Source organism: Lepisma saccharinum, unplaced genomic scaffold (assembly GCF_977018435.1).
Source record: "Lepisma saccharinum unplaced genomic scaffold, izLepSacc3.1 HAP1_SCAFFOLD_464, whole genome shotgun sequence".
In the NCBI taxonomy this organism is placed as follows: Eukaryota; Metazoa; Arthropoda; class Insecta; order Zygentoma; family Lepismatidae; genus Lepisma; species Lepisma saccharinum.
The window spans coordinates 85,693-157,781 of NW_028143158.1; positions in this window are offsets into that span (position 1 = coordinate 85,693).

Sequence of the window (72,089 nt, forward strand, 5' to 3'; positions counted from 1 at the left end):
GGGTCTATCTTATCATCAATTGCACTGTTTTGTAGAAATTAAATAATTTTATTATTAATCTACATTTAATTGGAATTAAATCCAAAGTTTATCGTCTCCACGAAACTTAGCATACACCCTCTGAAAATGTTGGGAATACAGCAATGGTCGTATTGAAAAACAAAGATAAAAAAATACGTAACAGGATGCTATAGCAACATGGGGAACTTTTTTATAACCATGCTATTCAGTATAACACTACATTAATGCGACATGAAAATTTAACAAAAAAAACTTACCTTATTTTTTCTCAAATTCATTCTGGAGAAAAATAATACTGTTTCTCAAAGAGTGTAACATTTTTTTTTTGGTACAAGAGATTCAAGCGTTGATGTCTATTACCATCCTAGTGTTACCTGGGATTCTCTGTCTTTCCCGTTAATTGTTGTGCCAAGATAAAGCAATTGTAAGAAGGCATGTTATTGTTGACTGCTGTTAAAAATTTGTATTACAGGGGTGAGTCATAAGTCTTGCAATATTTTCACAATGAGCGACTGTAAGGACAAGGGCAAACTGGCCCAAGAGGTAGTGTGGCACGCGGACTACGTTACAGGGAGGGCGCCACTCCTTCAGTCAGTTGTGAGTGGCAGTGACGATGAGTGCTCAACAACGTCTGATCCGTGACCTCTTACTGTACGAGTTCGAACTCGGGCATAACGCTGCGACAGCAACCCGCAACATTTGTCATTCAACAGGGGAAGGTGCAGTGAACCACAACACACCAACACGTTGGTTCCAGAAATTTGCACAAATGTCGAAGATCGGCCACAGTCCGGCCGCCCCAAAGTAACAGATACGGAGGCCATATGACACGTGTGAGGAAAATCCATCCACCAGCACACGACGATTGTCAAATCAACTCGGCATGTGCAGTGCACAAAATATATACTTCTTTGGTGAACCGAAAGCCCGCCCTGCTGCAACAGGATAACGGAACTTGATGGAATCGAACTGATGCCACACCCGGCTTATAGTCCTGACGTTGCCCCTTCGGATTAGTATCTGTTTGGTCCATGGTGCACTTCCTGAAATCACGAAGCTTCACCAACCAGCACGAGGTGGAAACGGCAGTGACTGACTTCTTTGCCTCTAAGGACAAGACGTTGTATCGACGTGGAATCGACGAACTGGCATGTTGTGTAAAAGAATATTGCAAGACTTATGACTCACCCTTGTATTTAGCCTTTCTAAAATCTATTCACATGAAATTCAACCTAACAAAACACAACCAATATGTGTGGTCAATGGCATGGTTCAACACATGCAAATGATACGTAATTGTCACTTTCATATGCCCATAACTTCCTTATCATTAACGTTTTCATAAATCTGACTTCACCACTGAATTCGTGGTAAAATTCTAGCCCAAAATCATACCACCTTCCCATTTAAAGAATTGAAGTTGGATCCAATATGGCGGACGTTGTCATGAAATGCACCAAAAAGTTTCCCCCTAGGCCTAACAAATTACTACCGTGACCAATTGCTGCAATCTACACTCCCTTTCATTTTATAAGGGGTGGTCAGGGACTTTTGCCTCACCCTGTATTCATATATGTCAGTAATTAAAACTATATTTTATTTACTATTGAACTCAACAGGTTTACACCAATTTACATAGTTCATTAATAATAGCACAATTTCTTGCATAACAAATAGAAAAACAATAGGCTACTGCACAATCTCGTAACATATCGTTTCTTTTGACAATGTATTCATAACTGTTTTCTTGAGTTGTGAATATGCCGTAATCTATGCTTTTATTCTCGTTTTCTAGGCACACATAGCACTTATTTTAATGTTCGGAATTCACATTGTGAATTATGAAAGCTACAGGGGAGATTGGAGTTTGCCATTAAAACAAATGCAAAGTAGCATAAGGTCTCTGGCCGTCCTTCTGTGCTCAAGTTTGTTCATATGAGTTGGTGTTTGTAAGTCCACTTTATGCACAGTAAGACTAATCTGGACTGGATTTAAGTGGGGTTCGAAATACTATGTGCCTTGACCGGGTATCGAACCCCGGGACCCCTTGATTACAGGAAGGTTCATATGGAATTGCTCTATTAGGTTAGTATATTATTCGAACCTAGGGTATTCGCTTTCCAGTTTCTATTTCATGTACCGCAATAATTTTCACTGCACTCGCTTCTAAGTTTGTGGTGTTGAAATTACCAGGTTGTAATGTAAGGTTCTTTCTATGGCACCAATCATACTGCGCTTCTCGCCCCTTTAAAACAAACTGCCTAAACTACGGTAGTACATTCTTAAGCAAGTAACTACAACTAGTTACCTTTTAACAAAGTAACTTTCCGAACACTGATATACCCTACAATTAAGACGTATTTTAATAATAATACTTTTGTCTGTTTAGAAATACATTATTCGAAAAGCGCATCGTTTAGTTCTTACGCTTTTTTTTATGTTTTTTTTACTTGTCTGTCATAGCTGCAAAGAATTACTGGTTACTTAATTTTCTAAATAAATTGTTGCTGAAATTTTGTAAAGGACGGTGCTTAAGATGTTGCTCAAATTTAAAGAAGTTAAAATGTTTGTTCTTCCCTTAGCTTTCGTTAACAAACAGATCTCTATGAAGCGGTGCAGAAAATGAAAGTATTTTATCTATTAATTTCGATGATATTTTTTTTAGGGTACGCGAAGGCTCATCACGGCTTAGTTTGTACGTAATAAGAAAAGGAATTGTTCATTGGAATTTTAAAGAACGTTGAATAATAGTTATATGCCACTTATTTGACCAGTTGCGTACTCTTACTTATGGGGTTTAACTTTGAGTCCACTATATGCACAGATAGGCTAATAGGGACAGAGCCTACAGTTTTAAAGTGGGATCCGAACCATGTGCTCCAACAGGGTATCCAACCGGGGCCTCCGAGGTGCGTATACTTCGTGTATACTCCGTATACGGGCCGCAACCTGTGAAGCTAAAAGGACTGATGACGTCAAGGGATTAGTCGTGCGTTTTGAGGAAATGCATGTATTTGAATGAACGATTTGTACGATAAAGAGTTCCTGTAAATCTATTAATTTCAGAAAATAATTGTTATCGCAAATTAAACATAGTTGTATCCTGATCAGTTAAAAGTAAAATTATGCGTTTGTATGTAGTACAACATTTAATTATATATTAGTAAAAAAAAAAAGTTTGTGTTCAACCAGTGTGAAGTATACGACATTTAAGAATTTATGAACTTAGCTGAAAGATAATATTAATTGCATGGTTGCCGACCTTGTAACTATTATATTCCTTTATTTAACACGAAAAAATGTTCATTGTTATTTATACGTCCATGTTATTGGTCATACGTTGTCTGAAATTGTGCAGTTCAAATTGCACATTTACTTCCTAGTCACAGTAGTGGGTAGTCGCGTACTTCTTCATGCTGTGTTCCAGTTTACAAGAGTTATGTGCTTGATTATATACATGACGCGAAAGATATATAATGTGCATCGATAGAATTTTATTAGCCTATTTCACAAATACATTGTGGATAATTTTGTACCTTTGTACTCAGTAATGGATGTTATATTTTCCATTTGTCGATTATTTCTGTCAAAAACAGGAAGATCTTTTTTTTATTATTGCGATGTAGTTAGCCAACTATATAAAAACGTGTACTTGTGTTACCAACATTTAATGTATTTGGAAATGTAGACAAGTTGCTAAAGTTAAAATTTACTATGCATACGATTAGTACATGTGCATAGTCAGTATGTAAGCATGTTCATTGGCTTTCTTTGTTATCGAATTAGGACAACGGAAGTATGAACTTAATAAAAATCCTTTCTCTGTACATCATATTTTTACACCCTTCTTCGTATTCTTAATTTACGTTGCTTTTCCGACACTTTTAGCTAATCACGACGATGAAGATTGAATGATGATTGGATGAGATTCCTGTATTGCTTCTTAATGGTCTAGTTATCAAGAAAACGTGAGAAAGTAACATACGTGTTTTAAAGTCTTCAAATTTGATAAAAATATTGGCCAGTCTTACGTTCCGTTATTTTAGGAATGATTCATTTAGAAAGTTAAATAGGCAGTACTACGTTACTGGCACAAGATACAACAAAATACAAATAATAATAATAATAATAATAGTAATAATATGGGTATGGACGAAACTTCTGAAAGGTTTTGGTATTGATAGGCTATCATCACTGAACATGTTCAGCAGCTACCGAGGTGGCTCGTAGTACTTCATGTTTGAAGAATTGTAACAACAAGATAAAGTTCTCCCTTGTGTGCTGCACTGTGCCTTCAAGACACACAGGGGATGTGGTGATAGAAACGCCACACAAACTTGTTCTGGTTCATTCTGCAGGTGAATCGGGACTGGAACTACAGTTTTAAAGTGAGATCCGAACCACTGTACAATCACAAGGCGACAGTGTTGCCACTTGCCATCGGGAAATCCCTTTATTCTTAACTATCCATAGCTATCGATTTCCCTGTTTTGTAGAAAGTAAAGTACAATAATTCAGCAACAGTGATACATTTTACGAAGTTGATGTTTTGTCTTAGCTTATCATTACTATGCACATTCAGTGAAAATAAAAAGGAAAGAATATAATTGGGATGAGAATTAAAATCCAGAAGTATCCAATTATCAAGTATACCGGAAGTTCTTAGGTCTAGCTACTCTGACGTTTCTCGCTTAAAGCAGCATAAAAGTATGTGAAAGAGCAGAACAGAAAAATATAAAGCGAGTGAAAGGAGAACAGAAACTAAAGATACAGGGAACGACAGAGGGAGAATTTAATAATGAGAGGAATACAAAAATCTTCGTGAAACCGTAACAGAAGCTTCGTGGATCGGTACAAGTTCCCAACATGTGTTTGTTTTTCCTTCATGCACATGCTGGCGCTGATAGCGCTCCTGGCGGCATGACCGAGAATCTGAAGGAGACGACATTTGGGCGCTCTAGCTTATAATTTTGCTACATAATAAAAAACTTGCAAATAAATATTAATCTATTTTGTCTTTGGTATAATATATCCAGAAGTGCTGGATACCATTTTCTTCAGGTACTAAAATTGATTAGCCTACTATTCTCCTGTCAGCAAATTACATTTTTGCTTTTGCATACTTCTTGGTGGAACATCACGCTTCTCACTTTTATCTTAGCTTTATGTGTGTGTGATGGTGTGTGTGTGTGTTTGTGTGGGTGCTTTTGCAGATGCTACCTTATGGGGACACTCGTCAGTTGTGAATCCACCTTATGGGGACCACACCGACTTGTGGGGACCACACCGACTTGTGGGGACCAAAATCCGGTCCCCACAAGGAAATCGTTATGAAAATACATTTAGAAGCCTCGGATCACTGCCCTTGAATTTTTGAGGAATGATAACGGAATTACCTAATAGGAAGTACATGGAAGAACCTGATGGATAGCATCCATACTTGGGAAAATTTGTTTTTCACGTGTCCCCATAGGGTGGCAAATTTCAATGCAACGTGTGGGATGAGCTTACTATTTTCCACACCAGGTGGCAGAAAAATCGCGTCCGCGTTACACACCCACACGCTCTGGTTTTATCGCCCTTGTCGGTACCCGGGGGAAAGTGGAGTAAGGGGGGAGGTTTCGGGTGGTGGTGCGGTGAGAGGGGGAGCGCATACACACGATTTCTTTCCGAGTAGACCTTGTGGGTACCGGAGAATCACCTCCCGGTCAAAGGCCAAGATATTCAAGGTGTATGAGCGCTCGTCAGGAGAGGTTGAGACAGTGTCTGGCTGAAGGTCACTTTTTACCCCACAGCTTTCTGGAATTCGATTTCTGAAATACTTTTAATTCTTATTGTTTGGCGCCATTGCCCTCTATCTAAATCTATGTTTCGCAACCGGTGTTCCTCCACAAGGCCACGGGTGTGCTGCGAACTTTTCTTGTAGTAACAAATTGAATGTAAATTATTTCATCTGACTACCATGCGAGAGATCCGGGTTCGATCCCCAGCGGGGAAGAACCAGTATATTTTCCACCTGTTCAAGCGCTTCTGGCGCCCACCCAGCGTCGTATAAAGTGGGTACCTGGAGAAAACTTTTGGCGAAAGAAGGTGGCCATGGACGTGGTGCTGATCACTTCACCCCCACCTTCGACCGTGATCAAGAAAGTGTAGGGTCCAAACTCCACATGCACTTTACTCCTTCATGGCATGGTGCAATGCACAGGGAAGCACTTTACTTTTTACCTTACAAATTTGTTTTCTTATGTTTCTATTTTTCGCTCTGTCATTGTCATGACTTAAATAAGACGCCCCTTGATGGCAAGGGTCAGTTTGTTATTACACACACATAATCTCTACAGGCGTTTCGGATCCATATAATCAGCTGCATGAATCGTTTCAATAATAATAATAATAATAGGAAAAGTACCTATGAGTGCAGTGAATTGTATTATTATTATTATTATTAGTAGTAGTAGTAGTAGTAGTATTTTTAACTGATTATATTGTAACTCATTCCTAAACTTTTAATTTATATCAACAGTGCCGTAATGTATTTTTTTTAGATAAATAAATTTTATGATGTGCCGTGTTCAATACTGGATAATTTATGGTATTCTGCGAGGACAAGAAGGTTGCGGAACATTGCTCAACCTTTACTTTTACAGATGACCGAGTATTTTGAGGGATTTAGAATTATCAGAAGAAAAAAGGGGGGAACACCATACTTTCTGAGGTATTTTCTTATGCCCTGGTAGGGTCCCGGGTTCGAATCCCGGTCGGGCTTGGTTGTTTGTGAATGTCCATTCATCAATTTCATCATTTCATCACTCATCCCCATCTTCGCAAATTAGCCAAGAGGCACAAAACGCGAAGTAAAATAAACTAAATCAAATCAATTATGCCCTGGTACCTTAAAATTAACTCAGGGCGTGAGTTCCGCGATTTTTCTTTTACGGATTCCCTTTTTGATTCATCCTTTATTTTCCTTATTTTTTTATTTACAGTAACTCACTGCGACATTGGCATGAAAAACCAAATTTGTTCGGTTTTCCTGAACAACTTTGGTTTTACAGCATTCTACGAGGAGATAAGTAAGATTAAAATAAACGTTAATAATAGTAGAAGGTAAATGTGTGTTAGTGTTCAACATTAATAATATTTATGAATACAGATACAAAATCACATAAGTGTGTAATTGGTTTGGAAATGTTTTGTTAGGATAGGTTATATTGTGTGTCGTGCGCATTAATGTTAGTGTTAGTGTCAGAAGGAAGTCATGAGCTAAAAAGATGTCCGTTAAAAGTGTAAAGTTAGAGAGGCCCTATCACGGGTAAATACATGTTGTTCAGTTATTTTTCCCACTTATTTCTCCTTGATTCAACCTCGATAGCGAGAAAAGATTAAGATTCAGTTGAAGCGAAGAAACTTCTTTTGGTACTTAATTACTGCGATGTGTAGGGAGTAAAACCACAGACTAAAAGACGAGGGAAGAACAACGTCAATACCTATTTTGTTCTTTGTTTCTTGTTCTCTAGGACACAGCCTATATATTATGCAAGTTCTGTCCCAAAAGTAATTAGACCAATTCTAGAAAAATCGTTTTGTTGAAGGTACTGGTGTGTTTAAGGGGCCTATCGAATTTGAACCTTCTCAGAACATTCTCTGCACATAAATACTATCAATTAAATTCAATATCAATTTTTTTGCCCGACCCTGTGGCCGAGTGGTTAGCACATCGCGCTGCGACACCAAGGGTCCCGGGTTCGAATCCCGGTCGGGCTTGGTTGTTTGTGAATGTCCATTCATCAATTTCATCATTTCATCGCTCATCCCCATCTTCGCAAATTAGCCTAGAGGCACAAAACGTGAAGTAAAATAAACTAAATCAATCAAAAAATCAATACCAATTTATGTGATGTAAAAATGTGAAGAGAATTTATATTTTTTCACATATGCCATTTTGAATGTAACAATGCTATTGTACGTTTAATATTGTTGTCAAGTTGCTCGATGACTTAGAGACAGTCAAAGACGACAGTTGCTACCACTAAGTTATCCAGATACCTGTACCCTGCACCGTCCCGTTTCAATTTATTCATCATTGTTGCGGCCTACCAGGAAGGAATCCTTGATTCTTCAAACTGTTATGGGTTTTCAGCGACGCATTTATGCGCAGCAACCATAACTAAGCAGGGGCAAAGGAGACACTTGCTCCCAATTTTTTTTTTGTTTATGGAGATTCACGAGATAATGGTACTTTTGTTAACCTCCTGAAACCCGAGGACTACAGTAATCAGTAATTTTATGATTTTGCAAATGTAACACCTATTTATCAAAATAGTCCTGGATGATATTTCTATGAGCTGCAAAAAAGAAAATATTCTGCTCAAACCCCCCCCCCCCCATGAGTTAAGCTCCAAATTTCTATACTATAATCTGAGCATACGAAACAAACATTGAATATTTCATTCTGTAAAATAACGTCAAGTTTTATGGTTGACGTAAAAGTGTGGAAGAAATCGAAGGAAAATTAAATTTAGATAAATAACATCATAAAATCGGATCGTCTTAATGTGAACGAAATTAAATAACGTCTATTTCTGCCATGAATTCAATGTCGCTTCCAGAAAATTAGTAAGAAGCCTAATGCTGCTTTTTCACTCTTGCAGATGTATTTTCCCAGTATTTCATATTATTTTTGACCGAATCGAGCGGAAGTTTACGTCCACTTTATGCCCGATCTGACCGAACTGGAGGTACAAATTCAAAGCGCGGCAAAGACAACTTGAAACGTGACCCCATAAGAAATCAAATCCTGGAACCCATATTTACAAGATCAACGTCCTATCAAGCCCCTACGTAAATTCCTCGGTGTATGTGTAAATAAAATAGAGTAAATTAGTTAGCATATATTTTTAACCGTGTTTAGATATACGTATTTATATTTGGGTGGTCACTGCTTCACATCTCACGACAGCCTAAAGAGTTCTCGTTGTCTTGTTGAGTCTAGTCAGGCGACTGCTGAGATAGTGCCGCTGACGCTTTATTCCCTGCCCTTTATTTTCGCTTTTTATACATCGTTATCCTCTCGTCGCTGTTCAGTTAATTTTGAGGCCTCCTCGATGGCGCAGTGGCAGAGTCGTCGCCTTGTCATCAAGGGGTCCCTGGCACATAGTGGTTCGGATCCCACTTTAAACTGTTGATCCAGTCCCGATTAGCGTAACTGTGCATAAAGTTGACTTAAAACACCAAATCAATCAATCAATCATTTCAGCTAATTGTGCATATAAGCAATGATGAGTAAATAAACAAGCACCCAATCACAAAAACGATCCTTCAATTTTCCGCTTCTCATTAACTTAATTCATAGTTTCCAAAAACCTTTCAGCAGACGTGAATAAAAAAACGTAGGTCGTTCCCCGTGACGTAAGCATATCAGAATCAGCTCCCTTGTGACTTGAGAAGGAAAGGAGAAACGTGACAGGTCAGAAAGTTCAGATTCGAATGCCTCGATTCGTGATACCCACGCACATGCTTGGAACCGAATGTCTTGTGTTTCGTTGTTGATAAAAACACAGCAGCCCCAGAGAACATTTGTGGAAGTTGCTCACAGCATGTCCACTGCTCCATTTCGACCTTGAGTTCCTTCGCTGGAATCACTTTGAACTGCATCGTGTGATGTAGGTATATTGGAAGTCAAACGTCCCATCTTGTGAACGTCGAAATACATACATCTTTTATTATAAAGTTGATATTACAAAATATATGCTACGAATGACGTGATAAAAAATTAATGGCAGTTATTTTCCTCAGGACGTCTAACTGCCAAGCGGGTGACCAGGGTTCGATTTCCGGGTGGGGCTTGATATACTCTCGGAATTTTTCCCGGCCTTGTCCCCGCATAAAGCGGGTCTGGGCTCACACAGTTTCAAATCTATTGCTACCTGGGGCCAACCCTGAGGGGTAAAGGCGGCGGCAGTGTGCTGCTGATCACATCACCTCCAAATGCCCGAGATCGAGTTCGAGAATATGAGGGGTCCTATACCTATGTCCCCTAAATGTGCCTTTATGGCACGGTGCTATCTGCACGGGGAACTTTACCTTTTACCTCACATTTATCACAATAAACAAGCTATGTTTAATATATATTAAAAAATATAGTTCTGACTGGGTAAAGGTTTTGTAATATCCCATTTTATTTTTCATGATTTTCTGTAACGTTAGTAAACACGATATTTATTGCCATATTATTTTTATATTATATTTTTGGATTATCTTATATTCCTTTTAGGAAACTGATTAGCGAATGTGTAAAGTGTTTCTGTCAAAGTCCATCAGCCCGTATGAACGATCAGTGTCTCAAATCTACAAATTCAAAAATCTCATAGACCTAACAGATAGTAGGTAAACACATCTCTATCGGACCGTCCATCTGTTTGGCCGTGAGGGACAAGAGTCGATGCGAGGTGAGACATCCATATCACAGAATTTGTTGACGCTACATCCGCAAAAATAAACACAATTTAACGACAAAAAAAATTCTAAACAATCCCGGTATAAATTATCTCCAATCCAATCCAAAAGTCGGAAACCACCCATATATTTTCTCCAGATATTATCTATTTATTTATTTATTTAACAAATGATGCCACAGAACATTGTTCCATTGAGACATGCGTACATTTTGTGCATTATGTATGTGCATTACATATATCTGTGCATAACATAAATTGTTTCACTAATTCCTATACAGACGAACCCCTCACCCCTTTCTCCACTGAGCCAGTAGGACTCTTTTGAATGATTGAAATGACAGACTGTTTATATCAACGCTCGGATCATTTGCTACGTCTTCATTATAAGTTTTACCCATTTTCCACATCGGAGATATATTTACATAATTTGTTCTAGATTTTGGTACATGAAACAAACCGGGTTTCGGTCTGCTTCTCATTTGAGGTACATGATATTGTAATGCAGATACTAACCCCATAGAGTCTATTTTGTTATTTGCAATTTTATATAACGTGCTCATCAAATTAAGTTTAAACTTTTCGTCAATTTTTTTAATGTTAAACTGCGATACAAGCTCAGAGTACGGATTGAATTTAGGATATACTTTGCCTTCTCTATACTTTATGAACCTCAAGGACTTGGACTGAATCATTTCTATTTCCCTCATATGTTTTTTTTTGTACAAGGGCTGCCATATTACCGATGCATATTCTACGAGTGAGCGTACTAGGGAGACATACAAAAATTATTAATATTGATGTACTTTCTAGATCTTCCCCACATATGTTTATCAATCCCAATTTCTTATATGCTTGGTTAACGATATGATGCATATGCTTGCTCTTTAAAACATAGATTTGCGTCATACGTGATACCAAGATCCGTGAATTTAGTGACCTTAGCTATTAGTTTTCCTCCCATCTGACACTGGAAGTTTCTTTTTATTTCAGCGTTCGTTATAGACATTACCTGACATGTATCAAGATTAAATGTCTATTATTTTCGCTCCATTGTAGTAATCTATTTACGTCTACCTGCAAGTCAAGGCTGTCTTCGTCAGAGCAAATTGTTCTAAATATTTTTACATCGTCAGCAAATATAAGTCAACGTGATTTCGTAATAATTTTCAGGAGGTCATTAATAAAGAGTAAGAAAATGAGTGGGCCGAAATTGAATCCCTGCGGCACCCCAGAAGGCGTAGGGTATTCCCGAGATATGTATCCTCTATAATTGACAAATTGCTTTCGGTCCATGAGGTAAGATTTTAGCAGCATAATTACGTTTTCAGAAATATATTAAAATACGATAGTTCCTGAAGTAAAATGTCATCATTTACCGAATCGACCGCCTTGGCCAGGTCAGCATAGATACCTATTTCCTTTCGTCTAATTCATAAGCTACAAAATGTGCAAATTCGGCAAGGTTTGGGATTGTCGACCTCCGCGATATAAAACCATGTTACATGGGAGATATGGCCGGTCGTACGTTGGCCATTATTCTGTCGTGCAGTATTTGTTCAAACACTTTGCAAGAAAACTGAGAGAATTTACACTGGCCTAAAGCAATCAACGTTCTTTACATTTGCCTTTTTTTGGGAAGGGATTAACTTTAGTGATTTTCCATTTTGATGGGAAGTTGTGATGTACTAAAATGTTATTGAATAGTATACTCAATGCTCTTATTAGCAGTTCAGCGCACCCCTTGACCACATAGGGAGGAATGATGTCCATCCTCACTGCTTTTTTGGCTTTCAACATTTTAATTGCTTCCTCGATATCGTTCAATTCGATATACGATATATCGAGTTGGGAAAGCACTCCGGTTTCGCACTTATCTGATTCAACTATAGAGTAGTGTAAAGAATCTTTGTACACCGATAGAAAGTAGGTAGTAAATGCATTTACAATATCGTGTCCATTGTGTAAGATTTCATTGTTGTGTTCAAAAGTATCACTACCTGAATCCCTCTTTTCATTTCTAATATAAGTCCATACATTATTTACATCTATCCCTATGTTTTCCTCCGTCTCACGGATGTACGCTTTGTACGCTGCTTTTAGCCCTTTCTTTATCTTTTTCCTAAGATTCTTGTATTTCCCTTCATGATACTCTGCGTTGCAATGACCTTTTCCCCACTTTTGTAATGATATAATTTTGACATTATTTTCCTAATAATGTCACCATTGAACCACACAGGATATTTAGGTACCTTGATGCGTTTCAGTGGTACGCAGTCATTCAAAATATTATACAAAATATCATAAAACGTATTAGTTAGTGTATTGACATCCTCAATATCGCATAGATTTACCCAGTTATAGTCTGTTAATTTTCGATGTAAAGACTGGAAGTTCGCTTTTTTGAAGTTTTATTGAAAATTTACATTTTCTGCTTGAGTTGAAACATGGACCATTAACGTAGCCATATGAGGTATTAGGAGATAAAGTGTTTCATCTCTGAGGCATGTTAGATACCCCGTACGCCATATTGGATTCGCCATATTTGATCTAACCTTTTTTCAAATGAGAATCGGGGTAAGTAACACATCAAACATCTTTGACAGTTTTCGAGTTCAGGAGAACCATGATTAAGTACGTAATTTTATATTATGCAGACACTCAAAAACGAATAAAAATCCCTTAAAAAGGATTTCAAAATGTGATATTTCAGAAATGTTCACGTTATTTCGATATGACACATGATCCCCTTTCCAATTAAAAAAAAATAAGCGGATTTGAAGTTGGAGCGGGTATTCTTGTTGCACTCTTTAGTCAAAGACATAATGGTAATGATATTATTGGTTTAACGTTATGCGTTGTCATGAAATTGGGTGGTTCCATGTTTTTGCCTGTTTATACGTCGGTACTTTTTGACACCCCGTAACTTCGAAAGTAATACAGATATCTTAAAACCGGATTTCACCATTCAATTTTTCAGAAAATTTTACATGAATTTGATATGTCATTTGCCTATTCCCATTTGAAAAAAAGAAGAAAAACTTTCTACCCACTTTCATAACTTGATTCTCATTGTGTTGCGATTTACCTAGAGGTAGAAAAATATCGTAGAATAACAAAACAGGAGAAGAAAGTAAGGTATGGACACATACACTCCTACATACTGCACGTGATTGCATTCAGGGTTTATAATATCTGTAGAAATTATATGGGTGTTGTTTCTCTTTCGACTTTCGAATCACCCTGAATTTTAAAGTGGTGACGTGACCGAAACGGTTCGAGCTATAAAGTGAAATTAAATTTGTCAAACCAACCGGACGCGTTATTAAAAATCTCCGTTGGGTCTTTCATTTAATTGTTGTAGTCATTCACGAAATAATTGGATAGATAGTCAAAAACCATAAAATAGAAGCGTAGATAGGTAGACCTATCAAATACTAGCATGGAGCGGTATAAAGTATCTGGATGTGAGTATCCGTCTGTTTATGGGAGGCAATGAATCGAAAGTCAACAATGAAAATATTCTTATACTTAAATATCTTGGACTCAATTAAAGCTACGAACGTGTAATTTGATAGATATGTTAAATAGCAACTTCCATGATCGTAACTTGGGACCTAACTTGTAGGGGGGGAGGCAGGATCGAAATTTTTTTCATCCCATAACTACTGTATTTGTAAAATTAAAAAGTTATATTAATATAAAATCAAATTTTAATTAAACTTTTAAAACCATTAATTATTTATTGGAAAATTAACAAGCCGAATAGAAATTTTAAACACACAGCAAACTTTTGTTGTTATACTTAATTTAAACTTAGGAGATAAAAGAGCATTCTTCTTTCTGGTTGCAAATATTAGTCCTTGGGGGCTTGTTTTAAGGTGGCCTTCCCCACCTGAAAATACTTGTTTCAAATGGTACATGTTAGAAATTTTAATATTGAAGGAGTTAAGGTCAAACTGTTTCAACAGTGAATAGATGATGATCATGCACATTCGCTGATGCCAGAATTATTTAATATATAGCAAACTGTTCGCATTTAAGTATTCAATTTAATATTTTTGATATTTAAAGTAACATCTGGTTATTCACGTGGGAATTTACAAATACAATTGTTGTCAATATTCTTTAAACTGTAATCAAGGGACCCAGGTTCGATACCTGGTGGAGGCCCATAGTGATTCGGATTCCACTTTAAACTGTAGGTCCAGTCCCGATTATCCTATTAGTGCATAAAGTGAGGTTAGAACAACAACTTAACAAGATAATTTATACGTCACACAGCATGCATGAAACTTTTCAGATTCGTTGACTTTCTGCTATCCACTGTGTACGTCCCAGCACTTGAGCCGTAGAGAAATATCGACTTGTATGGAAATTTTCACACGCATAAATCTTCCACGGTTTCGTGTGATTTCCGGTGGCCGTGAAGAGCAGGACTTCCTCCATGCCGTAAGGACCACACAGTATTTGCAAAGCCCTAAAAACCTGGACAATACCTACTTTATAAATTGGACATTTAACCAATGTAGTTCTCTTTCTAAATTTTGTAGTCTTTTCTGTGAGAGGGCGCGATAGTTCGCTCTTTGTATTTCTGCCATTTTTTAAAGAACAAGAATCAGAGGTCAAGCATGTATATACGATGAGTCCAAAGTGTGCCTGGAGAGGGGAAGGGGGGATTCTGAATTATTTATTATCATTTTTACCCCTGTACTGTATCCTCATTAAATAATAATATATTTCAAGAAAACTGGTCATGTGCTTTGGCTTTCAGGCCTTTGAAAACTCTGTACCATGGTGTGCAAAGTATGCAGTACGGTGTGAGGTTGTTTGCATGAATTTAGTTTCATCTAGCACAGTATAGCTAAACTATTTTTTAGCGTGTAAATTTTACAACTTGTTTGCAGCAAGTTTTGTCACTCATGTTGAGCAGTTAATACCTCTAGTGCATAATGGTTCTATTATTGCAGAAGAAAACTATAAATGAGCCAAGCAACTCATCAATTCCTCCTCTGTAAACGATATCTATTCTTCAAATACAAGTGATAGAAATGCAATAGTTTTGCGCTATCTATGTTGAAAAATGATGGTACCCAGCCACGCAAGAAATGTGGGCTTTAGAAGGGAATTCCTTCAGTATTTGGAATCATGTGAGACGTGGCATCCCCAAGCGTATCCGTGAGGTCATAAACATACTATATAGACCATAATACAATTTCGAAGGTGTTTTTATGCATAGCATATTTCGATCTTTATATAGCATATAAATCCGATCCGCCACATACCACATATAGCACACAAGTATGAGTGAAGCTTCTAGTTCTAATGAAGCTTCAGGCCTCCCCGATGGCGCAGTGGTAGCGTCGTCGCCTTGTAATCAAGGGGTCCCGGGTTCGATATCCGGTGGAGGTACAAAGTGGTTCGGATCCCACTTTAGACTCTAGGTCCAGTCCCGATTAGCCTTACTGTGCATAAAGTGGACTTAAAACACCTAATCAATCGATCAATCAATCAAAAATCTAATGAAGCTTCAGTTTCCTTTCTTGACGAGTTGCGTCCGAGTAAAATTCATTTATAATTTTGGACCTATTAATATCATTCGTTTGTTAAATATACAAAACAGCAATAAGGCTAAGTATTTAATGCCCAGTAGCTTTGAGTATACTGTGTATTGGTCCTGAACCTTCGAGGACAAGAAAGAATGCTCACAGCATCCTGAACTCACGGAGGTTGTCAATAATGTTTTGAACAGTTCATTTCAAATTTGGAAAATGTTCTCGTAAATGTTGTTCCCCCCACACAAGAAAGTTCTGGGTTGAAACTCATGATCAGTGTTCTTATATTCACACATTCCTGACAGCACATTGAGTTCTGAACTCTTTTCTGTCTCTGACATTTTATGTGTGGATTATACCTCTCTTTCACTCAACACCTGATTTTTTTGGGGAGTGGGCGGTTGCCCGCCCTTGCCTCCGCCAAGTTATGCCTATGGCAACTTCTCTCGGCAAACTGTTCTCAAATGGTTTGTCTGTTTGTAAGTGAGGGTAAACAATTTGACAACATATACCTGTCGATTGCTCAGAAATAATTGCAAATTGGATTGAAAGTAGTCTTAAGTCTAGTATTATGGAATAATTGAGATGTCGATAAAATTGTTTGTCTGTCAATGTGAGTTCAACTATGGATAGACTACTTTCTGATTAGTACACATAGCATAGAGCATTCGCAGTTACACTGTAAACACCGCTCTAACTTCCTTTTACATATCTACGACGTGACATAAGCATGAATCATGAACTCATGAAATAAGTGGAGGGATTTTCGCACATGCATGCTTTACTTAGAATTTCAACATGAGGTCCATAACACTATGCTTGATCATTTTTGCGTACACTGCTGTTATCCTCTAATCAACCAGCCCGAATAATGAAGCAAATTTGCATGTGAAAATTTAAAACTGTGGGTTAACTTTATTCATGTATTATAATTATGGACGGAAAATACATAAAATGTGATCTCCATAGTTCGCTTTTATTCATCGTACCTTCATCAACTATTTGTTTCGTTAATGGAAATGTCGAAGTTGCCAAATTCCGAACATAACTGTGGTACAACTTGCTGCACATGGAAGAAAAAAAATAATATTTAAAGTTCTATGTAAAATGAAATACACTAACCGTCGGAGTGGTCAGCGCCAGGGGCATGAGTTTTCTTTCTGAGTATCACTTAATCAATTTCGTCTAATCATCACTCATCCTCATCTTCGCGACTATCCAAAAGTGGCAGAAATGCGAAGTAAAATAAACCAAATCAATCAATCAATCAATGAAATATACTAACTTGAAGTTTACAAAATATATTTACATGTAACTCGTACATAATCAATTTACAATCCATTGATGGAAATATATTTGCTAATTTGCGGTGATTAGAAGACAGTCAAAAGTTCTACTAATTCTTGACTTTGGTCGTTGAGATGTTCTTAAAACGTGCTCATTAAAACTTTCGAAAGCAGATATTTTGATGCATTAAGGAAGATTCAGGCAAAAGAAGATTTCAGACGAATAAGTAAACAAGAAACAAGTGTCGTTTGAAACGAACATTAAGAAGCAAGTGTGACCTTCCACACCGGGGCGACGCAATAAGCAGCTCAGTTGCCTGTAGATTGGGTGACTCTCGGAAAGGTTCGTTTTTTTCTATAGTCTAGTTGCACCCTTCACGTGCAGTGAATGTTATTTTGAAGATTGCAAAGAAGATCCAGGTGTTGTATCCCTTGCGATTTGTTGCTTTGGTACGAAACCCTCTGTTGGTTCAAGCAACTTGCTTGTCTCCTGTACGTACTTGTTATTTGTATATTTTGTATGAAATCTTCGTAACATAAATGTCATAGCCAAGAAAAACCTCGGAGCACTTGTAGTGGTCGGATTGACCATTACTGGTTTTGGAAATATGTTAATTAATTGCTGGCCAGCTACAAGGTGTAGGGTAAAGTAATATGTTTTTCATGTGCGTACTTTTATGTTATTACTGGATGTAAGTGTATGTGCTCATTGGATTGTGTTTTGCTGGATATTATATTTTTTTATCACCCCAGTGGGGGAGATGTCTTTCCAAAGACCGTTACAGTGGAATTTTCTAACGCTACGTGGTCCTCGTCCACGGACGTTTACCCAGACTATAAAAAAGCCAGTTGGGCTTTTATAGAAAACAGTGTTTCCCCATCTTTCGACGACGAGGAATGTCTCCTCGAGTTTAGTCCACTTTTGGTGGCTAGACTATTATATGAATGTAGCATTTGGTGTAAGCCAGCACCTGTTTCCTGTCCCAAGTCCCCTTTTGAAAAGTTTTGAATATTTGGATATTTCCGTATTGAATAGTTGATGCCCAAAAGAAATAGTAAAGGCGTAAGGAAACGCATTTGTAATGAACGGAATATCATTTCAGCTGAGGGTAGGCCCGCAGAGAGAGTTTTGCAGAGATATATAACAACGTATAATAAACAATATAATCCTACTAGAAATGTTGTTGCTGTTGTTGTTGATTTGGTGTTTTAAGTCCACTTTATGCACAGTAAGGCTAATCGGGACTGGACCTACAGTTTAAAGTGGGATCCGAACCACTATGTACCTCCACCGGGTATCGAACCCGGGACCCCTTGATTGCAAGGCGACGACGCTACCACTGCGCCATCGAGGAGGCACTACTAGAAATGTTATGATTTGCTGAATTAACTCTAAGAACTACAGTACTGTCCATTTTAAACCCGTTGTTTATTCACTTGATGTACATGCGTAACGAACCAGGGACTAAAAATATAAATTGTTATGTGAAAACCCCCTTTCGTATTTCCGGCTCAAATATAATCTGCTCGCTTGGCACCCAGGGTGAGGTGAAAGGAGGGATTTGAAGGATCAAAGCAGGAAGTAATCCAGAGGGCCGGATAGAAACCAGGGACTGGGGGCTAACCTTTCAAAAAGGGGGGTTGCACTTTCACACACTGATCCTAGGTTCTAGGTTCGAATCTTGGGTAATCGATGTGTGTTTGTTCCGTCATCTATCTCATCAATTCATCCTTCATCCTCATCGTATTGTGATTAACCTAGAGAGGTAAAAAAAGGACGTAAAATAACAAAACAGAAGAAAGTAAGGTATGGACAACAACGTTCCTCCGAATAGAGGAAACATTTTATTTTGAAAATATCAAAGAGCTTCTGTCAGCATTACAGTGTCGCCGAGAAAGATAGAAGAAAAAGGGGGGACCGAAATATTTTTTTAGGAATAGTCAAATTTTATTCCCATTAAATATCGCATACAAAATGCATACTTGAGGTAAAAGTTGGTTAAATGACAATTTTTCTTGTAGGGACAATTTTTCTTGTAGGCTAAGGTATGTTCATGTACGCATGTGTCAAGCATATGTACGACCGTGAGGTGCCGCTCCTCCACCCTTGTATTCCTCAAATCCTCAATTGTTTGTTATCATTGTAGTGAACAAAGTTGTAAAATTGTAATCAACAGGGTCGTAACGAGTAGTTTCATTGTGAAGCAATTAATCTTCGTTTTTAAAATATGTTCTAGATTTGTGTTTGAACAAGTTGGAGCTAGGGTTGCAGCTTATCATGTTCTCCATGTGTATCGAGGCATTTAATAATGCCCTGAGTTGTCCTGAAGCACAGATTCGAACGACATTATGCGGGTGTGTCTACGAAAACCAATCCAGTCAGCAAATCGACCATCAGCTTGTAGATCCACTGTTTAAAAAGTAGCTTTGACACCACTCGCTTATAGCAAGCAACTGAATGTGTAGATATTTGTGCGACATTAAAGCAATGTTTGTACAATTCAGGATATCGCCAGAGGTTAGAGTAGTTGCGCCAGAGGTTAGAGTGAGTTTAACTTGTTGAAACAAGTTCGCCACTTCTACCCAGTAGAGGCACATAATGGTTTGGATCCAACGTTAAACTGTAGGTCCAGTCCCGATTAGCCTTAGTGGACTTAAAACACCAAATTAATCAATCAATCAAGTTCGTCACTTCGCCGAAAGAAAAACTAAACATCTCTCAACTTACAGCATTTTGTAATCGCGCAAAATAGCGAAAATCCATTTTCCTCCCGCCTTATCGAAGGCCTTGACCCAATTTTACTCAAATGAATTATCACTCTAGTTCTCAAAGGTATACAGCGACTGTAAAAAAATCTGCCTAAAAGCTCTAAATTTACAGTAATTACCATCTTAGCAGAGTTGTAAGTTTTCTATTTTGTTCCCGCTCCCCTCCCCCCCCCCCCCCACCTATGCACTCAAAAGTAAATTTCTTACTGGCGAATTGTACATCTATTGTTTGTTGAGTTTCGATGATTAAGCTCTGAATATTTAGTTTCTACAGAGAATTGCAAATGTCAAACATGGGTAAGTAGTGAATATGCATAAACACTATATTTACATACATACATACATACATACATATGTACATATAGGTAGGTATATGCATGGATGTAAGGAGGTTCAAGTGACGGTTACATCCAATGGCTGGAAGCTCTCTGTTATGCTAAATGAAATGTGGTATGTATCATCAGGAAAGCAGATCAATATTTCTGCCTAACCTCTCTTTTTGTTATTCGTGTGGTTGTTTCCTCACTATCATTTCAAGTTTATTTCTTAAAAAATAAAATAATGCGGGTTCAACCTTACTTTACCCAACTTTTCACACCACTAGGTTTCGTGCGAATTCTTCTCTTGTCTTTACAGTTACACATTATTTCACACGCATTTGTTTATGAGAGTTGTGAATTCGTGACAGGGCAGAAGTCGCTAGCAATGCTATGAAGAAAGCACAAACTCCCTTGCTCCTCCAATGTTTGTTTTGATCTGGTGGGGCCTACACAACACTAGGCCCCATCTCATAAACAAGGGTGTTCTAGGAATAACCAAAGAGACCCGGGAATTATGAAACATACATTGTCTTCCAAAATGAATGTAAAATTAAGTACATATCTGTAAGTAACTCTCAAAGTATCTTGATACAAAGTTTCGTTTATTATACAGATACAGAAGTTTATTATTATTATTGTTATTATTATTTGAGGCTCACCCTGACTCAAAAAAAAATAGTACCTTGGGGTAATCCTCGGGAGTAAGGGCGGCCGGAGTGTGGTGCTGAATACATCACCTCCAAAATGGCCGAGATCAAGAATATGTGCTCCCACGTCCCCTAAATTTGCCTCATGCACGGTGCTATATGCGCGGGAAACTTTACATTTTACCTACTTTTATTATTATTATTATTATTATTAAATATGTGAGATATCTATATGCTCTTTGTGGTATTAGTTATTTCTTCGTTATTTTACGTCGCTTTGCGTTGGTTCGATGTGGCTTACAGACTGGGTATTGTTTGTCTGTTTCAGTACGGAATAAACATAACTTGATACGGAAAGCATTGGGTCGCCCACGTCGTCTTCGTGACCGCGTACGTGACTTCATATGTTTAGAAAACAAATTCAGGTTGTTTCCACTTGACGTTGGAAGGGGCGGACTATAATTGTGTTTTGGTTCCATAAAGAATGCAGCGTGCTTTCAATAGGTCGCCGCAACACGGGATGAAAGGGAATGCTTACACAAGTAGTGTTCAGCTTCAAGGCCTGCATTTCCCTCAGTAATAAACAGATAAGGAAAGAAAAAAGGGGGAACCCCTGAATTTCGGTTCCCCCGTTTTTCTCTTCCTCCTTATGTATTGACGGTTTCAATTATATGTATGTATGAGGCACTAAAGCTAAATCTAGATAACGTTTCATGGATATAGTGGACCAAGATTGTTCCAGCGTTCTAGAAACGAACTTGGTTGTAAGATCTTACTTGCTAGTAATTGAATTAAATGAATGGCATCTGCATTGCTAGTAATGAAAACCGCTGTAGCTCAGCTAGCGTCTGACTACCATGCGAGTGACCCGGGATTTTTTCCACCTGTTCAAGCGGCTCTGGTGCCCGCCCAACGTCGTATAAAGTGGGTACGTGGAGGATACTCTGGGAGATAAAGGCGGCCCCACCTTCGGCCGTGATCAAGAAAGTGTGGGGCTCTAACTCCACACCCCGTATACGCCTTCATAGCTTGGTGCAGAGCACAGGAGAACACTTTACTTTTTATGTCAGTAATGAAACGAAGATTGGGGAGCAGGGGGAATGTGTTAAGACAGAGGGGAGAAAGAGTGGTATTTTAGGAAGGTTAATAATTAAATGAGTTAAGCAGTGTGCAAATTAAGCGAAGGGGGTGCTGGTGATTTCCCCACCACAATAAATTTTATCCCCTGCAAAAGAAAATTATTTTTATCCCTGCCAGAAGTGTTTTTATGCCTTTAAAGAAAAATGGATTTGAAAGGATATATTATTCCATGTCTTAACTATGTAACAGACACCATTGAAAAATCATTTGTTATTTATGGTTCAGTCATAAGATTTCCCTGCCCCAAAGTATGCAGCTTTGTGGATTAAGGAAGGACACCATTCCGAAACTGACAACCTCACCGTGCCGAGACAACAGAAACTCAAATTTTCGTGGCATAGTGCTGATATTTTACACTTATTAAATTGTTCACAAGAAACTTGTAGGTATGTAAGATTGGCATTAAGTATGAACTTGGCAATATACAGTTGGTAACTTTTTCGGTGTTAGTAGTTCGATAACTATTTTCGTGTATGAGTTTGGGTTTACTTAGAATCAGGGGGCCGCCAGGAGGTGGGGAAGGGTCTTCATCACCCCTTCATTTTCTTCCTCACGCCGTCCAGTATCCCTTGTTCAACTTGTTAAACCATGTCATATTCAGCGTAGAAAGGTTTTGAAGTGAGATCGGTATTACTGCATACAACAGGCAAGTCATCGATCTTAATCTGACATCAGGCACGTATCAAAGGGGGCTCGAGCCCCCCACCGAAAATTTTCTGTTTACACTAGATAAAATGAGGCTTTTAGTTTCTTGAATGATGTGATCATAATTTGAGAGTTATGATTATCGAGACAAGACAGAGAATTTTCTATAACCCTCTTATTGTTAATAGCACGTATCCAAGGTGAGGATCGGAAATTTTTCAATTTACTTTAGAAAAAAAAATAGGTTTTTGTCTTCTTGAATAATAGGACCATGACTTAAAGAGAGAAATAATTATCAAGGCAAGACGAAGAATGTTTTACAACCCTGTTGTTCATAATATTGCACGTGAACTTTTCTTGCGCTTTCGGTGTTGTCGCAGCGAACTTGAGCACTATGGAAAAACTTGTCAGCATTTGAAAGCTGCACAACAAAGGTAGCGCCACAAGTAGGACGATTCGTTGTAATTTTTAATCTCTGGAAAGCGCGAGAGGGAACGTTCTTGAATTGGAGAAGGAGTCGAACTACTACTGGCTATATTAACGAATCGTTTTCCTGATGAACGTTCTAGAATGAGAATATTCATTTCCCGGTTGATCTGTACAATAGAATCGGTTAATGAGACTTCAGAGGTAAGTGTGGCAACTCATACAGTCGATCAGTGTCCATTGGTGGCTTTATAAGATCTAGTGATTTGAAAATGAAAAGTAACGAAGTCTACATCTAGTTCCAGTTCGGGTCCAAAGATGAAGACAATGACGACAGCGGAACTTCCGGAGCCTCAGTGTAGTGCTATTTCGGGTCGAGGGCTGAAGAGATCGAAGGTCTCTTTCTCTAAAGTTAATATTTCAGCAATACCGGGTATTGGAGCAGTTTATTAAGAAAGAAATAAACTGCACAAATCAACTGAAAAACAAAGTTCTGATTGATGATTTAGTTGTGCCCGGACCAAATTCCGTGTATGCGGTTTGTAACCTTATATAATAGAAAAATGCATATGCATGTGTGAACCTACAGCAGATACTGATATTTCAGATATTGGATTTTTTATACTTGTTACCCAGCAAGCCTTGATGAGTTACTAAGAGTCTACTGTAAAAACACTCACAGATACCACAGATGTTTTGATGCCTGATGAGAAGAAATGGGCAAACACGCATACTCAGATGGTTCCGGCACACGATATTAATGCTTGGAAACAGATGAGTCGTGTGGTAAAACATGTTCCGATTTCACGTTCTAATTAAAATGGCAGCCTTAAACAGTGGCGACGATTTAAGGGATAGTTGCTCCCCATTTTTTTGCCTCCTCACTATGGCCTCTTAATGCTAAGCCTTGTCTACCAAGAGAAAGTAAATTTTCATTGCACCGCCCCACCCCCAGGTTTTGGAACCCAGTCGCCACCACTGGCCTTAAACATGCAATTCTGAGGTTCTATCTATATTTCTTAAAAATATGTTGTTAGTGTAAGGCTGTTTGCTTGTATATAGTCAATTGTTTTATGGGGTATTGTTGCTTTCCATTGTTATGCGGCAATAAAGAGGGCCCAAAATACAAGTTTCCACTGTATTTTTACTTATTTCGGCCCTTAATATCTTGGTTAAACAACACTACCATTTTTTTTTACTCGGCATGAAAGCTCACTATTAGCACTCACTGAAATAGCAAATTACTTGGATATTGACGCTGTTAGTAGATATAACCCTTTAAATATTAAATTATTGCGAAATCCGCAACTTTAGAATTAGGCTTTTCTCAAAACAGCAAAAGGGAAGAGTAAAACTTGGTATACCTTATTGTAGCTGAATATACAGCGTAAGTCAAAATGATGTTCCCGATTTCGTTCATTTCTTATACGAAAGGTAATGAGCTTTTCTTGCATATGTAATTTTTTTATGGAATAAAATCTCAAAAAGTTTTTTTCTTCTTTCTATTGAAGACTCGTAGTTGCGCTGTCGGCCACCAGAAGGCAGTTTAGTAGCAGTGAGGAAAATGGCTACCACTGGACAACAGAAAGCGTTCTGTATTTTCGTTCAGCGGCATTTCCGAACAAGATTTGTGGTTGAACCGCCTTCTGGCAAGTCAATTAGAAAATGCTACAACATTGGTGGAATTGCGTGAGCGCATCACTGCAGCCATAGCCGACGTGGACCCTGACATGCTAGGAAAAGTTGTGGCAGGAACTTGATTATAGACTAGATGTGTGTCGTGTAACACGTGGATCACACAGAGAACATTTATAATACGCCAGGAAAAAACATTTTGAGTTTTTCAATCTGTGTGTGTAATATCAGTCATTTACGTATCATTACAATGAAATAAATAGACACTGAAATCGGAAAAATCATTTTGACTTACGCTGTATGTACTAACACATGGAAATAAAAAAGTCATTGGGGCCTCGTCCTATTTTTGAGGGGAAAACATCAAAATGTTAAGAAATGTCAATGTAAATTATCACACTTCCTTCCCTATCAGAAAGAGGAACAGACCTTTCTCCTCCCCTTCTATGTTCCAAATGGAAAATTCCTCTCTTGAAAAGTTGTGGAAGAGTTTCAGTTTTTCTTTCTTTGATGAGTAGCGTAGTGGTAATGCGACCTCTTTGTAATCAAAGGGCTCCGGGTTTAATGCAAGGTGGAGGTACAAGTTGTTCGGATTCCACTTTAAACTACAAGACCACAGTCCCGAAAAGCATTTATGTGCATAAAGTGTGTTTAAAAATAAAACTATACCGAACTCTACATACAGTGACATACCAAGGACTTTCGTTAGCCATCTTTTTGCCACCTTTTCCTGCTTTAGACATTCTTTTTACTGGGCCAAAGAGGGACTATGATGCCCTACACCAGGAATGTCCATCCCCCTCAAGGTCCTGAACGCAGTCTCCCAAATAAAGAATTTCAAGGCACCAAGCATAAGGATAATAGTCCAAAATTCATAACTAAATTCGATCATCATAACCCTCCAATATTATTTTGATAAATATAGTAACTGATTTTAATTTGGATGCAATAGCCTGTCAAGTGGTCAATAGTTATATCTTAAAATGTATATTTTCGACACGCAGAAAGCTAGTACATTGATTTCTTAAATAATTTGAAATGTCAGAAAATAAATTATGTGTATGCAGTGTTTTTGGTCGGGGAATAGATGTTAAAAAGCCCACAACTGAATGATAAGATAGAAAAATCTAACTGGGCACACCACTTGCATACCCATGATTTTTCGTTTCGGAGGCGGCCGGAATCGTAAAGGTGGATATTACATAGCTGCTTCACTGTGTTCTGGGAGAAGACGGGATATAAAATATTTCATAAATATTATTTTTTGCCTTCCTTTTTAAAGTTGTTCAAAGACAAATATCGGGGGGTCGTTTTAAGGGGAGTTTGCTTTTATCATTTTGCCCTTTCCAGAGTTTTTAGTGCTTTCATTTGAAAAAAATAATTTTCTCAGAATTTCAGAATTTCAAATTTTCTCAAAAATTAATAGGTAATTGTGGAGCTGCAGCACCATCATCTAACCCCAACCCATACCCTGCGTACACTAGTGGGGCAAACCAAATATTCATGCTGCAGTTGTCTTAACCAAAACTTGTCTGTTCGTATGACTGATTCAATTATCGTTTCATACACAGAGCCGTAGATAGTGAAAATAGTATTTGTTGCCTCCTGCAACAAATTCTCCTCTTAGGCTTAGAGTATTTCAAAGTAAAAATAATCTGGATTGTATCTCACGTGTAAAATTCACTTTCTGCGACAAGTTTGATATGCACATCTTACATTACATATTTTCCTGTTCTATCGGCTTCTTTACAATGCGTTAGTATGTAGTATATTTAGTACAGTTATGACAGCACACGGAACAGACAATACAGTAGTATATTTAATAGAACTACTTCGTTGAAATGGTGCACCTGCAGGAAGAAATCGCACGGGCCAAGTCCTGTGAATAGGCTGGATGGGGAATAAATTCGAAGCAAAATTAGTGCAATTTTGCCTTTGGGACGCTCGATTTGTGGGATGGCGCGTTTTCCTGTTGCAAAAGCACTTTTTGAACATTTTGGAAAGTGATTCACCTAATGAACTGCGGCATCATCTCCTAAATTTACTAAAATATTCAAGCTACACCAAGAATATTGGTCGTGTCTGGCAATGTAGTAGCCGACCTTCGTGGCGGTGTGATTAGCACAGCGCGCTACGACGCCAAAGACCAGGGGTTTGAATTTCGGTCTGGGCATGAGTGTTATTTGTGAGTGTTTCTTCATCAATTTTATCATATCATCATTTATTCTCATCGTCGCGATCAGCTCAAAGTGAAAGAAAAGCGACGCTAAATGACAAAAACGAAATCAAACCGTAATGTAGCTACAGTATAATCCTTCACAATCATCTTTGGAAAAAGGGACTAAAAGAAGGAAGACCAGATACTTGCAACTCCTGTTCCTTTGGGAGGCTTAAGGTATAAGGACTTATATTACTCAATAAATTTACTAGATAATATCATATATTCCAAGTAAGTATTTTATTATATTTTTCATTATAAATTTCCGTAAGATTTTCAAGCTGAAAATCAGCCCCAACCAAATCCTTAACATATACAAGTCTATTTAGAAATTTTGGAAACACTGGTCAAACATATATATGATTTTGTTTGTTATATTTTATATTCATATTCTGTATATACTTTTCGTTGATTATATTTATTCCTCAAGTACAATAATCTTAGAAAACACAAACATATATACACACACCTTGGTTTTATTAATAGGCACCAAGCTCAGAAACTTCTCCCTACAAATACTAGAATCCTCTTCCATATTCCAATCCTAAACGGGGCACTTCCGCTCTTGTAACAGCTATGATAAGCAATCTACGCAAAAGTATACCAAGAGAGAGGGTTGCGTAGTGTGAGTGGGGAGAGGAGGCTGGAGGGCCTCGTCCCTCAGTGTCCCGATCCCTTATTAATGAGTTGGATTAAGTCTTACAGAGGAACTGTGCCAGTGTCTCCGGTTGAAACAAATGAAAACGTTATTTGTCGTGCATTTTGCCAAACAACTGTTCTCACCAAGGATTTTTAAATGTTCATGTGTTGCTCAGTTGACCTCCTCTTTTTTTTTTTTTTTTTTTTTGTTTGTGCTTGCCATTAACTTCATTCCTACTTGATACTTCCTACCCTCACATCAGGTTAGCGTAAGGAAGTCATTCCTCCTGACGTAATCAATCCCAAACACTCCTATCAAAATGAGAGCGCTTACATCATAGGTGGCACGTAAGCAGTTTACACGTTTCCCTGCACCACCCACGCGACCCTAAATCTGTTGACCTTGAGTTTATTTGTCGACATTAAGTGACCCAGCAACGAAAGATTTAGCGCGAACGCAGTTCACGTGTCGCCACTTTCATTCCGATGCAGTGGCGCGACCACAGGGGGTGGGGGGAGGGGCAGGGGTGGGGGGAGGGGCAGGGGTGGCATTGCCCCCCAACCTTGGACGGAAATGAGTTCTTGGGGGACAGGGGGGGGGAAACATTGACGGCTAAGTGTACCTGCAATTACCGCCCACAACTTGAAATTTTATGCAAATAAAAATACTTTTCGCAAAATGTTCTTGATCGCTCGCTCGCGATCTTAGTCTTATCTTTTCTTAGTCTTCAGCACCGTAGCTAGGGGGCGGAGGGAGTCTGCCCTGGGCGCCGAACGAGTTGAAGGAAAATAAGTTGTAAAATTGATTGATTGGGTTGTGGTTATACGTCCATTTTATGAACAGAAATGCTAATCGGAACTGAACCTGCAGTTTAAAGTTGGATCCGAACCACTGTGCAATGTGCCTCCAGCGGATATCGAACCCGGGACCCCCTGATCACATGGCAACGATGTTATCATTATACCATAGAGGTGCAGGGGCGGCGCCAAAAATTTTCGACCGGGTGGGCAGAAGCTGTATATTCATAAATTAGGGTGGGCAGTATAAATCTAAGACCTTATATGAGTTTTTCATGCACTCATGCTCGTCCCCCCTCCAACTCCAACATATTCAGGGTGTCCTAAAACAACTTCAACAACGGTTGGATGCTGATATATATATATATAAACAAAAAAAAACAAGAAACTTTTCCTCATACTCATAACCTCGAAAGTGCTTAGTTTCTGATCTATGAGCGCTGAAAATCTAACCTGTATGTACAGTCACGGACACGTCTGGGTTATAACAATCCCATTAACTTTCAATGCAATCATGACAACCCAGAAGTGTCCATGACTGTACGTATACAACCCAACTTACCAAACGATCGCTCTGACGTAACTTCCAGGGACGCGTAACAAGATTGCCACTTGAATTGAAAACAACAAACTTAGGAGTCTTATCTGGCAAAATACAAAAGAATAATTATACTTGCGATGTTGTAAGCATAGGTGCGCGCAGAATAATTTATTTGGGGGTACCTTAAGAGAAGTTTCAGTTACCTACCTGGACATGGCTAGCCTATAGTCGTAACTTAATAGTTTCTGTGAAAATAACATGAAGTATAAGAACATGAAATTTTAACAATATAGAATGAGCATTTGTTATCACTTTAGCACAGGTTTTACTATCACCGTGTCGAAATTTTAAGTAATGAAAGTAAACAATTGAAAATGATAAATACAAGGCTATATCTCTACGGGTACTATCAGCTGAATCACTCTCACGAAGTACATCTGTAGGTTCAGTTTTACCATGTTTTCTAATGCACATTAGCCTACTTCATAAAATATATTGCTGTACCTGGTCACTCGATAGTTAATGCCATGTGTTACATGTCATTTTAAACCGTAGCGTTCAGATGTAAGCAAAAATCTGAAAATTGATACACTTGTCATTGAATGAGAAGTGAGAGAGCATTCATGAAAATCTTTGAACATGAAAGTCTTATTGGAAATATTAGAAGGTTGCATTAACAGACAAGTCGGTCCTCGGGAAAATAATATTTACGGTCCGATATGTGAAGGGGCTCTGCGATTTATCAAGACAAAAATAATTTATTTACTACGTGATTACTGATTACTATAGTAAAGGAATATCACATTGTTTTGTGGAGAGGGAGAGACTCGGAGAGAGAGCTGGTCATTTCAAATTAAACAAAATTCCTTATTTTTTACCACTGATACTATTTTCATTATTTTAATGGTAGTTCAACATATTTTCTTTATTTTTTAGAAGACGTTTGAGGTAGCCAGGTACCTTTGGCACCTCCGTGTGCACACCTGCCTGTAAGAAGTATCTATAGCATTTACAAACTGGCCAAGACATAGAATTACCAACAGATACGGACTGAAATTCAAGACGCTTCATTCTAAAATGTCCCCATCGTGTTTCGAGTGTCGTGCAGTACCAATAATCGTGAATCGCGAGATTTACTTACGACATGTTGATGAAATCGACGAACTGAGAAATGCAAACATAGTGTGTTCGCCACCTTGTTTTGTTTCACACGCAGACTGCAAACCCCTTACTAAACATAATGAATGGTAAAATCTCTTGCAATAAAATGAAAAATATCGTTTAAACATTCATTAATTCGCAGATTAAAACTAATACATAATAACTTAAATCAATCCGATCTGTATAAGGGTGTCACTACTTGACGTGTGCATTCCGAGCGCCCAATACAGCTCAGCGTTTGACATAAGTATGAATAATGTCTTATTAGCAAAATTTAAAAAAGCAAGAACCCGGGTATAAATCAAATTATTAGTTCATTCTGCATAATATTTACCTAAGCTAAAGAAGGACATTTTGGAAAAATATCACCGAAATGTAATAAATAAATAAATAAATAAAATTGTATGTATTATGTTATGAAGCACAAAGTTCTAAAATTGTGTCCCTATTCTATGTTAATTAACCACAAGAAAAATCACGTAACTGATAGGGAAAATGTATCTTGTAAGAAGATTTTTTGCCTCCCTGATGGCATAGTGGTAAAGTCGTCGCCTTGTGATCAAGCGGTCTCGGGTTCAATAACCGGTGGAGGCAGATAGTGATTCGGACCCCACTTTAAACTGTAGGCCCGGTCCCGATTAGCCTATCTGTGCATAAAGTGGACTTAAAACAACAACTCATTTAAGAAGATTCCTAATACGGTTGCTAACTCATCAAGTCATTACTAATTCTGCAGCTATTTTTCAAACCTACAGAGCTGTTTTATCGAAATCTATTTTTGTGATTGCTTCTTATTAGTAGAATGAATATAAAATTATTATTATCTAGTTTGGATACGATATCGAAATTAGAAATTACAGGTATATAAAATCGTGATGATGAAAGGGACATATCAAATTACCTCTGTCTTAGTATTTCAATATAGACCTAACTAAACAACTTTGTGTGTTGCAGGAGGAAGCAATGCGAAGAAGAGGTTTTTATTTGTTTAACAGATCACCTTAATCATACCCAGGCCGGAAGCCCGGAGTTGACAACATCAAGCAACTACTCCACTCCACCCCTTCTACACTCAGTTTCAGTTACAACTTTTTGGCCAAGTTATGGCAGACAGTTAATTATATTTCTATATTTTTGCCACATTTCAAGTATCTATTTCTTTTCATTATGTGGCACATTTTCAAAGCAATTTGATGCATCATCCCTGTGAAGGTCAGAAGCTGCAGCCCTCACGCTCATAATCTTGTTCTAATCTTGATCATATTCTGCACAATTTTGCTCCTCTCATAAAGCCTCCTAAGCCTACTGGCTGCTTAAGCATACAAGTGGGCATTAGATCACATTTTTTCTTTCAAAAGATTTGGAAATTCCTTTCACTTTCCAATGATAAAATTAAGGAAGTTGAAAGAAAAGCTTAAATTAATCCCATTCAACTTATTATTTACTCTGACTTTTGTAAACCTATTCACGAAATCAGTGTTTCGGCAAAGCTTTTTATTGAATGATAATATGTGAACTTGTCTGTAATATAGATAATATTCACAAGTAAAATATACATGAAGTGAACACCATAATAAAATTATTTATGAGACCTTTCGCATTCTCCCAAGAGTATATATTTATTGAATTTGATTGGGTTGGCACAGCAATTTTTGGGTAGGCAATTGGCCATCCGTGCCCACCCCTGTCACCGTCCCTGTCGGGGAGGCACAATAGTTGTAAGAGAGAGAATGCATTGGCGTCTCGTGAAATTGTTTGAGCCCTATTAAACCAATATTGATTTCAGCCTGCAAAAAAATTGAATCCAAAAATTTTCTTGTTTGCTTTGCTCGCAATATATCATTGTTCTCTGTAATGCATTGTAAATTACCAGACAGAGAAATAAGACTTGTCTTAATTGATTTTGTTTTAAATGCATGAACAATTGTTTCGAGGAAAGGGAGCGTGCAGACAATTTATGTAATTTTTGCTGTTGGTTTATTGTGAGATGGATGAATTGGTTGCCTAATGGATTTAAATAATATAAGTTGTATATAATATGTATTAAATAAACTTTGAATATGCAAACAATTTAGTGTCCACAACGCTCCATGTTGCATATATCGTCGGTGAAGGGGCGAAGTGGCGTAACTCGAAAAATTGCGTTTTTTATTTATGACTACCTCCTCTGTTACCTATCAAAATTTCGTGGCTGAATTCCCACTGGTTCCGGAGATTTAAGCACCCTGCAATTGGCGTATCTTGAAATTTTCTGCATAAAGATATCTGCGAAGTTTCTTCAGTGGCTGCTAAGAAATGAAGGCGCGTACTGTCGTAAGCTTATATCGGGAAACAAGATATACGATTTACGAAATATTATATAAATTTATATAAGATTTATGAAACAAAGGTGAATCATACGTTACTCCATGCACAAAAAAGTTAGTTCCAGGGAGAAATCTGAAAGAAAAATGTGATAGAAAATGTGAAAAGTTTGGTAAAGAATGCTTTAAAATCACAGATGCGGAAAGACATGAATTTTTTAAGGAATTTTATGCAAGTGACGACCTTCAGCTTCAACGAGAATTCGTCAACACATATGTAAAGGTTTCAGACGGTAAACACAAAACTACGCAAAATTAAGAATCTCGAAGATTAAAAACAAATCATTACTTTTTACCATAGAAGGAAAGAGAAGTAGTATGAGTGTGTAAAACCATGTTTCTAAACACATTTTTAATATCAGAGAAAACAAAGCGAACTGCTCTAGCCAAAAGAAGATGTCATTGAGAAAGAGAGAAGAGGAGAAAAACTTCAGAGCCTACTGGAAAGGGACAAAATAATAGAGAATATGATGTAAAACTCATAAAGAGATTCCCAAGAGTCGATTGATTCATTGATTGATTGATTTAGTTTATTTTACTTCGCGTTTTGTGCCTCTTGGATAATTTGCGAAGATGGGGATGAGTGATGAAATTGATGAATGGACATTCACAAACAACCAAGCCCGAGCGGAATTCGAACCCGGTACCCTTGGCGTCGCAGCGCGATGTGCTAACCACTTTTTTTATATATATTTTTTTTAATGGAAAGCCCCTATGCGGAAGCTTACCCCATCACACTTCATTCACTCATATTATTTCATTCATATTTCAATTTCAGGACTTTTCAGGACAGACAATCACAAACATTCATGTCCGAGCCAGGATTCGAACCCGGGACCCCCGGCGTCGTAGTTTGATGTGCTAACCACTCCGCCACGGGGGCCGACCACTCGACCACAGGGTCCGGCCCCAAGAGTCGAATCTCACTACTGCAGGAAAGATACAAAAAGACAATGTCTTCATTCGGATCTGCCTAAAAGCAAAATGTATAGAATGTTTATTTAGGATCATAAAGATAACATCACCCCTTTACCAACTTATCAGACATACAGAAAGATATTCAAAAGCATGAACCTTTCTTTTTATTGACCGAAAAAGGATACGTGCGGTCTGTGTAGCAACTTTCTGGAAGGAGATGAGTCGAAGAAGAGCGAACTAGGTGATAAGTATCAAAAACATATCGCCGAGATAGATACTGTAAGAAAGAAGAAAATGGAAGCTAAAGACACATCGGACTTTCAATGCAAGACTGTTGCTGCAGTGTTTCAGTTGCAGCAAGTCATTTATCTTCCCATTTCAAATGAAATAAAGTTATTTTATAAAAGACGATTATGAATATACAATTTTACACTCTATGATCTGAAGACAAGGGAATGCTATTGTTTTGTTTGGCACGAAGGAGTGACCCACGACCCACAAAGGTGCATGCGAAAATCTTCACTTGCCTAAACAATTTTCTTCATCAATTGGATGTAAAACAGGTTGAAGAAATTTACTTGTTCGCTGAAGGTTGTACAGGGAAAAATAAAAAATCAATAGTTGCAGCCATGATGCTCTACACTGTTACTATGGCTCAGCATATCAGTGTCATCAATTTAAATTTCTTTGAATCGTACCACGGACAGAATGAAGGCACTAAAATCAACTGGAAATGTATTCATTCCAGCTCAGCTGCTACCAATTTTTAGACTTGCACGATCTGATAAACCATACACTGAGCATTCCCTTCGATGCATGAATTTCTTAGATTTCCGAGATGTCGCATCAAATCTGAGGATCCTATCTGTAAGGAAGGATGATAATGGTGAAGGAATTGACTGAACAGGCATACGATAACTAATGGTGATCAAGGATCAACCAGATAAAATTTATTTCAAGGACAGCCATTTAAATGTGGTTTATCGAAGTATCTCGCTGCAAAGGAAAGCTATATTCACCAAAACTCCAAAGTGTCTTCACTCACATCCAGCAAGGATTTCACTACAGATGTATGCAGATTTGATGTCTTTATGTGAAGGAGATACACCTGTAGTGAGAGAACCTGAGTTTGTGTATTTCTACAAAATTCTTCCACACTGAATATCATTAAAAAACTATTAAAAATATTCTATTCTACGAGCCTTCAAAGTCCCATAGTTATTCTTAGTTACAAGTACAACCACAATTCATATTTTCTTTGTACTGAAGTGTTACTATATCTTGAATTGCATTAAAGATAAACCATTATTAAGTTTCTGTATTTTATTAACTTCTTTTAACTACTATTTTCAACAGTAATGGATAAATAGACGTGAATGTATGGATCACTTTTAAATAAAGGTATGAAATCAATACAACTATTATTAAATACTTTATATTAACGGGAAAATTAATCAATGTATCTCTACATACCAAAAAGATCATTTTAAAAAAAATGTAAGGAGGGCGTAACTTTAATCACAATCTTTGAAAAGAAAAGGCGAAGGGGCGTAAGTGATTCAAGCACATTCCAAAATTTTTCTTCCAGCAGAAATGAAAACATGTTCAAAATGTAACTTTTTCCCCAGATGTAACAACAATCATACACTTATTGCACAAAATTTGCAATTGATATAATAAATATCAAATGAGCACGACGGTATTATGTTGAACGAAAAACTTTAAATCTCTCTTTTAGAAAATCGTAAAAATCAAGATACGTCACTTCATCCCTTCACCGACGATATGTGAAACATATATCGTGCACTAAAGTTATACATGTTAATGTAAAAAATAATTATATTTGGAATGCATTTATCAATGTGAAATTGAAAGTGTTGAAAAATAATTCAATCGTTTGTTCGAACACAAATGCTTTAGCTCCAACTTCTACCCCCTTCTTGCATAATTTACGAGGGTAAAAATGTCTGTTACTACTACTACTGCTACTGCTACTACTATTACTGCTGCTGCTACTACTACTACTACTACTAATAATAATAATTTTGGTGCCGGGTTCGAATTCCGGCTTGGGCATGGATGTTTGTGAGTGTGTGTCCATTCATCAATTTCATCAAATCATCACTCATCCCCATTTTGGCAAATTAGCCAAAAGTAGCACAATAAGCGAAGGAAAATATGGCAAAATCAATAATAATAATGTTATAATAATAACATTATTATTATTAGCATTATTACTATTATTAATATGGCATATTTATCCTGGCACTTGCCACCCCAAACAAAAATTTGTGGTTGCGCCTCTGTTCCAATGGGTTTCTTTCTGAGATCGATCCACGTTCAAGTGTTTCAGATGTTTTTGAATTCAGATATTTAATATTCGTAATGATTCCAACGAGTTTATTTTTTCCAAAAACAATTACATTGTCAATAATGAAAAATATATCCAGCTAGATTTTCTGGCGCCTTACCCACGGTTACCGTCCCCCAAGCACCGTCATTTTGCATAATATGTGATTTTTTGTCAATTTTAGACATCGTGGGGACGGGATCATCCCGTCGAACTCATACCTCTTTTGAAAACAATGAGATATCAATATTATTCATCGTGCAAGAAATTCCGGATCTCGGTATTTAAAATTTCAAACCGGGTAGTCCCTGTAGTACTTTGTGAGTGACATATAAATTATTTTTTTTCATGTTTTCGCACATAAACGTTATGTTTTTCTTCGTAGCAAACAAAAGAAATATATTGTCGCAACACAGTCTGTAAGTTAATGATATGAATACACGTTTATTATTTTCAAGCCCCTAGCGAGGGATAGGAAAGGGGGACTAGGGAACCATCCACAGAAAGCGCTTCTTGAATTTTTCCCCCTCAAAGTAGTAGCAATAGAGCGTTTTAAATGATGTTCTACAGACATAACTGAAATCAGTGGCGCAACGACAGGGGGCAGGGGCATTCCCCCAACCTTGGACGAAAATCCATTCTGGGGGGAAAGGGGGATCAAACATTGAAGTAGAAGAAAAGCAAGACTGGCAGACTCTAAGAGTAACAGTACAAAGGATGCTCAATATGGAATATGTTTTCACGTATTTCTTGCATTTTTTCTTCTAGACGGCCAAGGCACCTGCTGCGGGGGAGAAAAAGGGTAACTACGCCACTTTGTTTCAAATTTTATACAAATAAAAATACATTTCGTATTTTTCTTGCTCGCAATACTTAATTTTCTTACAGTCTCATCAAGTTCAGAGCCGTATGTAGCTAGAGGGGCGGCGGGAGTCAGCCCTAGGAGCCGAACGATCCAAATGAAAGAAAAAAAATGTAAAAGAGAATCTATATTATTTTCAGTTTTCACAATTTTGGTTCTAAAAATTTTCTTGCTCACTTCGCTCGCCGTAAGAATTATATTCGTTATGCATTCTCTGTCGTTCAAAAATTCAGTTTGTGTGCTTGTTTTTCATTATTAGCTAATGAAAATGAAAGTGTTGAAAAAATATTTCAAATAGTTTGATCCAACACTATTGCTTGGGCGCCGACTTCTAACCCCCCTATTGCGTGAATAATAATGTTTGGTACTACTACTATTATTAATAATAAAAATAGTAATACTAATTACAATCGCGTTGTTATTATTATTGATTCGTTCATCCTAGTGGTTGCCCCCAAAACAAAAATTCGTGGTTGCGCCTCTGACTGAAATATTCTTAAATATGCTAAAACTTTTGTTAAAATCAGAAATGCAAAATACGAATCTTTAAATATAACCCATATTATTTTTAATTAGCTTTTATTTCTTTCCTTACTCCAAAATTTGTAGGATGATATCATTCGCGCTCATATTGGGAAAGGGGGGGGACACTTGATTTACCTGGGATGTCTGGGAACACCTAATATCATTTAAATAGTGAAATGGTTGCGTGAAAACATCGACAAGGTGTGTCTTGAAAGATATCAGACTTAGTGGTCTCTGATATTTGAGTTTTGTTTTTAAGTCCACTTTATGCACAGATAGGCTAATCGGGACTTGACCGACAGTTTTAAGTGGGATCCGAAATTTTGGTTGCCTCCGCCGACTACCGAACTCGGAACCCCTTCATTACAAGGCCACGCCATTACCACTACGCCATTGGGTTGATCCTAGTCTCTGATATACTCATCGTGAAAAAATACAAAAAGACACTGAACTGTTCCTAAAATAAATGTTAAAGTTTATGGAAAGGAAGCAAGTCGAATCCAGTTTCTATTTAAATAGAGGACTCAAGTCTGAACTTAATAACAACGCCACGGTATTTTCAACTCAATTTAAATTTTATGATTTGTAAAACAACGACAACAATAATGATAATAATAATAAAATGTCACGGTAATTTTTTATGATATGAAATATTACCCTGCCCCCAAGTGCTCGAAGTGAAAATCCTTGCCCAATTTGGGAAAAAGATATGGGGATGCTTGTAGTTGTATGGATCAATTTTGAGAAAATGCGGTAGGTGAAGGAATGCCTATGCAAATTATCCTTGTCGTGGATGCTTTGTTAGAATTTTCTTAACTGGGGGATATCATTACTGTGGCATAAGAAGAAAATATCGAAGGACGTATGCGACTAAATTGCAATTTCCTCTACAGTTGTCATAAAGTAGTTACATTTAGCCAACAGTACTCGTGGCGACGCTTTAGATGATTCTTTTTTCAGGTGACTGTTGCTAGTTACGGGGATCAACGTTATGCGATTATAAACTTCCCTCTGCTACAGTTTTTCCATTTTCTGCGCCGCGTTTTTGTGAGGGACGGTCGGTTGACTAGTTAGCGACTGTACGAGACACTAAGCAAATTCAGGGCCTCCCCGGTGGTAACGTTGTCGCCTCGTAATCAAGTCCCGGGTTCGATATCCGGTGAAGGCACATGGCACAGTGGTTCGGATCCCACATTAAACTGTAGCTCCAGTCCCGATTAGCCTTTCTGTTCATAAAGTGGACTTAAAACAAATCAATCAATCAAACTAAGCAAATTCATCTACCAGTGACTTTCGGTATAGTGTAATGTGCAATGATAAATAGGAGAACGATAAAACTGCCGGAGAATGGGCAAGAGTGTACGAATGATCTGAACAGCTTGGCGATGAACGCTAGTTGCTCACGAATGAACCGCGTGGACACATTTGTCCGACTGGGACATGCAAGATGTTCTTTATGTGAATTTTTGGGAAAAGGGTCATGATTTATGCCCAGTTTTCCTGCACATTGATGAAGGGTGCCGTATAATGACATTTGGATAAAAAAGACGTTGATGTTGCCTGCAAATGTTATCCTTCACCATAATTTCCCCACATGGTCAATTTGACAGCAATAACTCTCCGAAAGGGTTTTGCTTCATGTTCTTACACTCCGGGCTTAGCTCTTAGTGAATATTAGATTTATTTGAGCCACTTAAAGATAATATGAGAGAGAAGAAATTTTAGACAGATGAAGCACTGACAAAAGATATCAAGATATCCTGCGGTGGCTATGACAGCAGGCTATTTTCTTCAACGCCAAATAACTCACGGAACTGACACATTGATAGCAGCTATGCCTGTATGCTCAGGGAGATTCCTTTAAAAAAACTCACGTAGTTTTGTCCTTGTAGGACTTGTAGTCTTGGTCGGTCAACCCTGAATGACCCTTGCAAATCTGCTGTTTGAGAAAAGATCAAACTAATTCCATCTGTATTTTTACGTCGCTTTTCTGCCAATTTAGCTAATCGCGACGACAAGGATAAAATTGTGAAATAGATGGAAAGACAAAAACACATTATGCCTTGACAAAGATTCGAATCCAGGAATTCAGGCGCTACACTTACTTCTCTGCCACAGAAGACGACCTAACTATTTACATATTTCAAATTATTTAGAGAATATTTTCGTTCACTGTAAATTAATGGAAAGACCAAAAATCATCAAATGAAATAGGTCTACAAGTTAGATAAAACTAAATTAATGCTTGCTGGAAGAAAGCAATGTTTCCTTTCTTTTCCTAATGCCTCAGACCTCCCCGATGGCGCAGTGGTAGCGTCGTCGCCTTGTATTCAAGGGGCGCTGGGTTCGATACCCGGTGGAGGCACATAGTAGTTCGCATCCTATTTTAAACTGTAGGTCCAGTCCCGATTAGCCTTACTGTGCATAAAGTGGACTTAAAAACTATTTTTTTGACTTTATGGGTGTGAGTGATCGGAGTTTATGGGTCCGGGACGGGATCGATACGGTTTATAAAACTATCCCGATCTTCAGGACAGAAAATTTCACGTATTTCCCCACTAGTTTAGAAAATTTTATGGATGGGTAATGTTCAGAATTTCCTAACACTCCTGAAATTATCGAGTTCCACGCACATTTTGTCCCCAAAGAAATTATTTTCGGTATTTTGATGCCATTTCTAGAAGATTTCCCTTCCGATAATTATTCTTATTTCGCAATCATTTTAAATTCCTGACCTGTCGGAAATCCCGAAAGTAAGGAAATCATTTCCCGAAGTTTCCCGGGACAGGACTTCTGGATCCCGCAAACTGAAGTCTGCTTTCCGTTGCGACTGGTAGTATGTCAGAGGTCCCAGGTTCGAATCCTCGTCATTGTGTTTGTTCAATCACCATGTTCCTGACGTGAAATAACCAGAATACGTAAACTTTAATAAACAAATATCGTATCCGATGCAGAGGCGGGCTGATTAACATCTGTGCATAAATTGGACTTGAATCTAGGGATGTACAATATCGGAATTTTGATATCGATATATATCGTCAAGAAAATATCGTCGCAGACGATACGATATTATTTCCGTATCGTGATATGGGTGATATATCGTCTCCCTCTCTACAATATATATCGCAAAAATATCGTGACAATATATCGTCTAGTTAATATCGCCTGGACGATAGTTCCTCAATATCGCGATATATCGTCTGGACGATATATCGTCGATCAGTACTTGAATCAGTTGAAATGTCGGTTCTGCCAACCGAAGGCTTCGTGTTTTGATGACGTTACTTTGGTCTCAATATGTGTTCCTTGCACCCCTAGCACGCGTGGTTTTACCACAGAGAGCAATGTAATAAAAACGGACTCTTTTGAACGTTCGTACCGCCGAAAGGACCCACCGAAGAGAAAAATGACACTTGCATTAAAATAAAAAAATCATTATGACCTGCCTGCTTTTCCCACCGGATCATTCACTGTGCCTGCACTTCCTTCTTCTTCCTCCATGATATGTGGCGCCGTTCTTTCCCTTCAACATGTTTACAGTTAATCGGATATCATGAGTAAGCAGTTGCAGTGGAAGGAATCTTCCAAAGCGTAAAAAAAAACATATTTGTTTCCCCGCCATAATGAATTCACAGTTGCCTTCTCCTTAGATATAACACTGACATAGTGTTGATTGATTGAGTTGGTGTTTTAAGTCCACTTTATGCATAGTAAAGCAAATTTGGACTGGACCTACAGTTTAAAGTAGGATCCGAACCACTATGTGCCTCCACTGGGTATCGAACCCAGCACCCCTTGAATACAAGGCGACGACGCTACCACTGCGCCATCGGGGAAGCCTGAGGCATAAGGAAAAGAAACGAAACATTGCTTTCTTCCAGTAAGCATTAATTTAGTTTTATCTAACTTGTAGCTTCCTTGACTGAAATATTGATTTTACCCATGTGTTATGTCGCCCCTCCTTCCTTCAAAAATTTTTAAGCCCCCCTGTACTTTTTGAGGACATCATACACTTCCTCAACATAAGATAACAACATTGTGAGGACGCTAATCACTTGTGCACCAGAAGTAATAAGCCTTGTGAGGACATCATACACTTCTTCAACAGAATATAGTAACCTTGTGGGGACACTACTCACTTTGCATCAGAAGTAATAAACCTTGTGGGGACATCATACACTTCTTCAACAGAATATGGTAACCTTGTGGGGACACTACTCACTTTGCATCAGAAGTAATAAACCTTGTGGGGACATCATACACTTCTTCACCAGAAGATAGTAACCTTGTGGGGACACTACTCACTTTGCATCAGAAGTAATAAACCTTGTGGGGACATCATACACTTCTTCAACAGAATATGGTAACCTTGTGGGGACACTACTCACTTTGCATCAGAAGTAATAAATCTTGTGGGGACATCATACACTTCTTCATCAGAAGATAGTAACCTTATGGGGACACTACTCACTTTGCATCAGAAGGAATAAGCCTTGTGAGGACATCATACACTTCTTCAACAGAAGATAGTGACCTTGTGCTGACACTACTCACTTTGCATCATAAGTAATAAGCCTTGTGAGGACATCATACACTTTTTCAACAGAATATAGTAACCTTGTGGGGACACTACTCACTTTGCATCAGAAGTAATAAACCTTGTGGGGACATCGTACACTTCTTCAACAGAATATGGTAACCTTGTGGGGACACTACTCACTTTGCATCAGAAGTAATAAACCTTGTGGGGACATCATACACTTCTTCAACAGTAAATAGTAACCTTGTGGGGACGCTACTCGCTTTGTATCGGAAGTAATAAGCCTTGTGAGGACATCATACACTTCTTCAACAGAGGATAACAACCTTGTGGGGACACTACCCACTTTGCATCAGAAGTAATAAACCTTGTGAGAACATCAAAGACTTCTTCAACAGAAGATATCATCCTTGTGGGGACACTACTCGCTTTGGATCGGCAGTAATATACCTTGTGAGCACATAATACACTTCAACAACAAAAAGGAAAGCTTGTGGAGCGAAAAGTTTCTTAAACGTACGCGTATATCGAATTTCTATCGCGAATTGAAGCCATGACTTTCTTATTTCAAAGCATCCGAGCATATAAAGTAAATTGATTGAATTTGTGAGATGTAAATAATGCATAAAAGAATAATATATTATCATAAATTAGAAATGTACATAAATCAATAATAATAACAGTTACTGTTAGTATTTTCATGACGTGTAAAATTACATTTTAGCTTCCTTGAAAAATATATTGACTTTGCCCATGATACACCTCTCCCGCTTCTGCTTGGAAAATTTCTACCCTTGAGCGCACTATATATTTCTTCAATGGAAGATAACAACGTTGTAGGGACACTACTCCATTTTCCATCAGAAGTTATATCCCTTGTAAAAGCACTTTTTAAATTATTAACTAATTTAATTTAGTAACACTGTTGAGCCTTGTTTCATGCCTTGGTCAGCATTGTAATGTTTAATTGAATTTAGATAAAAATTAACATTTAACTTGAAGCAAAGCATGATTCGAAATGTATATAAATTAAACAGAAATAGTTTGTGAGAACAATGAAAGATACTTTGCATATATCACATTTTGCATCGTATCTTTCTGGCTTTTTGGGTTAATCGTGACGATTAGATAAAATTGATGAAGGGACACTGGAAGAAAATAATCGAACTCGGAACTTTATTGAATCAATTTCAAGTCCTATATCCCTCTGCAAGATTTCCACATCATATCACATGGTGGTGGTATTATTATTATTATTATTATTATTATTATTATTATTATTATTATTATTATCATCATTATTATTTGTAATACGCGTGCTATGTAGCTTTTTACTTTTTGTCTTGATGTTAAAACACAGAAGTTTGCATTTCTACCCAAAATAGCACAACACTCGTTAGTATAATTATTTTGCTAACTTTATTTGTCAGTCATTTAATTACATCCACCGTCAGATGTCTCCTATTTCATGTAACATCTGTTTCTCTTTTCCAGTGATTTATTCTCTGCAGGACAAGTATTTACGATTTTTTTTATGAAAAATATCATAAACGACAAAAACTGCAAAAATCGACAGAGACTAAAAGTATTTCCTCTCTTTTATTCTCAAAGTACCAACAGGGTAGCATTTTCAAACTTATTTACACATCGGTCCCCACAGCGTCTGTACAGAATCAATCGTGTGTATGGAGTGTATGTGCAAATTTTCATGAATCTAATGGACCTTGTGGGGACCCGTGGCCACCTGATTTCACAGGCCTTGTGGGTACTGGTGTCCCCACAAGGATAGGAAACGTTTTTCTTGTATAATTTGCTCACAATGTAGGTTACTTCTAATTTTCGGGAGTTTATAGTTTTACTGTGTTATTTGTCACATAATTTCAACAAACACATCAGACTACGACTGTGATTTCCCCCGGTCCCCACAGTGTATGTGCACTAACAGAGTCCCCACAAGGTAGCATATGCACGTATGTGTGTGTTTGTGTGTGTGTTATCCTAGATATTTTGATAAAACAGAAATATATTTAAATATCAAAGACTATACCTAATAATATTAATTTGAAAATAAGCTGATAAAAAAGATATAGTAACTATAAGCTTTTTAAGATATCATAGTAATTAGAATTCGTTTGTCAATTACAAAAAATAGAAGTTAAATACAGTAAATAAACTTGGTCCCTTACATTGAAAGAGGAACATAAATTGAGAGTATTTGAAAATAAGATCCTTAGGAAAATATTTGGGCCTAAATGGGATGAGGAGACAGATGAACGGAGAAGGTTACATAATTTAGAAGTACATAATTTAGAAGTACATAATTTGTATTCATGCCCACATATTATTAAAATGATTAAATCAAGAATAGTGTTGCTCACGGGACGGGACATGTCCCGTCTCGTCTCGTGTCTCGTCTCGTTTTCGAGACGAGACACGAGATGGGACAAACCTTTTTAAATTCGAGACGGGACGAGACGGAAATCTGAAAAGTCTTTTGAAAAGTCTCGTCTCGTCTCGAATGTCTCGAAAAATTAAAAGCAAAATATTTAATCAGTTGCAAATACTTGTTTGCTTGGAATAAAGTATTTAAATTAGAAACGTTGATAAGCGTGTATTAAGTCAAAAGAAGACTATTCTAGATAGAGTAATAAATGAATTGAATACCTAAACTTATTTTCAGTACACTTTCGAAACACAGCAATACTACCAATTCTTTTTTAAAATTTATTCCAGATTAATAATTTTATGTTACGATGGCACCCCAGATACTAAAACAATCCTGAATAACATCAAGTAAAAGGGCAGGTAGAGAAGGTGGAAGGAGGGGCCAAAACATCGTGGAGTATCCGAGTCCGAGATTATCTTGTAAACATAGTCTCAGCTCTATAGGTTGGAAAGATAAACGGACCGACGGATAGGGTTTATTATTATTACTCCCTCTGTCCCATAATTATTGTCCGGTACACGTTTGTTTGCCGTCTCATAATAATTGCCCGATATTCAGACTGTGACATTGGTGTATACAGAAGAAGAACATGAAACACGGGAATGAGTCATACAACTTTATTACTCCAGGATTACAAATTGTGCTTTCCATCTGCCTCCTCGTCTGTCATTTCTGTACTACCATTTTGGCATACCGGACTATAATTATGGGACAGAGGGAGTATTATTTAATTTTTACATCAAAGGTTGTACAGAAATGAATGTTATTAGGAAGTAGGAAAAACATTGTATAAGTATTTATTGCTCATCTCGTGTGCGAGCCATAGGCTGTGCGCACTACATCTATTCTTATTACATAACTATGATTCCCTACAGACTACACTATCAGTTACATTTCGTATAGATGTTAACATAGCAGTTCTGGTAAATTAACACTTATTCCTCTTCCTTATCCCGTCTCTTTACAGCACTTCTTTCCCCCTAAATGTTTGTAAACACACCCCCACTTTTTCCAATAGTTCCATGCTCCATTGCACTACAATTGATTCGAACACTCTCTCCAAGCTTATGTTGTGTAGCTTCTCCTCCTGCAGAACGAGCGTGTCCTGACATAAGAATAAATGTTCTGGCCTATCATTACCATTGCGTAATACGCATTTATATCTCCCTTCCTAGTTTTTCTGTATTGTGTCTCCATCCCCCCAGCCTCATCCATGTCAACCACTTTCTTGCCACCATGCTCACCTTCTTGATGTACGCTAATTGTCCCCATTCCCGGAACTCCCCTTCTTTGGAGTTCGAGCGATCTCTTAGTTTCACATTCCACTATTATTTCCTGCCTATCTATATCCTCTAAACTTTGTTTCACTAATTGCAATGTCCCCTGGTCGACGTGTCCCCGCACCCATATCCATCCCAGTCTAATTTCGTATAGTTTGCCTCTGATCTCTTTCACCCATGTTCCCATTTCCTCCCCTTGTGCCCGTTGCATCAGCGCTTGCCATTTTACCGAGTTCTCCCTTCTCGATATTAATGTTGCCCAGTATTTAACCCTTCTCAACATATCCCACGTATGCTCCCTGACCGGTCCAAGTTCCCGTAGTACGCCGCAGTTTGCAGTGCCCATGCTGATATGCAAAGCCCTCTTGTAAAATATGCATTGGATTCTGTTTAGTACATGGCCCCTTTTGCTCCCCATATCTCCCTCCCGTACCCTACTGAACAATAATGTACGATACAGTTTTTCCACAAAATGTATATTGTATTTCTCCAATTTCCATACTGTCCGCATTATTTTATTTGTTATTACCCCAGTCTTTCCTTGTACCGTTTGCATATGTCTTGTCCATGTCCCTGCCATAGTGAAAACTAGTCCCAAGTATTTTATTATTTTTATCCTTTCCAATTCTTGCTTTCTGAAAGTCCACCTTTCGTCTTTTCCATATAGATATCCGTTTTTGAACACCATAATTTTTGTTTTTTGTGAGACTTACTTGCAGTTTGGATTCTCTGCTGCATTTTTCCAACCCGTCCAGAGCCCTTTGTAGGCCGGCATTTGTCTCCGAGATCAGAACCATGTCATCTGCGAATAGGAGCGCCGGTACCCTTGTCGTCCCCACCGTGGGGATATCGGCTTGTTCACTCTTTATATACGCCACTATATAATATATAGAGAGAGTGAAGAGCAGGGGTGACAGAACACATCCTTGCTTTACCTCCGCTTCCGATTTTCGTTTCTCTGTCACGGTATCCACTTGACACCGTACACAGAATTCTACCTTCGAGTATTGTAGGAAACATGGCAGTACAAATTGATGAGGAGTTGTTGGGAAAGTTATTAGGGAGTCCAAGATATTAGCAAGACTAAGAGAAGGAGATAATTAGGGACAAATAATCTAGCATTAACCCACTCCGAGCAGCTGAGAGCTAAAGAGGAGGAGAAAATACGGGAAATTTGGAAAGAACTAATTTGGTGATTTTAGTGTTTACAGGGAACCATGACAAGATTTTAACAATTTATTTGCAGGGGTTGCAAAATTATTAGAATGTTATGGAAATTACGGAAATGTCTTTGTTGAGAAAATTATTGTTCTTTCCCTCAGGCATTCCACAGGTGGTTGGATTCGATTACTTTACGTCCGTTTGAAGATTATTTCCTATGCTTTTATTTTTATTTAAGGAGAATACTATTCCTTGGATTGTAATAACGAAATACTGAGGCTGAAGTACAATAGAATAGATTTCAAGTGAAGGAAGATAACTAAGTTCTGTATAATTGTCATAGGAGGAAACTTTGTTCTATGTGGGGACTCCCCGATGGTACAGTGATAGCGTCGTCGCCTTGTAATCAAGGGATCCCGGGTATGGTACCCGGTGAAGGCACATAGTGATTTGGATCCCACTTTAAACTGTGGGTCCAGTCCCGATTAGCCTTTCTGTAAATCAGATGAACGAATGTTGTATCTGTTCTTTTTATTCTGTGAATTTAGCCAAGTTTTTGAGCAAAATACATGTAGTATCTACTGTCTACATTTTCACTCGTTACCAAACAAATTTCACAAAGTAGTTTTTTATCAAACTTCAGATGGAAGCTGACAGCAATGCCAGGAAGGGGGAGGGAGCTCAGCGCACCCCCTGCCTGGTTACGGCCAGGGTGTATTCCGAAACTATTTTTTGCCGCTCACCACTGACAGAGGTTTTGCTTTGAACAATGGACACCGTTGCTTCAGGGGCGAGGTTGACCTGCAGTAGCGGGTAAGTGCCATAAATCCAGACCTAGGAGAAGGTTGATGCAAGGGAGGGGCAATAAAAATTCTCTAATTTGCTTTGCTTGTCGACAGGAAGTTTTGCAGGAACAATAATACGAGGGACACTTATATAGGATTATTTTCAGCTGCTAGGAAAAGCTGAGAGAAATGGAAAACGGCAGACTTTGAATGAAAGAAGGACAGTGAACCCCTTGTAAGATAAACAAGTTCTTTGTATTATTCGAAGACTCGCAAGCTTCCATTTCGAAGCTGAGGCTATCAGCATCAGCAGTGAAGTTATTAGAGGGTTGGAAGCAGTGACGACGCCAAAGGGGGCGGGGGCAGGGGGGCGCCCCAAGTCAGACACTTCGCCCCCCCCCCCGTGCCCCCCAACTGAAGATAATTAAATATCGATAATAAGGAGTTCATTTATAAGAGTATGACAATTTTCACCTTTTCAAAGTGTTGTATTCTGCATGATACGAGTATCACTTTCCTGCTTATAATATCAACTTGACTAAATTTGTGTTAGTATATATTCGAATGTGTGTGTGCGACTTTCCTTCAAGATTCCAGCGCTGACCTGGGCATAGGTGATTTCTCATTCATTTACGTCCGGTAATCGTCGCGATTAACCTAAGTTTTAACCAGTTTTAAGAACTGGGAGAAAGCGTTGAATGTGGATGGTTTTAAAACATCACGGATATTTTGAGGACCACAAAACATCATCTGTAGTACGGGCAGATTATTCTAATCGTGGGTCGTTAGTGACAACGATAATTAGTAAAATACATTCAAAGTTGATTCAAGATTTGGCTGGTTGGTTGATTTGGTGTTTTAAGTCCACTTTATGCACAGTATGGCTAATCGGGACTGGACCTACAGTTTAAAGTGCCTCCACTTGGTATCGAACCCGGGACACTACATGTCAGTTGTTGTGGATTCATCGCAGTTTCTTACTATTCAGGGACTTGAATTTCGAGATGATGAGCCTGAGGCAAACCTTAACAAAGGGAATTTCTTCGATACTCTTGAAGTTAATTTCAAAATGAGGCAATATTATTCGGAAATGTATTGAACTTGAACCTTAAAATGCAAATTACACTTAAAATTCGATTCAAAACACATTGCGGGCAGGTTCGCTCTTTCTCGTACATATCAAAGTCGAAGAACTTCTTCCCACGAACTCCATAGGTGCCTGTAATTGTGTAGCACTGACATGCGTTGGAGTGGTAGAGTAAGAGTAAGTAATGCCAGGGTCAGAATATTTCTTTTTCAGATTTTTTATCCTGTGATAACATTTCCCTGAAATGTGAAACACAAATTTTGCCCAAAACTCTTCTGCGTTACGAAGATGGCACTGAAATACTACACTTAATGGATTTCTTTGAAATCCTAGGAAAATATAAAATGGCATTTCACAAGGTTCACACTCTAGATGTACTCTGTGTAACAATTCCAGTTTCCAATGCAGCGTGTGAATGTGAAAGAACCTTTTCGTCCTTAAAATCTTTGAAAAGGCTTGCTCGAAACAGGATGCTGGATGCAAACTGCCTCATTTGGCTGTCCTTAGCATTGAGAAGAAATGTCAAGTCCTGGACGTACCAAAGGTGGGCAATGTGTTCTCCAAAGCACACTCAGCAGAATTCTCCTACAGGAGAACTGCACTTCACTAAGTGACTTTCATTGTTTCTAATACTTAAGAAGATTAATTTCTTCCAACGTCACGTTCATTTTGCAAGAAATTAAACTCTTCGAAGGGTTAGGTGGTAGAACAGCCACAGGCTGAACCTCGCCCTTTAATAAAGGAAAATTGAAATTGAACTTGAATATTTATATCAGTAGTTTCATCTCATGAAAGACGATGAATTATAAAATTATGAATGTCTTCCAATACTGAAATAGGCTACTTGAGACAACGCAACTTACGAATAGAAAAGAATTAATGCCTTTATTAAATAGAATCATATGGAGATAAACTCGTAATCAAGAAAATTTAGGCAGTAAACGTCCACTCTAAACAAGGGACAAACACAAAACATCATACATGCATATAATAATAATTATTATTATTATAACTATTATTATATATGTTATATATGTAGTGTTTTCGGGCGTTTTAATGTGACTGCACCCCAACAATATTTTGTTGACCCCTTCCGCCCCCCTCCCGTCACTTGTTGGAAGTAAATTTATTAGGACGAGTAAAGTAACATTAGCTGTTGACAGTGTTGCACCAAAGGACATGATATGTGCTACTGTTTGTATAAATGATAGGAAATTTAAGCATAAATTTATAATTGTTGAGACTTGAGAGTTGTTTCCGCCATTTGATCATAGGAAGAGGTTTTCTGAGACAGAGTGGGATTATTTTACACATACATGAGAAAGGGTGGTTGTTTAAAGATAGAGAAGTATTTTGCACGTTTTTTAAAAAGTTCAGATAAAACGAGAATTTAGCCTTACTCTTATGAAAAGAAATAACGCAGTACAGGTAAAGAATAACTCTTCACATTTCTCGAACCTGGAGGGAAGCAACACAATAGTATTACAGGAAGTCTATGAACAAGGATGACGAGGGATATGTGAAATTTGACTTACCTGCGGGTGAATTAGTGGATTCTAATATTCTTAACGTTGATATTGTATTTTTTTAAGTCCACTTGATTTACAAATAGGCTAAATTGCGACCCGACCTTCAGTTTAAAGTGCGATCCGGTCCACTTTGTTCCTCTATTGGGTATCAAACGCGAGGACCCTTAATTACAAGACCTCGGCGTTATTACTACGCCCTCGGGGAGGCATCCAATTTACACAAATAGGTTGATTCCAATACCACATTATATGCATAATCTGATAATTATGCACTTTTGGTGCATCTAAACATATTTTTTTCAACTATAGCATGTCTAAAAAAATCATTGAAGTTTGGATTTTTATAACTTCAGGAGACACGGATCTGAAAATGTGTTATATAAAATAAATGTAGGTTTGCCTTCCATACGTGGTGGAATTGTCACGTTTCTTCGCTTCGTGAAACAGACACTTTTGCAGGAACGGCTTCTTGCATCCGCCTGGAGTCTTGCTCTAGCTTAACAAAAAATATATTTCTTTAGCATAATCGAGGGTTACTTATTCCGGTCGAACAAGGATTCTATTACGACCATACGGCTTTGCATGACAGTATCAATGAAGATTTATGTACTGAAATATTAATTAGGAACTTTTTTTTTCGTCAACTGGATTTAACATCCTTTTTTGTTATTCAGCAAATATTCAATTCATCACCTTTTTTTAACATTAATTTCCTTGCCAGGACAGCTGTTTTTATGCAAATTTTAGCGATCTTAACTACACGTAAGCTAGATATTAGCTAATATTCGTGCTGTTATATTACTATTCTTGTACCTTCTTCTAACATTTCATGTAATAATAATAATAATAATTCGACATTCAGATAGAAAGATGGTCTAGGGGAAAATATTTCAAAAGGATAGACAGTTGTATGGAAGCGAGAAAAAAACACAAGGTAGATTTCATAAGATTCCTAGCAATCAGTAACCAAGAAACTGCATTTTTAATATTAATGTCCTCATGATTAACGAACCTTATTTATTCTCACCACGCAATGGGTAAAATAATTGGAGCTTTATCCACTTTCCGGAAAAATATTTCGTGTTTCTGCTACTTTTGATTTTTGTTGGCATGATATCCTGGATCACTTTTACGAGACGAGACGAGACAAAACAAGACGGGACGAGACGAGACGGGACAGAACCCTTCGAGACGGGACACGAGACGGGACAAACGAATATTTTCGAGACGAGACACGAGACGAGACAGCATTTTCACGAGACGGGACGAGACAGACCAAAGTCTCGTCTCGTCTCGTGGGCAACACTAATCAAGAAGACTTAGGTGGGTAGGTCATGTGGTACGAATGGGAGAGGAAAGAAGAGTTTACAGGATTCTTGTTGGGAAACCTGATGGAAAGAGACCAATAGGAAGACCAAAACAAAATGGAGGGATAATGTTGAGATGGACCTAAAGGAAATTGGTAGGGATGGAAAAGAGTATACTGTATAGAACTTGCTCAGGACAGGGACAGATGAGAGGCATGTGTTGCTGCCGCCATGAACTTTCGGGTTTAAGAAGCTAGAAAGTTAGTAAGTTATGAATTAAATAAGCATTATATTAGGATTGCAAGTAGTGAGTATAATAAATGTACACTGCATTGTGCGAAAACTGTGTCAACTTTGCATTATAAGCAGAAAATTAAACCAATTTGCCTTAAGAATAGCGCAAAATAGCATGCGTAATAGAAAATAAAGAAACTTTCTGATGCATTAAATTACTGAGTAGGGCTGACAAATTCAAGTACTATAAAATATTAGTCTCTGATCCAAATCATTTTACTGTAAATATTATATTTTGTGTGTAAAATATAATTGTTAGTTACAATAGTAATAGGTACAAATATTAACTTTATACACCTTCATACACTCTAAATAATAAAACTTTGATATATAAATTAGTAACAATTTGTTAAAAATTAAGATAAACTAAAAATAATTAGCTTTGTTTTCTTAAGTAAATACGTATAAAGTAGTAAAAATGCTAAACCAGTTGTTATATTACACATTTAATTCATCATTTATCAAATATAGAGCATAAGCCTGGTAAATAACATAAAAAAACACAAAATTTGAAGGCATTAACAATATTTTTTTAAAATACTGTTTTTTACCTAACTTTGTGAATTAAATACTAGTACATTTTGTCAAGTTATAAATAAAATATACCTATTTCTTTGGTAGTTGTATTATAATCAAGGAAAATGTTACTAAAACTTGACTAGTACAGTAAATCTGAGAGTTTTAGCTTTATTTGTCCGTAACTGGACATAAGTGTAACTTGTTAATCTCGACAAACACAACCTTTCCCTCAATTTTGAAATCTAGCTGAACTATAGCGTTTCGAATTACATATAGTAAAGGCCTCTATAGTGGTAAAATACAAACAGTCTGTAAAAATTTGGAAATGTTGTCTCCTTCTCTGTCGAACCAGACCAAGAGTGTTCTCAAGTGTTTGAATATATTTCTTAACATAACTAAGTTTTCAAGAGAAAATAATACCTTGTGTCCAGATAGCTTAGTTGGTATAGCGTTGGGCTTTTAACCTATCTATCCAGGGTTCGATTCCTTGTCTGTGCGATTACAATTTTTAAATTTTGTCATCGGATCTTGTGCAGAATGGATATAAAATATGTTTACAGTCTAACAGATTATTATTTTTCATCAAATTTCGCAAATAAGCTTTTAAATTTTCTCAACAGTACAGCATAACCAGTATTTTTATGATAGAAATGTTCTGGTGGTAGAACCTACACCTACTGTAATATCTCTGTGGTATTAACTTATATGCAGCCCATAACTTTTGGGACTGTTTCTCCTCCGGTTCATTTCCTCGCCATTAACCCTTAGCCTCAGTAGCAAAAAAGCGAAATCTTATATTTGTTCTTTTTATATCTCTGAAACCACGTATATTATAGAACTACATTTTATGAATTTTGCGTTTTCCTGTTTGATCTGTTAAATAAGCCAGTCAATAAAAATATACTTACATAGAAAAAGCTGTTTTTGACATACTTAAATCCGGTAATCTGCTTTTGCGTAATTTCTCAGATTTATAGACAATCATAGTTCTTGATACATTTAGCACCTGATATAGTATAAATCAAAATCTAGTTAGTGTTGGCCTGTAAGTGCTTCTGGTACCTGTTGTTACTTGAAAAAGTAAATATTGGGTGTATAAAATATAGCATTCTTGTGAAAAAAAAATCAACCTTATTCCCTCGTAATATTAGCTGTAAGTGCTTCTTACAGGTTAACAAGGCTCTGGCGTGTGGTCCTACGTCACCTACAATCCTCTGCAAGGTTCGTGTTGTCCTATAAATTGTCGATATACATGCTAAGTCCCTAGCCTAAGCTTTTAGCTTCAGGAAGTGCATTTTAGTCCTCGGAGACATATAGTGATTTTAGAGTAAAAAATAAACCTCGTATAATACACTCATGCTCAAAAATTAAGGATAATGCTGAATCTCGTACAAAGAAATATTTGATGTGCACGTAGCAGCTTGAAATGATGTCCGGGTACTGTACCAAAGAACCTATGTTGACTTGACCTTGATTCAGTGTGTGGTGGCGCTGTAAGCAGGCAAATGACTCACAGAAGCGAAACTGCTGACCAGAATACAGTGCTTATAGGAAGTGTGCAGTTGTGTTCGGTTGTGCTAATGGTAAGTGTGTGTGTGAAATGGCTCAACAAACACATATTGATGATGTAATGAGGAGAAGAATACTTGGGTGGCTAGAGGCGGGCCAAAGACAGCAGGTCGTATCACAGGTGCTCCATGTGCCACAAAGTGTGATCCCACGATTATGGCAACGATTCCGACAGCCTGGAAACGTGTCTCGGTGCTACAGCAGTGGACGTCCACAGTGTACAACACCACGAGAAGACAGGTATCTCACCGTTAGTGTCCGGAGACACTGACGAAGTACTGCGGGGGGCCTTGCTCGAGACCTTGCAGCTGCCACTGGAACAGTTGTTTCCAGACACACTGTGTACAGATGACTCAACAGGCGCGGTTTATTCGCCCGGAGGTCTGCAATTTGCATTCCACTGTCACATGGCCACAGAGTAGCCCGTAACAACTGGCGTAGAGAACACAGGACATGGACAATGGAAGAATGGTCTCAGGTACTCTTCACTGACGAGTCCAGGTATAGTCTCAACAATGATTCTCGTTGTGTAACCCTCTGGCGTGAACCAGGAACCAGATACCAACCCGGTAATCGTCGAAAGGGACCAGTATGGAGGTGGTGGTGTCATGGTGTGGGGTGGCATTATCCTGGGTTCACGTATACCCTTGCATATCTTCGACAGAGGTACTGTAACAGGTCAGGTGTACCGGGATGTTATTCTGCAAGACTACGTTCGTCTTTTCAGAGGTACAGTCGGTCCTACGTTCCTCCTGATGGATGACAATGCCAAGCCACACCGAGCTGCTATTGTGGAGGAGTACCTTCAAACAGAAGACATCATACAAATGGAGTGGCCTGCCTATTCCTCTGATCTCAACCCAATCGAACATGCTTGGGATGCTTTAGGTCGACGTGTCGCCACACGTCTTTTACCTCTTCGGATTCTTTAGGAGCTCCGACAGACACTGGTGCAAGAATGGGAGGCCATACCCGAACAGCTGCTCGACAACCTCCTCCAGAGTATGCCAAGCCATTGTACTGCATGTGTCAATGTGCATGGGCATCACATTCCATACTGAAACCTGTGCACATGCTCAAAGAACTGTGGAACAACATTTTACAATCTCCCTTGCTTTGTATCATATGTGCGCTCTTTGGTTTTTCTCACGTTTTCTGCAATAAACAGGGTTAAACAGGGTATGTATATATCTTTCTTGTGTGTTCAACATGTGTCTGTGCTACCACAACTAGTTTGTTTGAGTGCTGTATCGTGGGGCACCAAAACCTCTATTATCCTTAATTTATGAGCATGAGTGTATAACAAATGCAAATAACCCAGATATTGACGCACCAAAAAAAAATCTTCAGTCACTCAAGAAAGCCAGTAATGCTTCAAAAGTACCATGAAAAGGGATATAAGGCTAAATAATTCTTCTAGGATAGTAAGAAAGGTTTGGAAAAGTGGACCTAGGCCTCCTAGCCGTTTGTTAACTTCGTACTGTTATTATATTGTTAAATTGTTATGTTTAAGGGGAAAAAATAATATTAGTAAGCGTCCCTATATGGACCCCTCGGTAAAGGGGTTTCAGTCCTCATAGACACATAATAATTTTCGTTACATTAAAAGTTTGGCCTCGTATAAGGGCAAATAGTCGAAATGTTAAACATTTCGTGTACATTATCCAGTAAACTTTAGCTAAAAATACAATAACAGCGTTACAGATATAAAAATTAAGCAAGCTTTGATATTCTAGTGGAACATAATAAATATAAAATATCCTTAAAATACTCTGATAGATAGTTGTGGGTTATCTGAGTTCGAAATTTTCAAGCCCTCTCTTCTGCATAAATGTGATCTAGAATTCACTAAGCCTCAATAATATTGGGTACCTGAGATAAAAAGCAGATGGAGAGTTTTGCTGATCGCATCATCTCCAAAATATATAGAGCCCTACTGCATATATTTAGAAAACTTTTACTTAGTGTAAGAGTAACGAAATACTCAGCAAACTCTAAAATAAACAAACTTTCCTACGTAGCAGGCATAACCTGACCTAAATAAATACATATAGAAATACAAAACTAAAGATAACATAATAAAAATCTGAAAACCGTAAAATATAAAATAACTTTTAGCCTAAACTACTTTCTCTTCAGTGTTCTTGAAAAGATTTAAATAAAAAACAAAACTCTAAGTTAGAAATTAGTGAATGTGCGATAAAAAACGCAATAAATACAAAATAATACAAACACTTGCAAAATAAAAGATAAAACTTGAGAAAACACCCTTTGTGCGTCCAAAATATAATAAAAGATCTTGCCTGAATGGGTTAAATTGTGTTATTTGAGTAAAAATAGGTATAAACGTGTAAATAGACAAAACTTGACAAATCACATTTTGTGTGTCCAAATGTAATAAGAAACACATTCAAATCGTGTTATTTGAGTAAAAATAAGGATAAGCTGGGAAAACTTTAAAAATAAAATAAAAGTTTGGTAAAAAAGACTCAATATTATATTAAAAATCACATAGTAACAGAAATTCACTAGTTAAACAAACATCCTGTTGGATATAAACCAATAATCAAAGGGCCTGAGGTTCACCACCCCATGATAAAAATAAATAGTGAAAACTTTAGTTACATAAACGTGTAAAATAATAAGTTAAATGTTGAAAACTCACACTTTGTGTGACGAAAATGAAACTAAAAATATTTCCTGAATAGATGAAATTGCGTTATTTTGGTAAAAATAAGCATAAACTTGTAAAATAATAAATTAAAAGATGAAAAAATGTCTCTGTGAGTTTAAAAATATAATTAAAAAATCTTGCCTAAATAGATAAAATTGTGTTATTTGAGTAAAATTACATAAAACTTGTAAAATATTTGACAAAAAGTCAAAGTTTGATAAAGATAATGTCAATATTATGTTAAAAACACGCAGTAACATAAATTTACTAACTAAATAAATAATCAAAGGGTTCGAGTTTCGACACCCCGTCATAAAAGAAAATAGTTAAAACTTTAGGCCCAGTCCCAGATAGCTTTCTCTTCTTCCTATTTCGGATCAAACCCTTACGCTTCGTTCTCCTTGTTCAAGGTACAATTCTCACTCCAATCTAATTGGGTATCCGAAAATCCCTTTTTCTTGTGTTCTAGTTAAACCTTGGGTTACTTTGACAGAAACATGTCCTAACATGCTAGCGTTCTACCCTAAAACCCGAGCTACAGCAACCCTGATCGGAAACCGGTTATGGAAAGCGACGCATAGATTCAGAGTTTGGCCTTGACCGCGCATTCCCAGACATCCTTTGTTGTCTGGTTCAATTACTCCTTTGCCCTACGGCGTTGCATACCTTTCTCCTATTCTTACGTTCTAGTTGATCTTGGAAAAACCGGTTCTGATTGGTCAATCTGGTTCTTTTGTTGTTCTGGCGTTCTGACATCATTTGACCTTGACCGCACATCCCCCAAATTCCTTTCTCGTCTACCTGGGCGGAGTTCACAGTCTCCTGTCTAGCGTGTCGGACAATCGTCTTTCATACCATAATAACATTATTACATAGTACACTATAATTATTACAGTTACATATCGCGGGATCGAATACCAGGACCGTCTTCTTTCATACCATTAACACCCTTCATAGAGTTTCATAAACCATAAAATGTTATTTTCAATACTACAAGCATTATCGTTTCATACATTACATACTTTACAGTAATGAATATAACATTATATGCATAACATTTAGTACCACTAATTACCTTCTATATACATATTTTTCATAACATAAATAATTATATATTCATAAAAGTTGTAAATATGCAAATACATAAATGTAAATTGTTCTAATGATATGTAAATTTATTCTAAATTATGCAAATATATTCTAAGCACATGCAAGAAAATTATAAATATTAAATACCGACAGCAACTGGCGGAGATATAAGCTACTATGGAGGAGAAATGACAGATCGGTCTACTTTCTATGTTCCAGGGGTCTAGGGTGATAATGACAACCACTTCGCAGCTACGGCTTCACTTCTTATTAATCCAATTTGATGTAATTTTAAAATATTATCTATGACTGTAGACGTACGTTTTTACTCGATGCTGTTACCAGCCCTAAAGAGAGAGAGAGAGAGAGAGAGAGAGAGAGAGAGAGAGAGAGAGAGAGAGAGAGAGAGCAAGAGATGTATGCAACATTCACACACAGGCTGACATCATTCTTTGTTATTCCTTCTTAGTATGGGTTTATTATGTGTATGTGTTTATTATGTTATTCTTAGTAAAGTATGTTTGAAGTCCAAACTAATTGGTTATCTTTATTGTTATAACACAAACTCTTACCCTCGGAAAATTTTAATAGAATAAGGTCGTTGGTGGGAAGCTGGGAGATCCTCCTTCCGCCATGGGAATTCGTACCCTGAATGTGACTACCAACGCTATGGAATTATCCTTATAATGAAGAACATGTCTGAATGTGAATTAACCACAAAAAGAGGACATTTCTCATCAAGACTGCAGTTCGAAAAAAGTCAAAACAGGGAATAAATATGGTGAACTGTGTGACGTTCTACTAGCTTTAGTTCAGTGGAGATTTATAAGCTACCATAATATTAAAAAAAGGGGAGGCCGTAGATCAAATAAGCGTTTCGTCAGTAGAACGTACAAATTGCTGGGTTGGAAACTTTTGCCACGTTTTTCGCGACGCCTCAAATAACACTGGAAGTTGATTGGTGCGGGGCCAAAAATTGACACAATAAAGTTTGCTGTAAGAATAATTTCTTCACAACTAATGTAAAGTCAGAAAGTAACACTTTTGCAAAATGCGACATGCAATAACAAATCTATTCTTGCAATCTACTGCACTCTACCATCACCAAATACGTACATGCAAAAATACTAGACCCTTTTTGATTGTTATACTCAATTTCAAGTTTAGGCAAATATAAAAAAAAATATATTCATGGTTGCAATTTTTGATAACATATCTTTTATTGCGCGTATACTTGTCTACAATTGTATCAAAATACGATAAGGCAAACAATTATGAATTTGCAATACTACGTTAGTCGGCGATTCAACAAGATCGCCCTATATATGTATATCCCACACAACAATTCAAAATTTACATATTCGTAATTTTATAAATTAACATTTTCTTTGGTTCATCCTATATTGCATATCACAGAAAATATGATATACCATTGTATCTAAAATACATTTCTTTAGTTTTAATTAAACAGAAACGTTCACACACCTTAATTAATCTGGCGTGTAACTAATTCTTCACTTTGGCAACAATGTACAATCGAAAGTGACGTCTTTCGTTTTGAACAGCAAAACTACTGCAATCTTAAACTATCTCAATTATTTTTATCGTGTCGACTACGACTTTCAACAAACTCGCGTAATTTTTAAATTACGTAATCAACCGTTGCATGCCTTCATTTTACAATTACAACAATAATATCACATTAATACGTTGCTCATAAAAAAGGGAAGCAAATTCAAAAATCGGAATTGTATTCGCTAGGTAAAGATTGAGAGTCGCACTACGAGACTGTCGCGATTTGCCAGATTTACATTTTTAGCGACGAATAGCGTAATTTTTCCATTCATATCAAAGCATAAAATTCATGTGGTTAATTTAATACGTGTCGTTTCTAATCGTAAAGTACGTGTACGAATATCCTGTGGTCGCTCGTAAGCTCTTTATGTACCACCATTCAAAATTATCGCAAATTACAAACCACCAAAATTATCCCGGTTTATTCTTTACTGTCACGTAATTTTACACTCAAAGTATGCTTGCAAAATCAAATCACGCGTACTTGTGCTATTTCCGCATTCGACACAATTTCGAAGGGTCAAAATTGGTACTTGTCAAAACCACACACGTTGCGCTGTAAAGTTCACTGCTCGTACCTGTATAGTAATGTGACGCGTCCTAGGCTCGAGACTTCCAATTTTCCATGTATCGCCAAACGTGGTCAAACGGCTTCCTTCGTGAAATGAAATCCCAAATTCTTCCCATCGTAATTTTACCTGTCTTCTAATGGAAGGAGCTCTTCCCAATTCTCCTTTACTTTCTTCACCAAGCGTCATCTAAGTGCATTCTTCACCAAACACGGGCTTCATGCTTTGTTCACCAAGCATCGTCTAATTTGGGTGGAAGAAGAAACCGTTCCCGTTTGTGCAGCAAACTATCGCTGTTTAGTGGGAGTATTGTAGAAACGTAGCACTTCACTGCATGTTCTCTCGTAGTCAAAGTCCGAGCGAATAGTACGTTCCGTAATGTTCCTGGTCGAGTACCGTACTTGTTGACTCTTGCTTGATCGAAGGGCGAGTGCAATTACCCGCTGGGACATCGTCCATCAGGTGACGCTGTTACGTCATACACATGCTAACTAGCCTAGTCGTTCCAACGAACTACGTGGTCCACGTACGTAAATATTGGAGCAATCAATGGCGACAAGCGCCTGCGGCAAACTTGTAACGAAATTTACGTAATAATAAAAGCGGAAAATCGTTACAACTGTCCCGACCAAATTGAAACATTTAGTAGTTAATAAATGGTTTTGAAACTAAAATCACTAAATATAGTAGACTGCAGACTTTGGAGTCTGCCTCTCTCCAGAGGCAACCCATTCATTTATACAGGATGAAAATCTGAATTTTTGCAAAATCTTAAAAAGTTTCCGTTATTTTTGTAGGTTGCATCAAAATATTTCATGGCTTGAGGGAGCGCATGGCCCCCTTAAACCCCTCTGGGTACGGGCCTGGTTACCAGATTTTTTAAGATTTTTTTACATGTCCTAGAATTTTGATGTCTCCTATCGTTCGAAATAATTTCCATTTTTGAGGAAAAAATATTTTTTACTTCCTGCATCTTTGTCATCGCTCCATTTTTGGGGCGAATTGCTTAACAATTTTCATACGGTAAAAAGCAAAAGAGGCAGATAAAGCGCATGCGATTGATTGTTACGTGCGTGGTGTAGATATGTGAAGTGTCTGTATCTGTTGTAATGCGTGTGGTTGATACAGAGTGTGAAAGCAAGAGACAAAGAAGGGGGATTAAAGTGAACTAAAGGGAGAAATGGAGAATGGACTGGAAGAGAGGTTCACCATACAAGCTTAGTTTGTAAATACAAGGTTTATACTTTGACGCTCTTGTATTATTTGATAAAAAGTTAATACAACAACAAGATGTTTTTTTTTATGTCATAAAACACGCAAGACAGGAGTACGAAACCGCATAGAATTTGCTACTAAAGTTAGTTTTTCTTCACGAATGAACTTTACAGTTTCGTATTGAAATAAAAGCAAAACTACAAGAAAGAATCAATAAATTATATTTCTAAAAGGCATACTACTGTATGACTTTCACATGAGATGGTCACTAGATCTTCACGTGCCCTCCCTTGATTGTAGGGTGGCAATCTAGACGATAATATAGTTTCACCATGAACCAATTGCATATTTACTTGCTTAGTCAATCCATTACAGCAAATAAATTCGTGTGAGGGCGTGCAAGATGTCACTGTTGAAATGCTTCAACAATGCGTGACCCTTGTCTTGTACTACACGGTGTGCTTGATGATTGATTTGGTTTATTTCACTTCGCTTTTATGCCACTTTTGGCTAATTGCGAAGATGAGGATGAATGATGATACGATGAAACTGATGAAGGGAAACTCACAATGAACAATTGTTTTCATTCGTATCCTACTGTAACTAATTAGGTGGTTACTCAAATAATGGTGAAAAAGGGAAGACTTGAAACGAGGCCGTGGAATCAAGGTTAAACGTACCCAAACCTAACAGTTACAAAAGTCGTTTGTTTGAGGCTAATGACGTGTATTTTGTACCGTCACCTCAGTCTCGTGAGAGAACCAACCAATCGGGATAACCCGATCTATTTAACAAAAGGGATACAGTTCGTACTAATGTCAAAAGATGTTGCTTTTTACACGACAAACGCTCCTTAAACTAGAACTGAAATTCTGCCATGGTTCCGTGTCCAAATAACTACAATCTCGTTTACCCATTTTTAATTTAAGGTATAGATTTTTCTTAGGATAAATATGTACTGCAATCTGTAATTTGCGACACGTGGTCAAATTTATTATATTAGCCCACGCAACGCAGAAATGGCTAATATTCTCTTACGTACAACAAATCCATCGACATAACATTCTTTTGACGAAACCAGCGTCTATTCAATGGTCTAACGCTCCCCGAATGTATTACAAAAGACTAGATCAAATTGTTAACATCACACCAAATATAAAACAACATCAACGCATTCCCCCATTTAACCAATTATAAATTGACTAATTATACTATACACAATTCTGTACAAATGTTTCCTTATTTTAAAAAAGTTAGAAACGCCTAATCATTGATATTGGCATACAAATGACATTTTAGAAAAACCCTATTTTTTGGTGCTCTTACATGTTTTTGCTGAAGTATGTAGTGTACCTACTTATCACCAACAGTATCGACCCGAAATTACGTAAGTGCGTTCTTTTTTGTGCCAAATTAGTGCCGATTAGAGCCCAATCCGCCTAGCGTAAACAAAAAAGGAACCGAACGTCACACCACATTGCTCTGGGGGCAACCGTGACGTCGTCGTGAAATTGCGAAGGAAACAACTGTAATCCTTTTTTTTTGTTTGCTTTTTTTTACAATATTTCTTGGTATTTCGACTCGCAATATGATCCAGCGTAACATGTACATTTGCCCGACGACACTTCACTATACACTATCGAATGGCCATAAAAGTACATACCTCAATAAGCAATCAATTGGACTGTCTGGTTTCTTGACGGTGGCAACCAGGGAGTCGTAACGTAACGAAATGGAACGGTATTTTCAATTACGGTTTCCGTTACGTTACAACCAGAAACAGAATAACTTTTTTCGTGAACAGAAACGTTACCTCAGGTATATGAACATTACGTTACAGGTGTGCATAACGGTACCGAAACATAACTGATCTCTAAAGGAGTAGGTCTTCACGTGACACTTTAACGTTACATCCATTGCCGGTAACCAGTAACGTTACAGGGTAAGAAAGAGGTTCGTCACGTATTAACTAAAACTTTAGTGTGTGTGGAAAGTGATAGTAACGTTACAATTAACCAGTAACTTAATTGAGGTCACGGCTGTAAAAACGTTACACTCCTTTTTTCAAAGCAACAACGTTATTTATAGCTGGTATGGTACAGACGTTCCGATGTGCAATACCGTGTCCGATGCCGTGTTCCGGAGAGAATAACATAGGTCTCTCGTATAATTGTGCTCGTTACTTTTGTAACGTTACAGTTCTTTTCCTCCACAAAAGTCTGTTTCGAAAAAGTGATACACATATCCGTTACGAATAGCAAATGCCGTTATCGAAGGCGTTTTCGAAGAAGCCTCATAATTATGATCGGCAGCATACTAACATTACAGTACTTTGACCCCTTGAAAGTAACTAAGTTATAATACGTATTTTCGTTTTGGATGTCAGTGAAAAAAATAAATTGTAAAACAAAACGTTTGAAAACATCCGTAAACAAGATTCGGCGTGACAAAAGTTCTGGTTATTGGAATTTACTTATTAACTATGTATTTATCACAAATATATTTATTTTCTGCATACTCAATCGCTTTATGTGAATTTGTTCTAATTTGATTATTTATGCTAGATGAATTTTAACATGTACGTTCACTTTATACGATAGCAAAGCAAACGTTTGTTGAGGGAAAACGTTTATATCTATCTATCTATCTCTCTCTCTGTTTACATGTATTACATCATTTTTTTAAAAAAATACAGTTGTTTGGCGATGAGAATGATTCGTGCTTAGATTAAGTTGCTGAAGGACGAAACATAAAGGACCAACCATGGTCGAGCTAAAAAATCATCCGTGCCACGCGTTCGTCCACCTAAGCGAGAGGCAAGCTTTCTCCTATCGGACCTATCTCCTGTGCGACCTTGAGAAGGCGAACAGAACTGATAGCAGCAGCACCACGCAAAATCGGAAAATCTGAATCCTGAAACTTTGTACACGTGACCTTCGATCACGAAGCATCCGAGTAGACAACGCCTTGGGGCTATATGAAAGGCACTTTTCGCAAGTAGAAAATGCGTAGAAACGAAATGTTAGATGCAATTGTTGTACGAAACAAACGAAACCGCGTTTGTGCAACTGGTCTGTAGCTTGACAGGGCCATTGGACTCTCAAGAAGGCAAGAATTGTATGGAAAGTGATTCTCAAAACTAAGCGAATAAAAGGACAGTATATTTTATCATTTACAAGGGCCCTCATCCGCTTACAATTTTGAAAATTACTTTCAGTAATTCTTGTCTTCTTGCACAGGAGGTGCATTAAACTTTTTGGTGTAGAAACAGACAGAACGCCCGCCTACCTACCACGTCTGAAAGAAGGGCATAGACAGACAAGAAAGTAATTTTCAAGAACTCAAGAACGGCAGTCGACATGGACATTGAGCAACGTGTGACTGAGAAATACAATCGGAACAAAGGACAAGATTATTCAAGAAACAGTAATTTTATAAAACTTCCTATCATTAACTCAAACTCAGTTCATCCTTTTATCCTCTTTTGTTTGTTATACTTTCGTATTATTCATGTTTTATATCGCTTTTCTGCCACTTGTAGATAATCGCGACGATGAAGATGAATGATGATCATATGAAATCTATGAAGGGATGCTTACAAAAAAAAACAACAAAAAAACCAGCCATGCCCAGATGTCTACTCGAACTTGAAATGTTTGGTACTGAGTGTATGAGTGGATCACTAAACGACTTCGGCCTTCGAGGCTACGGTTTCAGTTGCAACATGCAGTATAATTACGTTTCTACTACTCTGAATTGACCAAAGGATGTGGTACGTATCCTTCATTTTACTTAAAAAGCCCCTTGATACATGAGATACTACAAATAATTTTAGGCATACCCTCGAATTCTGATTGCCTGGTACTTTTTTTTTTTTTTAACTAAGTAATGAAGTGACGTTTATATTCATATTAGGCCTACGACTAGCTCGAACTAAAAACTCTTGTGAAATACTGTGTATATGTTATCCTTGTGAAGTGAGGAACTTCATATTTTGCTAAGAAAATATGTATGAAAAATTATATTTGTAGCTACTACTTGAAGAATTCAAATTATTATTATGATGGAATTTCAACTTACGTATACTCTGCATATAATGTGTTATCGGAGAGGAGTTTTTGTCTCGCAGTCAATTTATTTTTAGTTGAGGAACTCGAGAGTAAGTTGGAAATATATAATGACCCACGTTGTGGTGTGCTGTTCGATTAATCAGAATTGGAGTGAGAGAAATCTGTAGTTAACTTCATTCAACACGTCAATTTGTAACTGTGAATGCAAGTTTTCCTTGATTTAGCAGGAAATCAGTCTGCTATTGTTGTAAGTAATAAATGGAAATATATATATTTTCTGCTCGAGTAGGAATCCGCAGCCGTTATCCAATCAATCAGTTTCTGTGTGTGAAACTTCTGTCTAGGAAAGCTACATACAATTTGCTTTTAATAACAGCAGCTTCAAAATAACCTATCCATTCTTGTCATGCCAAGTAATGTTTGATTTTGATTTGTTATATTTAACTTTGGTTTTATGCCACTTTTGGCTAATCGCGAAGACGAGGATGGGTGATGAAATGACATAACAAAGAAAATCATGCACAGGCTGTGATCCGAACTCGGAACCTGTGGCGTCGTATTGCACTGTGCTAACCACTCCGCCTCGGAGTTCTGCAAAGTAATGTTTGACCATACATTGTTCATGAAATAAAAACATAACATATACAGTGGCTCACATTAGTAATCAAATACGTAGCATCTTGCTGCATTTCTTCACAATATTTGAAAATTAACAACATGTACATAAATATAAACGATGGTAAAATATTTATACGCATTTCTTAAAGTTATATGTAACTTTTTTTTAAAATTTTGGGTGCGTCAGCACTTAGGCTATTTTGAACTCGCCACGTTATACGGGGTGCAGCCCCTTACCATAACAAATAACATAACTGTAATGTCGCATAACTGAAATATTAAAATATTCTGACAGGTTAAAAGCTGAGGCTGTAAAGAGGCACTCATCGCATATGACAGAAAGCAGGAGAACACACAGAATTATACTGGCCATAGGGCCAGTCGCCAGAGTCTCGTTAGTCTACAAAGAGCAGTCCAGGGTGTACCACGTGGAATGAAGTTGAGGATTGGATGTAATACGTGGAAGGTCACCCCTTACACACCTGTTACGTTTTCAAATCTGAAAATAGTTATTTATGTTTGGGTGTGAAAAAAGAGATCACTTTAATATTCAGACAAATCGTGAAAGCCTTCTGTTTCTCTTAAGCTACGATACCATTCTGACAAGTTCCAGACCCATGACGCGCAACATGTGCCGGCGCATGTTGCGCGTCATTCAGTGCACTGTTTCCAATTCAAAACTAGTTCTGCAAAATACGCCCGCAACAGCACCGGAGTGCAGGACTTGAGTGTAGCGTTGTTCCATTGTGCTTTAGAGTAGTCAGTGTTTCTTCTCTTGTATTGTAATAATTTGGTAGTGATTTAACTTGTGTAAAGATGAACAATACAACTATGGCGGGTTTTGTGGTTATGGCAGGCGGGTACCATGAACTTGTAAAAATAAGAGGCGAAAACGACCTAGATGGTGGATTAGAAGTTTTCTAGCGAAAATAAATTCGGAAGGAGCATATAACTCGTTGATGAGAGACTTACGTCTTCAAAGTGGATACGAAAACTTTGTAAGAATGACTGTAAGTGATTTTGCATTGTTATTAAATCTTGTTGGAGCACAGATTTTAGTCGCGTCGTCTGTTTCTACTCTAGTGCGCATGCCCCAGGAACTTGCTGCAGGCTGTTTCCATTGTCCGCGGCGCATGTTGTGCGTCTTAATTGTTGGGGCAATTTTGTCCCCGGCACTTGCGCCGCGGCATGTTGCAGACAGTTTCCATTTCAACAAATGCTTGGCACATGCAGCGTCGCATGCCGCGCGTCATGTTGCACGGCAAATTTGTGGTAATAGAAACGAGACTTTACATAGTTTTTTTTTACTGATCAACTACAGTGCGGGGAAGGAACAATTGATGCTACTTCCTGACTACATTTGTTACCAGTAGCTGCATTGCTCCCTGACTGAAGTACGAGAAAAATGGGTAACAAAAACAAAAGTACAACATTTGACGACTGGCAGCTATTTATTTTTACCGTACCTAACCAAAGGGTACAGGGAAATTGAAAATGTTAAGTAGTACATGTAAGCGTACCGTGGGTGATGCAATAAAACGTAATGAAAAGCAAAATGAGGTAGATTCCGTATCTCAGAAAATTCAACCAAGAGAAATAGGAGAACGAAATGAACGAGCTTCAGTATAAAAAATCAAGACCCTTTCCTCATCCCCACCCCCTTTCCAAACCAAGAGCTCCGAAAGCAGTTGTGCAACTTGGAGCAGGCATTGGGACTACTGTACGGTTCAGTAGCGTTTCGTCCGAAAGCGAAATTTCTAGAAAAATGCTACAGTTCGTCTGCGACGGTTTAATGAGTTGCGTTTCGTTCTAGCCTGGCTGATGATGAGTCACACCTTGACTAACCACTGGCAGCGATGGAATTGGTGACTAGTATACCTAGGTTTACAACTTTTAAAACTACATTGCATAAACAGCGGAGTGCAGACTCAAGACAAATTGTCGAGAGAGAGGTCCCGGGTTCGATACCCGGTGGACGCACAAGTGGTTCGGATCCCACTTTAAACTGTGGGTCCAATCCCTATTAGCCTTAATGTGCATAAAGTGGACTTAAAACAACAAATCAAATCAAAACAAATCGTCGAGAGGAAGTGAACTTGGAACTAGAAATTTTAGTCATGGCAGATGGCAACACTTTCTTACTATCTGACAACTACGAAGGTGAGATTTGCAATTTCCAGAGGGAAAGAAATATTAAAACAAAAAAAAACAAAATTTCTTCGATGGAGCATTTAAGAGTGTTAGCAAGAGTTTGCTTCATTAAACACTATTAGGATGGTAGCCCTCGGACGAAACGGTACTTGGTCAGGTAACCGTAAGTTGCCTGTTCCTGGAATTCGGACGCGAAACGCTACGCCACGTGCTGTACACCTGGCGGTTCAGAAAGCGAAGATGAGCATGAGCGACGAATGCTGAAACTGATGAAGGGACACTCACAGAGAACACTCATGTGCAGGTCGGGATTCGAAACCGGGACCCCTGGCGTCGTAGTGCGCTGTGCTAACCACTCTGCCACGTAATATTTTTTATTTACTCATTTTTAGCTACTTCCTTTTAAACTAACTAACTAACTCTCTAGCTTTCTTAAACCCGAAGGTTCATGGCTGCAGCAACACAGGCCTTCCATCTGTCCCTATATTGAGCAAGATCTATATACTCTTTTCCATCCCTACCGATTTCCTTTAGGTCCATCTCAACGTTGTCCCTCCATCTTGGTCTTGGCCTTCCTATAGGTCTCTTACCATCAGGTTTCCCAACAAGAATCCTATAAACTCCTCTTTCCTCTCCCATTCGTGCCACATGTCCTCCCCACCTAAGTCTTCTTGATTTAATTATTCTAATAATATCTGGACATGAATACAAATTATGTAGTTCTAAATTATGTAACCTTCTGCACTCACCTGTCTCCTCATCCCTTTTAGGTCCAAATATTTTCCTAAGAACCTTATTTTCAAATACTCTCAATTTATGTTCCTCTTTCAATGTAAGGGACCAAGTTTCACACCCATATAATACGAGTACTACATACAAAATTACTGTTTTGTATATTTTAACTTTTAGTTTCTTAGTTATTAAACTAGAAGACAAAAGTTTATGAAGAGAGAAGTAACATGCATTTCCTGAATTAAGCCTACTTTTTATTTCCTCTTTAATATAATTTTCATTCGTTAATATTACTCCTAAGTATTTGAATTTGGAAACTGGTTCAAACGAGTTGTTATCAATAATTAGATTTTGATTATTACCTAACACTTGGTTTCGGCCTGTAAGCATATATTTAGTTTTCTCTTTGTTAACTTCCAAACCTATCTCTTCAGCAGTTTTGAAAAGTATTTTGGCATTATTCTTAATTGTATTTATATCATCCCCTAATAAGTCTAAATTTGTCAGACACATAAATACCCACACGAATTTTACTTTCTGTTTCACTGGTGCATACTTTTATCATATTAACAAGCTTCTTAGGTATTCCAAATTCGACTAATATATTATATAATTTATCTCTTTTGACCGAATCATATGCTTTTTTGAAATCAATGAATACCTGATAGACATTTTGATTATATTCCCACTTTATCAAGTGACTTCCTTTTACCTACGCTAAAAAAAGAAATTAAAAAAAATGAATATTAGTCTTTTTTTCAACATGTCCATTGAGAATGTAAATGATCTGTCCATTTTTTATTTTGTCAGGAAACCTTTAAAGTTTGACATTATAGTTATTGGACCTTTGTCGCCATTGCACTGGAAGTTTACATCATTGCAAAGGTTGATATATCTATCTACCAGATAGAACACTGGAATTGAATGAGATTAGTTAGTTGTTCTGTAATGGAGATAACACAATTCCATTATAACTTTGTCATTCGGTAAAATAATCGATTACTTTGATTTCACTATTATTCAAAATGTATCTATCTGTTAAAAGCAAAAGTAAGAACCGAAGTCCACCATGCGAGCAACACTACTACTTCTAAGCAGCTCCCACAATTGACTGAGGTTAGAATGAAAGTTTGTATTCTTTTAAGTTCACTTGTATGCACAGATAGGCTAATTGGGAGAGGACCTACAGTTTAAAGTGGGAAATGAACCACTGTGCCTCCACCAGGAATCGAACCCGGTTAGAATGCAAGTGGTTTCTCATACTCAGATGGCAATTGTAGTTGATTGAGGGAAATTGTAGGCTGCAATTGTCTGATGTCTACATACAAGCAATTTGGTATATTGAGTGTGTTTTTCGTTCATCTACGCAATATGGCAGCAGCCACGAGAATGCAAACTCAAGACAGGCACACAAATTTGGAAGTAGTAAATACTGTATAGATGAATGAACAGGGCAAAATTTAAATTAACACACAAGTATTGCTTTCGAAAATCTTAGCATGCTGTGGAGCAAATTGTGGTTTTGCATTAAAGGGAAGACACGCGAATACCACTACTCACTCGTGCATGCAGTGATCGAAGTGGTAGTTTGTAGCTAGGGTGAAACGAGCCTTGGAAATCGGTCGGGAAGTTGTTTGTTATTGTTTCACATAATTTGTAGGTAGTCACACGTAGTCTGAGAAATAGAAAAGTCACACATACAAGAACCTTGCTTGCAGGCCACGGATAATAATCCTGGGGAAGTGGCGCTACCAGCTCCTATTTTCCAAAATTTGGCACGTTAGGTATTACACCAGATGTGTCATTTGGGTATGATACATTTTTATTATATTCCTGTGGAGATTCGAACAGTGTTCTCGGCTTGCGAGCCAGCTTAAATCGGCGTTAGCGTCCAATGTTTCGAGCGCATACATTGCTCCCATCATAAGGTAGAGAGCATCCTGCTTAGAGCAATGTATGCACTCCATTAGTTTGAGAAAATCTAAAATAAGAGGAATTCCTATCCCTGTTCTCGTGTTGATATTTCCTGGCAAATAAGAGGCTGTCGCGGTCTATTGCCGCGCTATACATTGAAGAAACAATGCTTTCTAACGACAGCCATGTTGGGCAGATTTCAGTTGTATATTGGCATTTATCTTATTCGTATATTTTCAAGTTAAGAACTTGGATTAAATTATTTATAGTTAATTGTTTTTATAATTCATATATATATTACGTTTCTTTATATTTTATAATATTATTCACGTATTTTTTTTTACTTTCTTTTTCGCGTATTTTTGCAACATTTATTCAGAACTTATAGGATCCCAAATAATATATGCAACGTTTTCATTGTTTTTGAAGCACAAGTTAAATACATTTCTTCTTAATATCGATTTTTGTTCAACAATGTACAAGATTGAAGTAATTTGTCTTCCTTATAAACTAAATCTTTATTTAATCATTTTTTTATGTACAAGGGCAAATATGATTTATTTGATAAAATCAGTTTAGTTATTTCTATATAGTTTAATATTGTAATATTATAGCAAAGTATTTCTCCCTCGTTTTCAATAAAATATCGTATTCCTATTGGCTGTTTATGTTAGGAGTAGGGGAACCACGCTTCGTGTTCTTGCCGATGTAAAAACTTCCACGTTGGCATTTTTAATTGTTGCCAACCTTAACTTTAGCTTACTATCGCTAATTAACATTGATGTGTTATATAAATTATCAGTTTTTCTTGTGTTATTTTAAGTTATGAGTTTGTATTGTAAGTTAGAACAATCTGTTATGCTGCGCCTCGCGCTTGAGGTAGCAGTTGAGGTTTTGCTATTAACTGTGAAGGCGGTGCGCGGACTCTCGTGTTAAATTGCTTATGACTGCCTGCGAGCGTGCATGACCCAATAAATTATAACTTTTAACTTGTGCGAATCAGTATGTACGCGCGCGATTCGTGATTAAAGATTTTGGACATTTTAATTATAAAGTATTTGGAATTTTATTTACTGTCACGTGTCGCAATTCGGTGGTTTCCTTCCTGGAGGAATGTGGATCGTCTTAATCCCGATCCCTGAGTGAGAACTGGTGCTCCCAACTGACCAGCCGGAGCAAGGAGCGGTGTGTTGCCAATTCGGCATACCCTGGAGTTACGAGTGGTGGCACGTTGCAGCTTTATACTCCGAAGTCGATACCAAAGGTTCATGGACGTCTGCAGGATTTTTTTTTCCAGGGAGGGGCAAGCAAGGTAGTTTTTTTTCCAGGGGGGGGGGGGGCAAACAAGGTGCATGTTCCCCCATAACAGTGTTGTCTCCTCAAAAACCATTGCTTTAATTTGAAGTTATCATGTTCATGCAATAATTAACATATATTATTATAGCTAAAATGCAATTGCGCGATATATATATATAATTTTTGGTTGACTTTCCTTTTCCTCTTTTTCGGACATTCATGCACAGGTTCTATTTTTATTTCGCGTCTACCACTTTCGGTTAATCGCGATGATAAAGGATGTGATAGGTGATGGAAGTGGTATAAAGACAAATGACCCATCCATATTTTCTAATCCGACATTAGACTTCGCAGTGTATTACGCTAACTAATTTGCCACGGGATCGGCTTCTTTGT